The 72089-nt window shown below is 39.7% G+C and overlaps 1 protein-coding gene across 1 annotated transcript; it reads right to left on the reverse strand.

Annotated features, from left to right (window-relative positions):
- Window positions 1-2032: 2032 nt before the first annotated feature.
- SLC7A11 (solute carrier family 7 member 11) lies at window positions 2033-59024 on the reverse strand (the record flags this gene model as incomplete). Its single annotated transcript, XM_082282575.1, has 12 exons — window positions 2033-2100; window positions 6417-6594; window positions 8322-8471; window positions 11951-12047; window positions 12517-12620; window positions 13798-13921; window positions 37794-37838; window positions 41015-41114; window positions 43211-43336; window positions 51891-52006; window positions 56025-56151; window positions 58748-59024. The coding sequence occupies 12 exons, from the start codon at window positions 59022-59024 to the stop codon at window positions 2033-2035; spliced, it is 1512 nt and encodes a 503-aa protein (XP_082138701.1).
- Between the last annotated feature and the right edge of the window lie 13065 nt (window positions 59025-72089).

The following is a 72089-nucleotide window of genomic DNA, read 5'->3' on the forward strand; positions in this document are numbered from 1 at the left end:
GAGTGAAAAACCTGCGTCCACTGTCGATCTTGAGGTGGTTTTGCTCTGGATCCCATGCACTTTGCATTCATTAGGGGAGGATTGCGTTAGGTGCACTCCTGGAGGGTGCCAGACAGTTTATTTCTGTCAGAGAGCAGTAGAGTTTGTGTACTTTGAAGATGCTCCATGATGACAGAGGACAAATCCTGATAAACGGGGATGGCAGGAGGCAACTTCAAAGGCAGAATTGTGACCCAAATGTAAGTACTAAATAAACACATTCACTGTCAACACAAAAAACTCTCTCAAAATGTATGCCTATAACAAGTTTCAAATGACACTTTAAGTTACTGTAAACAGAAAACATTTATGGAAAAACACTGTTTGCAAAATGCTTTCTCTGTCTTAAACTACTGCTCTTCTACATAATCAGTTACTTGCATTTCCCTACTCTTATGAAATTCCACCACGGAGATACAAAAAATATGTATATATTTAAGACATATTACTGTACACCTTTAAAGCAGTAGATATTCTGGATATATACAACACATATACAATACATAGTCTCCCTTTACTGTAGTGGTCTGGCTACTAGTTGTGCTTTTCTCCCAATTTAGGAAGTTAAACGTTGCTTAGTTCCATGAGAATTTTCCTGGAACATGACTTGCTGAAATCGGACAGCTCAAATACTAATGTATTCAATAGTTAGGTGTTATATTCTCAACAGAGTGATAATAAACCTTAACCTTAAGGTTGAGTAGTCATTAGGCATATAAAACTCAATTTCTAAGTATTAAGAAACTTCTTTATCTATACAACTATCTTTTAAAAAGGGCAAAATTTTGGCTCATATTTGAGCTGGAGCTCAGCTCAAAAATAGTTCTGGAGATGAATTTCATTTGATTTTATCAGTTTTGAAGGCCTTTCTCTGTTTCTGCTGAGATAAAACCCATGAGAAGACAGGAAAAGCACCTGTTCCTCAGTGTTCCAAAGCCCTGTTAACTGGAGCGTGCTTAAGTGAAAAGCCCACAGCTCAGGCACACATCCTACTCAAATCAACAAAGCTGCTGTAGCCTGCCTTATACCTTATTCATAAAAAAGGATTGCATTTATTGTCATGTCTATAGCATGTTCCCACCAGTGACATTTATTTCTGCCCACCAACCCTAATATAAAATTTTAAAATCAGGTTTGCCTGACTGATAACTGCAGGATCATATGCTTCCAGATGGGAAATATTGATGCAGCAATAGAGGTGACATTCAAATATCGTGACTCATTTGAAGGTCATTGCTCAACTTGCTGGATTTTGTGTGTGTAGGTACACAAAGAAACACTAGTAAAATCAGTGATCAATTCGAGCCTGGTAAAAAATTTAACATGCATAAAATTACTGCTAAAATTCCAATGCTAAAATCTTCCTGCCCCACTGGCAGAAATATTAAGTCTCAAAAGACATTTCTGTTGGCCATGTAATAAGAACTCCAGAATGAAGAAACCTTGAGTTTGCCATATCAAAGGTTTGGGGAGTGGTGCTTCTGCATCAGTGTGATGGGCCTTCCAGTGAGTCAAAAGAAGTCAAATCAGGCTGCCAAACAGAGTGATGGGAAGAATGTAGTATCTGAAACTCAGCAGCTGTATCTCACCCTTGCTCTGGTGAGAGTTGGGATCTCCAGGGCCAGCAAGCAAGATACATTCTTCAGAGTACACCCAGCTATTACACGTCACTTAAACCTATCTTCAGTGACAAGGCAAACAAAATTGCAGTTTGTTGACTTACAGTTTGTTAAAATAGGACATGGTACCAAAACAAGTAGTGAAGGGCTTCCTCATAGCACAAGTACTTGCTTTCTACATATCAATCAACCACATTAAAAAAAAGGTTGCAACAGCATTGTAAAAAACAATTCTGGAAAGTTACTTGCTCAGTGTCCATCTTGACTGTGTCTTGTTCCACCAGTTTGCAGCATGTTAGGAAGGGGGATAAATCTCCTTACTCTTTTTATTTCAGGTTGAAACGAAACACCAACCCAAAAGCTGATCATGATGATCACGATTTCTGATCTTCCTCTGCTGGGATGACTTCCAAGAGGATTTGCAATGTTATGGTTACCCTGCCTGCAAAGATAAAAGCATACACATGGCAAGCTTTTTGCAGGAGAGATGAAGAAGGAGAAGCAGTCAGGAGAATTATCTTAGGTTCTATAAAGCCTACTTGCACATAAATGTCATATATATTGCACATACATATATCATTTAAATTCAAAATTTTCTTCTTTTTAATTGTTTTCTTTGCCTCTGATCCAAAGTTATACATATACAACAATAATGGAAGGGTATGGATGTATAATCTTATTCAATAAAAGTCTGCATGCTTTTAAAGGCTATCTTTAAAAATTACTACTCTGCATAACTGCTTGGTTATAATCAAGATGTTATGTTGAAATAAAAGTCTAGAAGAGTTCAAATAAATTAATTTATCTAGGCCAAGACCTGCCTAAGCAAAAAAAAAAAAAAAAACAAACAAAAAAAAAAAACCCACAATAAAAGGAAAAAATTATTACAAAGCTTCACAGGTCTCTAAGAATGTCACACATCCAAAGCAACTTCATGTTTTCTTTTTGTCACTGGACATGTATTTTGTGGTGCTTTTGGTGGTTTTCTTTTTAGGGTACTGATGCGTAAATGGCACAGTTAATTTACATACACCATATACAGAACAGTAAAAGAACATTTTCTTATCATTCCCTTCACTTATCACTCTTTTTTAGTATCCTATTTTAAATAAGCAGGAATTGTTGTAAAAGAAAGTTCGGATTTTCCTTGAATGTCTGGCATGATTGTTGATGTTGACACCAGTGCAAAGCCAGGAGGGTAAAACAGTGCAACTCACAGAAGTTATGAACTGAAACCACTTCCCTGACCTCCTGTCTAAGGCAGATTCTACCATCCTTTCCTCTTTTCTCTGCATGTCACCAGTTCAGTGCAAAGCCAGGTTGCACTTAGACTATAAATTGATAGGGGCAGATAGGCTGAGAGTCTCCAAGCATTGCATTTTCCTCCCATCTGCCTTCCCTACCCATAGTGGGGACATCAGAGCTGGGCTGAGTGTAGCAGGGATGAAGGACAGGAGGAAAGCCAGCAGCAGGAAACCAGCAGGTCTTTGCCCCCACCATCCCAGCCCTTTCCAGCTTTGAGGACAAGCAAAGGGAAAAAGAGAATTTTTTGAAGCTGAGCAATGGCATAACAGCTCTTGGAAAAGGGCACGACTGCAGAGGGAAATTCTGGGCATCTCTAGAGCAGGCTGTGATTTTCTTCACCTAAGTGGAAAGACCCACCAACAGCAAGACCTTGCCCAGTCCTCCATTTCAATGCAGCAGTTTTTCTCTCTCCTGGGATGAAGCCACAGCAGAGCAGACAAGTTGGGGAGCTGGTATTCTTCACATTTTTTGGTTGCAATGTACTCAGAAGAGATCAGTATAAGAGCATTTTCCCCTATGAAAATGTTCCAATATGTTTCCAGTCAGTACCTCTATGTTGTATGCTTGGAGCAGTACCTAGAGTTACAGGACCAGTTTCACATTTATCACAAGACAACTTAACATACCACGACAGTGCAGATAACTTCCCTAACCCACTTTAAATCCTAATTTTCCCTTTTCAAGAGGAGAATTCACTACAAATGGGTCCCTTATAAAGAAAACCCAGATCTGGTATCTACACAAGCACCACGTAAAGCTTAGGTGAGGAAAGAAAGCATGATTTTTAACACATATATTTGACTGGACATGAAATCTGTAACAGCAAAATGGTGAGATAATTTCCCATGGATCCCATCACAAACTCAACAAAGAGAAGCAAATTAAGCATGTAACACTTCATCCTAAGTGAACAAGTGTCATCCTCTGGTGTTGATAAATAACCCTGGCAGAGACATTTTGTTATATAAAGAGATCTCATTTCCAGCAAGGGCTCAGCTATGAAAAAAAGTAGGATTCAATTTTTTACCTCCTCACAATTCAACCCACTGTAAAGAAATAGACATTTTAAGTATAAGGATCAGTTTTCAACTGAGGAAGTGCAGATAGAAGCATTCTCGTGCTGGTGACACATCCTTTTACACACTGATCTGCTGCTTAGGATTTGCTCGGCTCAACTTTTTTCATTTTCACATGACTTCTCCAAAAAGCAAGAATGCAGAGGTCAAATGAAGCCTGTACTAGCTGAGAATTATTTGTCCCAGCACATCTAGTGCTACAGCAAAATTCCTTTGGAAGACGAGAGAAAAAAATGTTATTCTCATTGCAAAATACCATCCCGGAACCTAAAAACCCTTCAAACTGTAAAGTTACTTTTTGTTCAATGCAGCAATTTTGTAACGAGAATGGGCAATGTAAATGCCATAGGTACAGAACAAAGACATTCAGTCTTGGTAGAGGATTCCTTGGGTAATCCATTTGAGGGCTCTGCTAGTGTAATCAGCCTGAAACTCCTTTCAGAAATGCATGTATCTTCAGGCTGGCTCTTTTATCCTGCTACTCATTCTGGCTGCTCAATATCCCTCTCCTCTGATGCTTACGAAGCCTGTTCAGGATATTACCTCTGACCTTACGTGGGGCTGGTCTGTACCCATGGTCTGTACACTGGTTTTTGCACCTTATGGGGTTTATAAGCAACAGCCATCTCTCATTGCTGAAGCACAGCTGGGCAGCTGAACCAGTCAATGCCTCAAGAAGGTGACTTTTCAAAGCCCCACACCAGCTGCCCATGCACTGATCTGGGCACATGAAGCAGCTTGGGAACAGTATTGGTAGCACAGCAGTGTGTTCAGATTAACAGGCTCCTACTTCCCCTCTGGTACCACATAAAATGCTTTGTTTAAGTCTAAGTATATTGGATTCATCACATTCTCCTTTGTAAAAAAAACTCATAGAAAGTTACCCAGTTACTCTGGCAAAAATTTGCCTCTTAAATGACAATCCCATTTTTTTTTATTGACCTTTACCGATGTCTTGGGGTGACTTTATGATGTGTATCCCATATCACTGCCCTATGCCCAGAAATTAATTCTTGTGCCTTTCTATGCCTTTAAACTGAGCCTGAGAGGAGGAAGGAAAAACTGAGCAAAACTTTTTCAAAGCAGTTTGCAGGTTGTTCAAGGTCACACAGAGATAGCGACTTTTTTTTCCAGCTGTGGCAGGGGAGCGAGGAAACACCTGGCTTGCGGGTTTTTTTCCAGTCAGCTTTTGGCCAGTTTTTGAGCTTCTTTTTCTCTGGAGAGAGACTGAGAGTTGAATGTTTTTTCCTTCCCTGGAATTTCGAATTTTCTCCCTTTTCTGCTGGACTGCTTCAATATCAGAGCACATCGGGAGGACTTTCCACCGGGCACAGAGGGCCTGGCCCTGGGCCAAGCCCCAGTCCAAGGAGACCAAAGGGAGGACTCTAACACTTTCCCAGGTTTTTTCTCCACAGCAAAATTTTATTATTTAGCATTATTATCCTTTTCCCGTGTGTTTGTTAAATAAATAGGTTTTATCTCTTTCACTTTCCTTTGAGGAAAATTTATTTTTCCTGAACCTGGTAAGGGGAGGGGTGGTTGTACCTTCTCTCAGAGGATGTATTTCTAAATTTGACCAAACTGGAACAACCTCATGTCTGGAATTACACTTCCATGCCTATGTAAGACATATAGTTTCAAGGTTAGAATATCAAGCTTGCAGCTGCCCAATCTCTTTTCGATATCTCACAGAGGTACCTTAAGTGAATTTATCCTCACTCAGTGCCTTTTGTAAATGTTCTTAGGCAATACAATAGGTGTTCCTTAACACTCACAAAATAATGCCAGCTTAATGACTCGACACAGAAGGTTTATTGCTTCTTCTCAGGGAAAACAAAAATCTGTTTATTTCACAAGTAAATCTCCACTCTGCTGCACCTCAAAACTGTCAGCATCAGTTTTCTGTCATTGCTGTTGTTATTTTGGGGATAATAATTGCAAAGCAAACAAGCTGTTTCCCTCACTGACTGGCTTCTGGTGCCTTCCCCTCTGAGCCAGTACACCATGCCCATCCATAGATACTACACAGGCACCAAGACTTCTTTCTAGAGTTTTGTGTTATCTCAAAAGCTAGAAATTATTCACCTTCATTGTCACAGCTGGCAGAAAAATCTTCACATCTATCCAGTCTACCTTAAAGAGAATATTCTTTTTCTTGCCCAAGTAATGTAGTTCAACACTGGCATCCCGTGGCCAAAGATTCAAGTAGCTGTATTCCAAAACCTCTGCGACATGACAGAAAATGCCAAAAAGATCCTGGGTTTGATAAGAGAAAAATTCCTAGTCCCTAAATGTCAAGACTGAGAAATTATAAACATGAGGAGAGCTCTGAGAAACTCCTGGAGTCAGCATGAAGAAGTCCCACACCAGGACTTACCTAGAAGCTTTCTGAACCACTTTGGCTTATTGTCCCATACAATAAAGAGGTAGTAGGCAGGAATGCCAGTCAGGGTTATTGCAAATCCAATCCCTGTGTTCACTGGGTCAGAGTAAAGTGACAGTGCAACCATGAAGAGGCAAGTGAAGGAAAACAATGCTGGAATAAATAGAGGAACCTGAAAAACAACCACACAAAGAACCATTAAATAAAAAGATCAAAGTAAAGTAATGACTAAGGCGTTTAACTTCCCGTGAAATGTATATTGGATAAGACCCAGCAGTACAGGACAGTTCTGGAGAAATAAGGGTATCTAGAACAGGCACACAAAATGTCAACGACTGCAGAAGCCAAGCCCTGCAGACTGCTATGCAGTGAGTACCACAGAAGTCTCTAAATTACACTCTAAACTCTCCAGTGTTTTACATCCTTTAAAATGTAAATAAGTTACATTGTAAAAGTTCTTCCTCTAATCCCCCAACATAAAGGAAGCAGCTCTAACCACAGTAAAGATTTCCGCTTTGATAATTACCCATTAGAAAACATTTTAAAACACAACCAGGAGTTCAAGTCACCTTTTAAAACTATTAAGAACATATTGATTTTCTTCCTAAGGTAAAAATAAAAATCTAGCAGGAAGAGAGCAAATTAAACAGGAATTTGACTAGTGATAAAGATATTTGATAGTGTTAAGAACATGATAGCCATCGGAAAAGCACTTTCTGACTGTATGACTGATAGCATTGCCAGTGTCACTGTTGAAAGCACACAAAGTAACCATATCAAATTTATTTGCTCAGTTTTCAAGAACACCACTACAATCACTCTGTTAGCAACTCTCTGAAGGAAATACCTACATGCATGGCTTATGAGACATTAAGTTTAATGGAGAATTGAGAATTCCTTGGAAACTGCTCTTTTCCTTTCATGCCTCAAAGCATTACTGTTCCTCTTTTGTGCACTGTCAAAGCATTTTTTTATAATCAAAGCAAAATAGGTTGTACTGTTCATCTCCATATTTACTAATATACCTACATGAATGCAACAATATGCATTATTAGTTCTTCACAAAATAGGTTCCTTGGCAGCATCTAAATAGGGATATATTTCTCCACTTTTTTGATAATGGATATTATCTTTCTGGATACACAATGGGATAACTTACTCTGTGAGATATTACTTAAAACAAGCCAGAAAAATAGTGCTGTTAGCCAAAATAGTACTAATAGCCAAAGTAGCTACTGTTCAAGGGGCTGGACTATTAGCATTTTCTTTCTGGGTTCACAATAACTCTGTCTGCAAATCCACTGAAAGTGCCAAATATTATAATAATCATACTAACCACTTATTTGCACAGAAAATTGGCATATTTGATATTGGATATGCAATGACATAAATGTTCTATATTAACTCTTATGCTTGACATGACTTTTTGGTGGTAAAATTATCCAGGCCTTTATCAAAGGAGACATTAAATAGAGGACTGGCTGAAAATCATGTTGGCACGTGTAACCCCAATTTTTGCAGTCTGAACCCTCTGTGACTGCAGAGGGCTCAAGGTATTTTCACATAGCTTGCATCACACAGCTCACATCACACAGCCTGAACAAAACAGATGGGCAGAACTGAGCAAACGCCTTCATCTCAGCACAACAGCTTCAGCCTCTGGCCCCCAAGCATAAGGAAGAGGCAAGAATTCTTTTCCAGAATGGAAAACAGCTGGGGTAGCACTGGGGACCTTGCAGGAAAACTCTAAGCCTTCGCTGCAAAACACTGTTTTCTCCTAGCTCTGTTTTTTCCTGAAAAAGAGGTTAGCTTGTTACATCAGAAAATGCTCCTTTGCTGTCTGACTACAGGATGGAGAGGAGGGAGGATTCAGGTAAAAGAGTAGAGAGCAGATGTTACCTTGAAAGGACGAGGCATATCAGGACGTTTATATCTGAGATAAATCAACCCAGCAACTACTAGTCCAATAAAAAGCCACCTGGCAAAGCTGAGGAAATTCAGCAGGCTGTAGAGATCCCCATTGAATAACATTATCATTGTGAGAGGATGCTGCAAAAGAAATTCAGAGCATAAGAGGGGTTTAGTAGATCAATATTATTTTACAGCAGTGGTGTCCAATTTTTCCACAGGGACAAGCAGCACAGCCTTATGCACACACCGAAGTGCCACAGACTTTAGGCTTGCCTTTGTCATGCAATCAGGTGTGTGATCAATGTCTAGCTGTCTCCTGAGACCACTTTGGATCAATATATATCTGTCCTGAGTGGCCACACATAGTCAATACAAATCTGTCCCCTGTGACCCAGACTAAAATACACAGGCACACTTCACCACCAAAGCGCTGGAGCATCCTGGGAAGCATTTTCATGGGATATGAGCCCACTGCAGGTTTACTTGCTTATTGCTGATGCAAATGATAAGAACAGTTAAATTTTTGTCACATCTGATCATATGAAAGCAGAGGTTTCTAGGCATTTTGTGGAAGGAAAAAGTCTTAGTCCCCCAGGCTTCAAAGGGGAAGTGAGCAAAGAGGACATGGCACAAAGAGGACATTCTCACACTATGAGAAGCCAGCTGGGTACAATGGGTTGGCACCAGCTTGGGCTTGCCTTTCAGACTTGCAGGGTGTAGACTTGTTTCACATTGTAGATGCACATATTTATAACCAGAAGGAAGAATTTAGCTGTGACTCAGGCAGCTACTGAAGAGCAAGAAGGAGAGGGAACACCATAATAAATATAGCCCCTCATTAAAAAAGCTAGTCTGAGATACAAGGCTTCTGTGAGGCAGGCAGAAGGTTATGTATAAGCTGGAGTGTTTTGTTGTGAGTTAGATGGTTAGTGTAGACTACATGGATCTATTTCAAAGTAGTATCTGGACAAAAAATGTCCTTGCATTTGGGCATGAAGGAATAAGTCAAATTCACTATATCCCTCATTCTTCAGCAAGAAGGAAGATCCTGGAAGTGAGAGCCTTTAGGTTTATAACAAGGCAACACATGAAATCAACCGCAGATGCAGTAAAACACTGGGCTAATTTTTTACAGTGCAAACTAACTTGTATTATTTATCTAGATTCACAGCCTCTCTCTTTTTTTTCAAAGCAGTGCAGACAACATGGATTTGAACCAGAAGGATCAATATTTCAAATGTGGGTCTCTCACTTCCAACCTCTAACGACTTATGAAGTACTTGATTCCTTACACATAGATACTAAGCAAACTCCTTCTATGTAAATGTCAAAGGAAATTGTACCACTGAATTATATTGGGCAAGATTTCTTCTCTAAAGAATCAGCCTCTAAAAGTTTAAAATCTCAATTATAACTATAATGCAAGCTATATACAATAATAATGCAAGCGGAGAGCTATCAAGAAAAAATACAATAAAGCAGGATTACAATCAGATTGCATGATTTCTTTCAGTTACTATACACATCTGTCAAATACCAGGATGTTGGTGAGGAATACATCTAGTCCGGGTAGATCTAGTCCAGACTTGCAAATTGAGATGCAGATTGAAATACAGGCTGAGTTCTGTGTGGGAGCCCAAGACAAGAGGCCATGAATTGCCAACCTTTGGAATAACAAAGGGTATGAAAGACTAGTGACTCCAGCCAGATGAACAGATACTGGGTGACACAGCAGGAGCCAGGACATGCCAACCCTTTGGATACCAAAGCAGATGAAGACCAGTGAAGCCAGCAAAGTGGATGGACATGGAGATGGGGCAGAAACCCGACTCTGGAGGAAGAGCGAGACTTGTGCCTGGGGAGACTGCAGGGTATAAAAGCCATGGGGTTCCTTTTTTGGGGGTCCCTCTACGGGGGCACCAGTTTGGCTGTTTCTGTGTTCCTGCACTGGGACTAAGTGGCTTTATGGAATGATACTCTGCCATGGGAAACTCAGGGTCGAAGCAGTGGGGAAACCTGGCCTGTGAGTGGGATATGCAGGAGTCCAGCAGTGACCCTTCAAGTCACCAGAGCCACCACTGTGAAGGGGCTCCAGTCCCAGCACTGACATACCTGGCATTGGGAGTGTGATTGCTGGGAAGTCTCGTGAATAGTCAGACTGGGAAGTCTCTCTAACAACATAGACACATAAACAGATTTCTTATTTCCAAAAAAAGTGTTGTTTTGTTTTGTTTTTTAACTTAAAAAGCCTCAAACAGGTGCTCATTTTCTCAGTTTATCCTCAAGAGCTCTTTCGTTTCTTGCAGTGTGCAGAATTTGGAAGGAGAAATAAAATAGGGAAATGCTAAAATGACTACTGATGTAGGATGTATCCTGTCATGGCTCTATTTGCAATAAGGTGAGCTAAAAAATTGCAATCTTTGAAGGAAAGCCATCTTCATATGAGAATCTGACTTTTTCAAAGGAAATCAATACACTGGTGTAACAGGACCATATGCAATAGCAGAAAATGTCTGTCAGGAAAAAAAATAATATATTAATACATTTTGTGCATTTCATTCTACAAAAAACAGTCAATGCAATTTACCCACAAGGTATGAGTAAGCCCAAAGAAATAAAATTCAAACTAAATGCTTATGGAAAATTCATTTCGTTAAAACTTTTCACCATAATCACACTGCCTAATTTTCAAAATTTCAAAGACTATGGTTATAAGGGCACATATAAAATCCAACAATTCAGCAGTCAGCTTATAGGCATCAATAGGAAAAACCAATTTAAATTCCACAGGCATCTGATCTCACTAGCATAGACTCATAGGTGCATTTTTTGCTTTGGCTGGAAGTTCCTAAATATAGCAGCGGCCTATCCACATACATTGCGGTCATTGATCCCAAAAGAGGGGCTGAACACCCATGATTATGAAGACTTCAAGTTAAGTGAAAATCTTCCTGGCACTATGCAAACTGAACTTTGAAGTTGGTATTTTGACACTTAGTCCTAATATTTTACCATACAAATTAGTCTGCAAAGCAAACACATGGCCTGCATTTACCTTTCCTGCTATTTTAAAAGTCAGTAATAGGATTTCCACCAAAGCACCAGTGGTTTTCCTTAGAAAATTCACAGACTATTTCCCAGGCATATGTTCTCTCATGTTTTAATCACCACTATGCTGTACTGCTGAGGGTTCTCCCTGCATTATCTTAGTGCAAAGCTGTTAGCATTTTTCACTATAAGGTAGTATAATGAGCCTTTAGGGTACTCCCAGATGCTGGTGTTTAGTTCAACTTTCAGTTAACTGAATCCTTTTTTTGTTTGTTTAACTGTAATTTGTTTCTCTGAAAGGGAACTAGCTCATCACCAGCAGGTCCTTAGAAATTCAGAGCAATAACACATGAATTAGATTGCAGTGATGGGCAAGAAAGCAAGGAAGAAATGATAGCATAACAACAACTCCCAAATCTCACTCCTCTTTCTCCTGTCCTCCGCCCTACCCAAAGCCCATGTACAAATTAATAGATGAGACTCAAGCAGTGCCCAAATTCTGTTTGAATCCTCCAGAGCAAATCTGTAATATGAATTCTAGTGCAGGAACATTTGTTTGTATGATTTACCAAAACAATGACAGCTGGCAGAGGAGTGTGCTTGCGGACATGAATCATGGAGAGAATTTCTGGAAGGTGACCCTCGCGGGATGCAACGAAGAACATCCTGGTGGGAAATAAATGTGGACAGACTTTAAATGTGCTCATTACTGTGAGTACACAAAGTGGCTCATGAAAGTCACAGAGCGCAGCAGCACTTCTTAGTCTTGTCTGAGGTGTTCTAAATGAAAGCACTGGCAGGAGAAACCCACATGCAGAAATCAAAACCATCTCTGAAGGTGTCCCTTGATTGGTGTTTGGAATGAGTTAATATTTTCCCTCCAATTTTCCTCCTTCACATGAAAAGAAGCAGCCATTGATTAAGGGGTAGCCTCAGAGCAATTCATTTTCAAACCATTCAAAGGATTTTTAAAATAGCACCCTAAACAAAGTTAGAAAAAGCCCTACACCTGGTAAACAGTGTAGTCATTTATGATGTCCTGCTAAAGGAATGAACTCTACTCTCCCTTCCCCCTGCTTCCATACTTTCACTATGTCTCCCAAGCCCTCACCCCCAGAACATCAGCAGTGCTCACCTGGAGACCGCAAAAATGCCGCCATTCATAGATCCAAAGCAGGAGAGAGCAACAAACACTGGTACAGCTAAAGAAAAGTTTCCCATTAGTCGTTCGGCAAAGGTCTGTTAGAGAAGAGAGAGAGACACACAGTGACTTTTCATAAAATGGGAAGATAATTGTCCTCTATTAGCAAATTATCATAGTGTTAGTTATACCCCTTCTCTGCATCCCTCACTGAAAATTGTGCTTGCATTTGTTGCCTCTTTGTGAGAGCACAGCTACTACTGCTAAGCTGTCCTACCCTTATCCCTGAGAGCATGTGGAAGATCTCCAGTTGAAGCAAAGATGAGGACGTGGAATCAGGCCCTGACTCATGTCAATTTAGATCATTATGGCTCCAAAGAAGAAGACCAAGTCTGAATGGATCAAGAAGAAGATCAAGTCTGAATGGATCAAGGTCTGATCTGCACACCTAATATCTTTTTTCTACAGCCTTCATTGCACTCAGCTGGCACTAACCAGTGGTATAGTCCATCCATTCATGCTTTAGTGTTTTAGGTTAGCAGAAGAGCCTTAATTGGACTTTGGGGCACCACAGGCAACATGCACAATTTATGAAATGTTTATAAAATGTTTTCTTTCTAGATCTCCTATTAACTACAGAATTTGGTTTTTCAAAACCCACATCAATTGAAATAGCCACAGGCAGTGTCACTACTGAAAAAGAAATGGAACTATTTATTTCCTCATTGTGACTCAGATACCATAAATATAAAAATCAGTGTCATCACCACAATTCAGCAAGAACAATCAAAGCAGTATTTCCTAGCCAGGCTGCCTTGCAACTCCTTCCCAAATGAGCTCCGGTATTCACAGCAACCCGATTCTGGAGTACTCAGGACACATATTGTGCAGAGACAGAGTTACCATCTTCTGCTACACAAGACAGTTCAGAGCTCTCTCTTCCATAAATATCTCTGATTCCTGCTTCCCAGGAGCTGAGCTTACAACATAGCACTGAATTTTTCAAGCATGTACTTGGCTATAAAATTTAAGCCCTGTTGACTTTGTTATAAGAGGTAAATAAATACAGTCCAAAGTTGCATTATAAATGCTACCGATGGCCTGAATTGCAATCCCACTCATCAGTCAAATATCAAATTTCACCGAGATGCTAAAAAGTGCCACCATACCAAAACCTGACTGGATGTGTCCATTTCCCCCCCTGGAAATAAGAATAATATCAATAAACACGACTGCAGCAGGAATATATCTTTGTATTTTTCTTCTGTAACTTACCACTGCTACAGCTTTTGAAAGCAGCAATTCCCCAGCACTGATTGTAGTGAAATAAGCCACGTTTGTTAACACGTAGCCAACTGTGACGATAATCATTGAAATGCATATTGCGAGGGGTATGTTTCTGAAATACACAAGGTAGCTCATTATTTTGCAATCTGGTTGCTAATCCCTAAACATGAAACAAATAACATGAAAAGAAGCCACTAATGATGGTGAATGCAAATTTGGTTATCCCAAAATATCATCATTAGAAACTACCAGTAAAAAAAGGAATAAACAAAACCCTCTAGACAAAGGAAATAAGTTTATAGTGAAGAGGTGAGAAACCATTTGAGGGAGGAGTCTTCCAGGGACACCAAAGGGCTTGTGGTCCCCATGCTTCCCATTGGTGCCCCACTTCCCATTTAAGTTGCGTACTGAGATTGACTTGCCAGCTGAACCCAAACACCTGGAGGTGTTCGACATCTTCCCCTGCCTACCAAAATATCCAGCATGCAAAATTCTGCCCTTTCCTCCTGGGTGTGTTTCTTCCCTTACACACCTTACCACATCCCACTTATCTCTCTCACTATTCAGAGGAAAATGAGCACAGAATATGACGCAGAAATAAAAACAGCACAAATTTGTAAATTTAGCACAGCACAAATGATATTGAAAAGCACAACCCCCCTGCCATCCTAGCTAAAAGACAGAACAATAATAAACAAATAAATAATAATGCCAAACTTTTATATAGCATGTCCTTCTAGTCAGAAAAGCAGAACTATTTGTTTTTAAAAGGAGGAACAGAGGCATTTGTCCAAAGCCACACTGCAAGCAAACCTTTGAGTAAGGAGAAAACCCATCTTGAGATGCCTCAAGAGTTATCCTAGTCTCTTTCCACTTAATATTATTGATATCTACAGCACACCAAGAAAAAACTCAGACCTGAAACGAATCTTTTAGTTCCAAGGCTGAGAGTGACTCTATGTATGGTCCCTCTGAGAAGAGCTGAGAGCTCCTCTTTCATGGCTGGGTCCTTCCAGCTGTCTATATTAAGGCTGCTTTTGGAGGGATTAAGAGGTTGCCATATTTAAAGAACACTGTTGTGAAGGTCACCCCAGCAGTTGGAAGAAAGGAAAGACAGAACTAGGAATTCTGGTGTTCCAGAAGAGATCAAAAGCACATTTGTAAAGGACTATTGTAATCACCTCAAAGGAAAAGGTATTTTGAAAACCAATGCAAAGATCCATTCTTGTCTGATACTTTTCTCAAAGAAACACAACCAGGTCAGAATTTAAGGATCTTCTTCACTACCAGTCCTTATTTCTCAAATAGATCCTTCACATCAGTATGGCTGTATAGAGCTGAAAATAAGATCTAACCCGAGACTGAATAAATAAATCTATTTATTTGTAAATAAGTAAAGCAGGACGGTATCATTGTTGCACATCTTGCCCACCTCAGAAACCATGGTGTCAAATGCTCCCATTAACCCAGACACACAGGCAGGTAGGTAATAGGATCACGCCAGTAATGTAACACCAAAACTGGGTAGACATCATGATACCGTATTAAGCCACAGCTACCTCATACACATATCTCAAGTGAAGAAATGGGAAAAAGGGAAGCCAGTCAACTTGTAGGATACGTTTATTGATGGAGAAGATGACGGCAAGGACTAGAGCAAAGAGCCCAGAATACATGTGCTGTATTGCTGGAAAACCCACAGTTATGGACCCAAGAAATACTGCAGCTCTGTGTGTTGATGACATATGCCAAAATGGGGCTTGTAGGTCAGTTGCCAGATGTATTGCAATCAGTTGGGTTAAGCTTCTTACCTGACCAGGGTGAAAATTGAATTAAATCCTCTTAGCATCTGATTCAAGGTAGGGGTACATGGATTTAAAGCTTCTCAGAACAGGGATATTATCTATATTTTTTGCATCACAGATGAATGCTTCAACCACCAAGCTTTTGGAGAAATCAGCCCTTACTCCAACCTTTAAAAGATTGTTTTCAGCCGAAGATAGCAAATTTGGACTATTTTCACAAATACCATTTAAATGACTGAAAGCATATTGTTAAATGTAACAGATTAAGTTTGTTTGCTTAGTTTCTTCTAACTCTTTTTAAAAACCTTGTATTCACATCTAATTTAAATCCCAGTTTAATTTCTGATAAAACAAAATAGCAGTTCAAAACTGGGGGAGGGGAAAGAATCATGCTTGCAAACATGACCATTTTCTTAGCACTGCAAGTCCTGCCTTGTTATGCTGAAGAGTGCTAATGCCCTTGGAAAGTAATACCAACAGAAAAAAACACGTTCTGAAGAAAAAAACCCCTAAACAAGCCAGAACTAGTCGGCAAGCACTATTCATTAAAAAGCCTGCAAATCATAACTCAGCGCTTGGAGCAGCACAAGGGATGCTGTGACTTCTAAGCTCCCAAGTCCTTGTTCTTGAGGGAAGCAAGTGCTCAGGCTGCAGCTCCTTTTGCCTCCTGGCAGGAGTGAGTTTTCAGAGGCAGGAGTGAGTTTTCAGAGGGCTGTTGTATACCTGCACAACCCTTCCAAGTTCTGCTTATTACCCACTGCTTCCAGTGACAGATTTAGACAGAAATAAAAGGCCAGTTTCAAGATTTCAGGGATAAGCAATACAGTACAGTTCATATCTCACTGACACCTCCACTCAGATTTGCATTTAGTCCTCAAATCACCTGAAAGCAGAGGCAGACAGATAGGAACCATATGTAAAACCACTGAGTGAGAGCTTTAATTGTGTCTTTTCTATCCATCCATTTTAACAGGCAGTTCCCAATTTGCAACAGGATCCCATCAGACTCTCTGCTGTGAACTACAGTCTCCATGCTGGAATAAAAGCTGTAATGCCATTAGCAATAAAGACTACCTCCTTTCCCTAGAGGATCACTGTACTAATTTTCTTGGAATATTTTAGGTATTCTCCAGACTTCCAAATCTTGTCTCTAAATATGAAAAATCATACCTAGGTTCTATTCTCCATCGAATTGCCTCTATTGATGAAGTTGCCACCTTTTCACTTCTGCATTCTATGAATCACAGACAACACAGGGGGTCTGCAATACTGATAAGCCATGTTTCTGATACAAAACAAATTAACAGCTGCCTCACAGCTAGCTGAGACTTTTGGACTAGACAGAGAAAATTCAAGAAAAACATATTTTCCACTTTTATTTTTTTAAAGATTCATCAAAGCTAAAAGTTCTGATGGGAAACTTGACCATATCAGTAGGACATTTTTTTGGAAAAAAAAATCTTAGAAGCAGAACACAAATCTCATCCTACTGATGAAGACCTCAGAAGGGTCAATGGCTTAAAAACCATGGCACTGAGAGTGCTCAGATACAGGAGACTGCAATATCTCATTTACTTACAGCAAGCCCAGGATTTTGACTTGCATTGAAGCGGCTACTTGTTACTATAGGGCAGTACTCTCATTTTTGCACTCCATTTCAGAGTGATATTTTAAAAGATTTCAAAAGCAAGAACAAATCTTTTCAAACCAGCTGTTTGCCTGAGTAGACCTTGAGGTGTTGATCAAAGAATCATCATAGAATCATAGAATGGTTTGAGGTGCAACAGATCTTAAAGATCATCTCTTTACAGTCCCCCCTGCTGTGGGCAAAAACACGTTTCATTAAACCAGGTTGCTCAGGGCCCCATCCAACCTAGCCTTGATATTAGCTCCAAACCTATACAATTATTTGGAAATGTCTTGAGCATTAGTGTCAAGATGAAATTCAAGCAGGCTGCTCCTTGGTTTGAAGGGGAAGCTGCTGCCAGGGAAGTCTTTTTGCAATACTCATGTCTTCGCCCAAAACTTTGAAGAAAATCAGTATCAAAAGGAATCTGAGGAAATCTGAATCAGGAAAATATTGACCATATAATTAAAAAGTTCTTTAAAAAGTGGGTGAGAGACAATTAGGATAGCTTCTATGCAGATGAATGTTGACTTAAATTGAATTGAGTCTCCATACCTTTTAAGACTTAGCCATCCCTAGTTACTATTCAGAGCTAAATCTTTCCCTTCTGCTCTATCTATAAAGCAATGGTAATGAAGAATCACACTTGAACAAAGAGCACATTTACTTTGTCATTCCCAGGAAATGAGTCACCAAGGAGCCTACTATCACTGAGAAGTTCAGCACTGGGAACACAGCTAGCCCATCCTGGGCTATACAGGGCTGAAATCGTTGCCAAGCAGTGCTGCATATTGCTTGCAAGCAAATTTCCTTCCTCTAAAGCGTGTAAAAGGCACCAGAGCTAGGCCATTCAGTTCAGTCAGTCAGGATAACCACTGGATTTGCATTTAACCTTCAGTGTTGCAGAATCATAGATCCTCTGATAATCAGCTCTAATACATTTCTACAAATATTTTTGCAAGAAAATATAGAGAGCAGAGCAAGCAAGAGAAGGGGGAAAGAGAAAAAAAGATATAAGGAAAAGAGAAAGAAAACCAGAGCAAGAACCTGAGGATGAGAAATACCATGGCAATAAATCAGCCGAGGAACATTCTTAGAAATATACAGCACATATCCCAGGTTAATGGTAACTTTTATAACAGCAAACAGCGAGCACTAAGCTGTGACCACTGAGGGCTGTTCTTTCTATGAAATGACAACCACAGAGTCTAAGATACCCCTCCAAACCAGCTGAGTTTACAACGGTGAAACACCTTGTTGCCACATTCTTTGTCATTTAGAGATCATACCAAAACCTTTTCCTTGCAACCATTTCAAAGCCAGGTTTTACAAATGCTCATCATAGTCAACCTTCCCGGACAAAGCTGCACTAGAAGAACCCAGTCAGGAAACATAGATAAAAAAGCCTAAATAAATCACTTAACTGCTGATAAAGTTTCATGAAATGACATCTTTACTGTAGTAAGGAAATTGTGGAAGATAATTATATATATAAATTTAGACTGAAAATAGTAAAGAAGGAGAGAGGGGAATTCCTAATTCCCTCATGTGATTTACGAGCAAGGATTTGCTTAATTTTCATTAACATGATGTTGTATATTCTGTATTTCTTTAGTTGAAAATTTACTACCAGAGGAGTTTCAAAAGTTCTCTTGTGCATTAATTTACTCACCATTTGCAATCTGCTAAGCAATTTTCCAAATGAACTCTTTCCAGATTTTGGCACTCTTAAAAAAATCTAGTCATCCACTGCACTCCCATAGCACCAAAGATTGGCAGAAAAAGAGCAAATTTATTACAAGAGAGAATTTATCCAAATAACCTGACACTGGAAAAAAATAACCAAATACAGAAAGTGGCAAGAAAAATTTAATATTCCTAGAATTTCAGTGCAAGACTAGAAGACATACAGACTTGCCTTAGTAAGCACTGTGTTCCAGAGTCCAATCTGTCTCTCACCATTCCCAGGCAGTCATTCTGTGACCTGCAGCAATCCCAAATCCTGGGCAGCAAGCAGTACATTTTGGTATAAACTCACTTATCCCTGACATGTTTTTCATGCAAAAAAGCTGCGTATAGGACAACACATTACACTAAAGGGATCAAATAGTCCTCACCATGTCAAAAAAACTGGTGAAAAAACTACAATCTCAACCATCTGCTTGGAGAAAAGGTGGATGTAAAACTTCAAAGGAGGTCACCTCTCAAAACTGAATCAAAGCCACGAATAGACAGACAAAAGTGATGGGAATCATCACAGCACCTCTCAAATCCACGTATTTGTAGATGCTAACCAGTGTCTCAGCACCTGCTGACTTTAGTGACAAGCTATTATTATTTTGTTTATTGTAGTGAAGATTCCCATCAGCAAATCATCTCTTCCCTTCACTGCCTCCCAATATGTTCCATCCTTATGTTCCAGATCAGAGGAACTTGCAGTCTGTGGGCTTGCAGCTTAGAAAATATTCAATTACATAACTTCCCTTCCTGTGATCTTTTCTTGATTTTGAGAGGAGGGATGAAAGAAAGGAAAACCTAGCCGTGAAGCTGCACTCTCATTTACATCACCACATGCTCCATGGATGCTACTGCTGTAGTCCTTCATTTCCATGCTTTGGTTCCATAGTTCTTACTTCAGAGACACAGCAGCATGACACTGGGATAACAGAGTGAAGAATCAGGGCACAGTCTGCAGTTTTCTTGCCTTCTACCACCTAGCAAGAGAAGAGCTTCTGCTGTGCTAATTACTTATTTACTTCCCAGTGCTTGACTTCACTGGTTCAGATTATAATTGCTTACAGTTCGTAAATAGGTTCTTCCATGACCAACTGACTTTAAAGGGTTATGCTGTGTTAACAGTGTGCTGCAAAGGGCAGGAAATTATATTAACTTCTCAGATGTTTCCAGCACTTTTTCCAGCAGGTTTTCCTCAAAAACTAATTAGCATAAATACTGTCTTGTCTTAAGACTTAGGTAGTAATTGCACAGGGTAACACTCTTTTCCATAAAACATCTCCTTTCAGGCAAACCCTCCCAGCTCAAGTCTCAAGAAACAAATCTCTTCACAGACCTTAAGAAGCTGAGAATAGTTGTTATGCTCACAAGGGGATTTGCTTTATTTTAATAGAGATTTAAAGTTGGCTGCGATGTCTTTGTGTTCAAACTCAGATTGCCAAACCAGATCTGGCAAGAGAGCTCATTTACGTCATGGCCCAAGCCCCACCCTGTCAAGTCAATACCTTTTATGAAACACCTGTCTTTGAAGAGCAGAATGGATTCCTCTGAAACTTGGGCTACCAGCCAGAGACACTCCTCATGGTCAAGGAGGATCCTGAATCATTTTGCATGAGGTGGATATCTCTTATTGGCATTCGCAAAGAAAACTATGCCAACACAGCAGATAACAAAGATGACAGCTAAATCCACAAAGGACTTTTGAGATTACAGCACTAATTATTAATCTCTCTGTCTCTACTTAGCCATTTCTTGTATAGCAGGCATGTGAGCACTATTAGGAGCTAGAAATTGAGCACAAGAGGAAGCACACAGAGCTACTATGGGAGCTAATTTTTAAAATCTCCTTAAAAGAAGAAATTGAATACAGACTTGAAATATAAAATATCAATCACCCCCTGTGATTTCTCAGTCAACTCTATTTCCATAAATACATCAAGTGCCAGTGTTCAACACCTTCACGTTACCTCAGCTGCAAACTTATTGTACAAAGTTTACGACTGTTTCCAAAAGACATGTGGATAACCAAACCTGGCTTGTATTTTGCACTGTAACTTGGCCCCAAGTTACATCCCTCCTGAGAACCTAAAAGTCCTAAGAAGCTTGCTTTTCTTTCCTATTGCTATAGTCATACCTGCATGAAACTAGGCCTACCCTAGGAACTGAAGTGTGCTTATTATTAGAGTCAGGGAGGCTTAACCAGAGAACAGCCAGGTGCCTGGAAAATGCAGGATCTCTAGCAAAGTGCATTTTACATTTCAGAATCTGAAATGGCAGTGAAGATACCCAGAAGACAATGGTCATCTATATAGTGTATTGCAATAAAAGCGGGGTTTAGGTCGAATGTGGAATTAAAAAGTTGTCTGCCACTCTCACAAAATCTTGCCTTTTAAAAAGCAGCATAGTCTAAATCCAGAGGATTCAAATTCAAATATATTGTCACTCCTGAGTTTGATTAATGACTTCTCTGTTTCTCTCCTACATCATTATTTAACATACCCTCCTTTTATTTCATTTGTGGGAAACCTTAATGTCCTCAAGGAAGCTTGTGATCTCTTCCACCAGAGAGGCAAAACCTCAGATTTTACTTTTATTGCCCAGATCTCTCCCAACCAGGAGTTGAAAGGAGCACCTCTGCTCTCTCAAAAGCTCCAGCATTTTATTTTCTTCTGAGGTCTGTTTATTGGAAGTGCTTCCAGCACTGCCAGTAGCATAGGATATGGTGAGAAGCACTAGTAAATCACAGTGCTTGCTTGAAGGCAAAGAAGCCATAATGACAAACCTGACACAGGGCTGTAAAAACAAAACACCTGCCTGCACCCAGCTCCTGTATGGAAATGGAGGGGAAAGGGACAGAGGCAAAATCCAAAGTACTTCCTCCAAGCTGCTTTATTTAGCACGTGATAGTGGGTCTAACTTCCTCTTAACTGCTCTATACCAACACATACATCACTGCCAGACTTAAAATAAATGTAAAAATGAGGAAGTGAAGTAATTGTGTATTAAAAGTAGTTTAATTTATTACAGGATGCTCTCATGGGAGTTTGAAATTAATTCCCTAAGCACCTGATTTATGAGCAGGGTCTACTTTCTCCAGGCAGGATCACTTTTCTTAGGAAAGATGGACCACTGGGAGTAGTTGGCGGTGGGGGAGTGAAGGATATTTAGAATTAGAAACAAGGGAACCTGATATGGGAAATGTGCTGATCAGGCCACATAGCTAAGATACCTAAGTCAGCAGCTACTGCATAACAACATCGTGGCCAGGGAAAGAGATTACAGTGATTGTGAAAGGAATCCCACTAAAAACCACGCTGCCTGTCACAGCACCCTCCCCACACTCCCACAAGTATCTCAGTGTTTGCAGGGAGCAGGGCTGGGGTAGAAGCAGAGCCCTGCCTTGATCTATGTGTATATCTACTGCCTACACTGACAACATATGTTTCTAATTTGGGCCAGAGCAAATGACAGAGAAACACTTTGAGTAATGCAAGGGAGCAGGCTGGCAAGGCTGCTATCATTCCCAAAATGAGCCACTCAAGCTCACAGCCTGGGAATGCTTAGGTGCACAGTGCATGGAGGGAAAAGCATATGTCTCTGTGTGCATGTGCATAAAAGGAGCCAAATTTTTCATACTTGTTAAATTCCTTGACATTTAATTTTGAGCAGGAGGGTTTCCACAATGCCAACGATCATAAAGGAACAATTTGCTGCTGTATGTTACCATTGATATTTCAGCATGAATGAAAATTGCACCACTTGGTGATGAAAAGAGCAGTTACTTGCAATAAGGAGCACCATGGAAACTGAAATATCAATTACCAAGATAGGCTCTTCTTCTGAAGGAATTCAAAATGAGAAAAATGGTAACTGCAGGTGCCTTAAAGCATTAGCATTTTAAAGGATACAAAAAGGTGTAAATGAAATTAAAGGGAGATGTCTTAACAATACTGCACTGCCATGAAGGGGCCTATCTGGCAGATAAATTATTTTCTCTGCAGAAAGCAGGGAAATTATGGTCTTGCTAAGGACAGCCCAGCAGACTACCTACAGATGTGGGACAGCCCATAGAGTACACTGAAATAAGTAGGAGTTCTAACATAGAATAGAAATCCAGAAAAATCCAAATGTGAGCTTAAATATGCCTTTGCAGCACACAGTAACTGAAAGCATTTGAATGGAGTTCAAATGGGAATATCAACTTTTTTTATTTTATTATCTTCTGTGCTTTGAGTAAGGAAATAGTAAGCTGAAATCCTCTCTCACTAAACCTTCATAATGCTGAAACTACAATCACAGGCATAGGAGAAAAGCTTATCCTTCTCTCTTTTAAGAAGTGATGAAGTGATATCATGAAGCAAAATACACACAATTTTCAAAATGACCAGTAAGGCTGGGGTTTTCTTTTTTTGCGTTCAAACTGAGAAATCTTAAGCATAACCTTAAACATAACCTTAGAGAGTTAATCCTGAAACTCTGCTGCAAATCAAGTTCCCTGCAGTTGGTAGTGACATGAAATAGCCAGAATTATTAGCCTATTTCAATTATCTTGGACAGTGTAATCAATGAGACTCAGGATTTTAAGGCTGACTCGTCTTTGCAATTGCACACTGTTCAGTGTATCCTCTGTCAGAAATGCACATGCTAACATCTTAAAATGAAAGTGGTAATGAGGATTTATACAGAATTTACCACACTATCTCTTATCCTGTCCCATAGCATCAACCTAAAGGGACCATATACTGGTGCCATCAAAAATCCCTACATCCTGGCACTCCATAGCACCCTGTCCAGCCTCCCTGAGGCCTATGTTTCAAATTAAACCTAGAGAATCATAGAAAGGTTTGGGTTGGAAGGGACCATTAAATGTCATCTAGTCCTACTTCCCTGGGAAGAGCAGGGACACCTTCCACTAGATCAGGTCACTCAGGAACCCACCTAACCTGGCCTTGAATGTTTCCAGGGATGTGTCATCTACCACTGCCCTGGGCAACCTGCTCCACTGCTTTACAATCCTCAGTATAAAACCCTTATTCCATGTATCTAATCTAAACCTACCCTCCTTTAGTTTAGAATCATTACCCCTTTTTTGATAGATTGCAACAGATCCTGCTAAAAATCCTGTCTCCATTTTTCTTGCAGGCCTCCATTTAAAAACACCCACTCTGGTCAACAGGACAAGTTTATGTGTTAGTTTAGCAATAGTTTGCTAGGCATTTTTTCACTAACCACACTAAGCACAAAGCAAATGGCAGGATTTGGGCCACTGTGGACAAAATTATGTTCTTAGAAGCAGAGAAAATATGTAATTCATATTTTCGGTCCAGGGTCATTCTAGTACAGCGTCGTGATCTGTCAACACTCAACACCAAGCTTAGGTGGCCTACAGCTTGGATCTATTCATGTCTGGGATAGCGTGCAACTAAGAAAAACCCTCTCCTCACAGCCTTCACAGTCACCAAGCAAGAATCCTAAAGCATTTCTGCTTATTTTCCCATCCATTGAAATATTTCTTCCTTAGACCCACAAGCAGCTTTCTCTCTAATGGGAGTTTTGCACAAGGAAAAAGAATTTCATGGTCTTCTATGTTTCTTGTGGATAAATCTTTACTTTTGTCTGGTTTTGCTTAGCAACTGTGTTTTCTTGTAATAAATAGATATGATAAACTAGAAGTGCCTGTTATTCCTTTACAGTGTTGGATGAATGTAAATCTTTTCTTTAAAATATCCCCACATAGAAGTTAAACCTCTTGCCACATCAGAGTGCTCCTATTTATTATCCATTCTCATGATCTATGGAGGAGGTCTCTAAATTGCTGTTAGATCTTTTAAAATGATGATATCAAAACTGTTCTTGTAAGGGATTTCCATTCCATCATACTTCAAAAAATTAAATACTGTTATTATAAAGCCCACTTTTTCACAATGAACAAATAATGACAAGGTGAAGATGCAAATAACAGCACTTGTTCAACAGCAAGTGTTGCAAATGAATGAGGATTGACATAATAAACAACAGCACTGCAACTTGAGAAATGCATATTATTCACTTCACAGCACCCCTGGAGCATTTATAATCTTATATAAATCCTCTTCGTTTACAGTTTCATGGATATAGGCTGTACTGTAATTTAAATTTCCAAAAACCCTAATGGTCAGTTAACAATAGTCATTAAATAAAATACCACTATGTGTTCAAAATTCCATCATATTCACAGCCAAATATCAACATGTAAGCTACACTGTAAGTGATCAAAACCTGCTTGCAGAACCTCTGCACACCCATAAGCACTCACATAAAAAGCCACCATGCAGTGAAGGGGTGTGTAGAGGAATAAGAATCTTAGCATTCACTAGCTAAGATTAATGCTCCTCTGATGGAAATTCTGCTGTAACACAAGAAAGGATGTACTCATCTACATGAAAGATGTACAATGCCAAATTGTCTTGTTTTGATATGACTATTACATATCTTAAATACAAGCCAGCAATCTCACTACTTATTAAAGCTGAACAATCAAATAAGAGAGCCCCATTCAATGTCTCATCCAAAAAGAAAGTGTCAGAGTAAGTTATAGTGCTAGCTGAACCAAGTGGAACGTATTCCTTTTCTTGTATGTGGTAATAACATTGCAGTTGGAATTTTGACCATGCTCTTCCAAAGAATAACTGCTCATGGTGGCACGGCACACGTTAATGACTCTTTGTGCAATTATAAAACTCCAATCTGATGTGCATGAGTGTAATAAAGAGAATATGGCCCTTGAAATTTTTGTTGTCCATTGCTTTGTTTGTATTTGATTCTGTGTCTTACCTCAGCAAAAAATGCTGTCTTACTTTCTCTGACAGTCATCTCGCCACCTCTGTCAGATGGTGCCAGCATCAGCCTAATGGTGCTCCAATAAAAGATTTATTGTTAATGGCAAGCAAGATGCTGCTACATGCTCTGGTATAACACTCTGCTTACCTAACACTGCCTTAGCACTCTGCTCTTCCTCATTTTTGAGGCTCAGCATTAAAGAGAAAAGGCAATAAAAAGTGGCAAAAGAGGGTCATCCCCTTCTGGCTCCAGGAGAGGGTGCACCACATACAGATCACAACATTGCACTATGAATTAAAGTAGCTGTTACTGCCCTATATCACTAGCCATAGGTAGTGGGGGTGGCTTGCTTTCACAAATACCAGGATAAATGGCTGTGAGACCCCTTTTTCTATACCCAGGCTATAAACCAACACTGACAGTACCCATGAGAAAAGGCTGATCTACAATTTCATAAGGAATTTCATAGTTTTGACTGGGGTTTACAGTGAGATTTCACTGCTATTCGAAGCACAGATTTAAATCTCAGACCAAACATTAAGGCAAGTACTCTGAGTCACCTCCACAAGAGTTAATGCCGTTGGTAAATACAAAAATAAAAGCTCAAACATCAGACAAAACCAGGTTCCAGTTTTAAAGTGGGAAGGAGAAAACCTGGGAGAGGTTTGCCTGCAGAGCAGCACCCACACTAAAAGTTCTATAAAACACTCTTGCTTTCCCAAAGAGTGCAACACCCCTAGGACCGAAGACAAGAATGTGAGGTGGAGCTGCAGTGACTGTTCCAAACCACCTCAGTTGGACTTGTCACCCTAGTGAATTTACTCATTTTTCTATCTACCCCTAACACACTGTTGTCTATCTCTTTTCCGGTAATTTCAGTCAGGCCTCCTGCTTATGAACCACCAAAAGAAAATGAAAATGTATAATGGAACCTTCCCTGTGGCCAAGAGAAGAGCTGCTCAGCCCTGAGAAACCCATCATCCCTCCAGTAAAATCCACTCTGTTCTACAGCTCTGGACCTTCAGCAGAACATCGGTCTTGCAAGGAATTTTTATTCCCGCAATGAATGTTTTGCTGAGTAGTTCAGGTTCCCCATAAAGAGGAAACTGTCACCCTTCTGTACAGGTACTGTTATGTCCCTCAGTGCAACTGAAATAGATGTTAGAACAGTTTTGCATGTGTTTCAGCTGGTGAAAATGAAGGGAAATCCAGGGCAATGGAAACTTCAAAGGTTACAATATTTTGTGTTACATTACATTACCCTGCTGGTAAAGCAGATTACAGTTTTTTCCAGCTACCCAGAGACAGTGGATAAACATTTGTTTTACTTCCTTAGGAGAGCTGATTCATAGTAACCATGATTCACATAAACAAACAGAAATTATTAAAAAAAAAAAGTAAAATCAGCAACAGGAAAGAAAACAAACCTTACACTCAGCAGGTTATCACACTGGCAAAGAAAATGAGCCATGAGGGCTGGAAAGGAGCAATCTTCTGTGTACCACACACTGGATAGCTACTGTGGGGACAGACGGGGCCAGCATGTGGGCTTTTCACATCCTCACACCTTGGAGACACCAAATCTTCATGAAACAGAGTGGCTTCAGGAGCCTCTGCAGCAGCCAGCCACAGTCCCAGCACCCAGGGCACACCTTCTCTGCTCTGGAGCAGGAGGGAGGGCAGGAAGCTCCAGCTGAGTTCCCTGGATTTTGCTTCCTCAAATGAGGTCCCACAGCTTGGCAGAGGAAAACCTGTTTGAGGGCTTGTATCCTAAGTGTCCACTTCCTCGTATATGTTTGCCCCTTCTGTGTACACTGCAAGCAAAACCTCACCCATACCTGGCCATGGCACCTTCCATTGACCCCAGTGAATTAACGAAAGCAGTCACTTGTAAAAATCAAAAGATTGAAATCATACAGTAGTTCTGGTTGGAAGAGACCTTAAAGACCACCTAGTTCCAACCCTCTGCTATGGGTAGGGACACCTTCCCCTTGACTAGTTTGCTCAATCCTCATCCCCTCACAAGAGATTCGCTCAGACCCCCTTTCTCCACTGGCCCTGGATAAAAAAAGGAATAAGGACATGCATCACAGCAGCCCAGGCATTTGCATGTCCACTCATCCAGTGAGTTTGCAGGAACTTCTCCCACCCATCTCTCCTGCAATAGGATCCTGCCCCAATGATGCATTTTTAGAACTATTGAATAGTTCTAACAAATAATCTTCAAAAAGTGTCAGCTGTCTCCAGAATTATGAAGGAATTCATTCAGTCATTTTCATTTCAAGTTGGTTCTTTTTGGTTCAGCCACAGAGTCTACATAAACGGAAACAAACATTTCAAAGCAATGGCTTCTGAAATATTGCCTTAATGTAGATGCTGCCTTAGGGGGGGACAATCCCACAGGCAGCATGTACTCCCACCCTGCCTTACCATCCTCCCTCCCAACGGCACAAACAGAACAGAACCACTACTAAACCTGTGATATATAGAAGTATGGTATTACACTCTCTACCCTTGCAATTTATCTTTTTCCTTCCATCCTCTACCTATATTTGCTGAATAGATTTGATTTTTCTGGTAGCTGACTACCTTCCTGATTTCTGACTAATGTCTTTGTGGTATCCTTATTACACATCTGAGACATAAAAGGAGTTAGAATCAGATTCTATATCAGACAATTAGGGAAAAAAGAGCAGAGGTAGCACTATTAATTTCAACACACATATCCACAGCTAAAACCCAGCACAGCAATACTGTATCTAACCGTGCATCTATAGCACTCATTTTTATTCTTCCATTTTCCCACTCGCTCTTCTCCAACACCCATGCCAGGTGTGTGCTATAAGTTAACTCTGTATGAAATAATAATTCAGTCTACAAAAATAAAAAAAATACATAGAAAAAGACAACTACTGTGTTTCTTTAGTGTGCCCTCAAAGTTTAGGTATGAAATCTGCATTGCCTAGTGTCATGGTTTACCTAGTCCTGAATATTTCCATGGCCTTCAGCTCAACTTTTATCAGAGGACCATTTTATACAAGGAATATAAATGTTAGAACAGGCAATTATACAAGTGACCTTGCCTTGACTTCATTCGATAGTGAATTATTAGTTTTCTGAACTGCAGTTTTATAAGACATCCTTATTGTCTTAATTAATGATCAAGGTACATCTTTGAAATCTTTACAGACACTATAGATTGCATCAGTCTCTTTTCTGATTTACATATATTGACTGGCATATCAGTTAAATCCTGCCACAGGCAGCTCTTCACTGCAGTCAATTTCTAAACAGAACATCTTTTTTCTTTTTTTTTTTTTACATTAAAATTTAAAGATAATAAAGTGGAAGTAGGAGATAGAAAGACCTGAAGACAGCTGAACCAATTCAAATGCCAAATTGGTGTTCAGAAAGCAGCTGCCAGTGACAAAGATACAGCACCTGTGGATCATCTCTCTCATGGTGTAGAATTTCACCACAGGACTCAGCAGTGATGTAAGCACCAAAAAAGTGGGGTAGGAGGAAAAAAAGCAAGCAACTGCACACGGGAAAAGGAAAAAGAAATAAAAATATCTGATAATATGCATTGAATGCGTGTCATGTACACATCCCTGAACATCGTAGATTGTAACAGCATGCATTAGGTCAGTCCCTAACTAAATGCATAAGGAAAAAATGCAGCCACTGGAAAGCAGCAGGCTCACACAGTGGCTGTCTCTTCCTGTCTGCAGAGGTAAGGAAGAGGAATAATGCTCAATGAAATCTGCAGCCTTTTTGTTATCCCTGCTGCTGAAGCCTTTGCTCCCTGTGATCACCCATACAACAGGTGAATTCATGCAGTGAGTCATGTTCCCAGCCCCTCTGTTGCCTGCATCTACTGCTCTGGTGAATTCAGAGCACTGCTCAGACACAAAGTGCATCTGTCAAAGACAAGGCAGGGGATTTGCAGTGTTTTTCTGCATACATCTGGATTCCTCCAGACTCAGACTGCACAGCACAGTGTGCTTTCCAGCTGTGCTTTCTATTCCCTTTCTCTTGTGACACAGCACTGCTGTTAAGTAGGACCCAATGCACCTGTGGGACAGGGGACACCCAGGTGTGGTGGGAGGAATTTGTGTTCAATGGCCAAGAATAAGGAAAATAAGAACAGAAGCACCGAATCTGCAACCTCAGTTAATTATATTATATATGGTAGCTACTATTTTGGAGCTCTCAAATATTACAGGGCCAAAGAACTGTCTTCACTACAATAGTACATTATCCACATTATCAAAACCAAAAATCCAGTCCAATGTAATTGAAGTTAATGAAAACAGAAAGAAACCAATTACTTGGATTTTAGTTTGGGTTACCATTTCCAGTTCCATTCTGATCCTTTTCCCATTTTAACTCAAGCTGATAACACAGATAACATGACAGTTTCCCTTCTTCCTCTGGTTGGAAATATTTTGTGGATTCGGTGACCCCCACCACATCCTATCACAGACAGACCCCAATTATGGCTCACAAGCAAGTTGCAACCCTTGAATCATTTGCATGTATCACATGTGACTCAATCACATTTTTTGTCACCAGAACCAGATTGTCATGGTTAAGGCATTTATGGCACATCTCCTGGTGGGGTGGGATGGAGAGTGAAGAGGGGAAAGGTTGGAGCCAGAACTCAGGAGTGTTCAAGGCCAGGTTGGATGCAGCCCTGAGAAGCCTAGTCTAAAATCTCCCAAACCAGGAATGAAAAAAGAATATAAATAAAGGCAAAGCAACTCAGAATATTTGGGTCCCACTAATAAGAGAATTTCCAACTTCCAGCAAGAGTGGCATCCTTTCACTAAAAAGAATAAAAGAAATTTATGAAGGGAAAAAAGTTAGTTCCCACACCACGATTTCAGAAACACGCATCCAAGACTGAAATACTTAGCTTCAGAAATGAATTATTAGTAATTTCTAAAAGAAACAATAATGAATGAGCCAAAGATGTGAGGCATGCAAATAGTAAGGAGCTAATAAGCTTAGTGAGAGAGCAGAAGTAAAGGAAAGACCATTTTATTAAGAACAGTCTCATGCTGGTGAGTCAACTCCCCTGAGAGCTAGTAATTGTCTATTTGTCCCTCTCGAACACACACACACAAATACTACTGAATTACATTCTTAATTAAATGGTTTTCATACTTTTTACAAATAGCAAAACCCAAGCTTGGTTTCGTGTAAGTACATTTGAGTTAGTAAATTAATTTGTTTTCTATATTTGGCAGTTTCAGCTCCCCATTAAAGGATTTTATAAATCTGAAAACATGATTTTATCACTTAAAGAGGGCACGAATAAACTGTAGAAATTGTTGTTGAATTTAAATTAAATTCTTCCAGGTTTGGACACCTCATCTGAGTTGCTTCCCAGATAACTGAAACACTTTAAGCAGACTATAATGCTTCTAGATACAGTAAAATTTAGAAAGTATAAAACTCCTAATAAAGAGACATAAAAATAGCTGGTGGGAGGCTAATTAGAGCATCCTCACTATGATGAAGAATAAGTATTCAGGTACAAAAAAATACCGAGACACAAATAATATACAGAGGAAAAAATGCAAATGCTCACTTAACCGACCTGGCTTTCCCTTTAAGGTAATCTGATTAATTCACATGAGCAAATGGACTTTACAAAATACTGGAAAGATCAGCTTTTGTCTCTTTTGATTATCTTCAGGTAAAATATCACAATGTAATCCTATCATTTCTGCACTGAATATTTGGCACTGTAGCCTGACATGAAGAAAATGAATTGGAGTCAAATGTATCTTTTAGGAATAAGTAGAATATAATGACATGAGAAAGTTTTCAAACTCCAGGCAGATAAACCTTTCTGGTGTCTAAGATTACTGATATTAATATTCCTCTTCAGAGTAAATCTTGTCATTAAATTATAAAATAAAATAATATGTAAGAAGCAGAGAGGCAGAAATAGCAAAAGCTTGCATCCTCTCAATTAACACTGAAAATATTTTTTACTCTTTTTATTACTAGGAATCTGATCCCTAATCAGTAGCTAGATTAACAAGGAGCAACAGTGCAATTCAAGTTTCTGATTGACCTTGGTAGAGGGCTGCATTTTAATGCAAAGTGCCAAAAATCAGATGGCTACAAGTAACAAGAGACCTGGAAGAGTTGTAGCATCTTAGCCACCATTCCCCTCTTAACCATCTGCATCTCTATAATGCTCAGACAGACTGAAGAAAACACCCCTAATACTTTTTTCTCTCACTCAGTCCTCATAGATGCAAAGTTGACTCCGTAATTAGAATGAATGGGTAGCACACATGAGCTAGACATGACATTCACATTATTTAAAAACAATATAAAAATAGATTATATCAAACATTTTGATATCCTGATTTTACAAAATGTCTGATGACATCAAGCTCTGGTGACTTGCTATACAGCTACTCTTTCTCAGTGCCTTGGAGAAAAAGGAATGAATGAAGTGAGAAGAACACTGGAAAAATTTAATGGACAAACTGACTAATCTCAGACCTGAAGGTCATAGCAAAGCAATTCACTTCTTGGTTTTTCAACAGCCCAAGACATGATTTATCAATCTGAGATCACACTTACAAACACTATACATCTCAATAATATGTTCTTCCCACTGTGTAACTTTTTAAACAGTGACAGATTGCCTGGGCTGCGCCAAAGTTATTTTACAAACAGAAATTGAATATTTGCAAATGATGTGGTTCAATAAGGGAGAGGGGAAAAGAAATGGGAAAAAAAAGGATTATGCCAAATAGCAGCTGTATTTAACTGCAACTGCAAAGTAATCCATGCTGTAAAATGCTTTCAGAATCCACATCCTTTGAAATTCTATTATTTTTGTCCACTAAATGAAAAATATTTCCTACTTTCAACAACACCAACAAAAACCTATACTGCCAAAGAAATAAAATTATTTAGTAAAACAAGAGCTATAAATTGACACCTCTCTCTTGTTGCCCACTTGATCTCAGATTGCCTCGAAGTAGGGAATTTGAGTCTAAGTTTCCCTCCCCCTAAAGTGAAATATTTTCTCTCTCTTTCAACTCAAGCCTAATCTTCACAACTTGAAGCATTCAGGCCAATCATCTACTCAGAGTGAGGATGAAGCACAATTTTGTTAGAGTGGGATTCTCTTTGGCCAGCATCTGACACAATCTGGCCCTGACTTTGACAAGGCTCTGAAGATGTTGCTATGATGTGAAAACACTCCTGTGTTATCTTTTTATCTGAAGGCCGCCAAAATTCTTGATGAACTATAGCACTGATCCTGGACTCTACTCAGCCTGGGAAGGGAAGAAGGAAAAGCCCTTCGGGCATGAGCTGCTTTTAGTGTCTTGATTGAAAAAAATCAGCCTATTTCTTGAGAGTACGTAGTGGGTGCTCAAGAATACAGATGAGAACAAAGACTATGTACAAAAACTGAGTCTGAAAGTTCAACATGTATGATTTCTAGTCCTCTAAATTTGCTGCTCCAGACAACATGGCTCCTGTCAACTTTCAGGTGACAAACTCTCTCAGACACCTGGCTGTTCCTTCATTCACCTACACTTAGACAATGCAATACAATAAGACCTCAGTTTGAGGCTGATCCTTATAGTGCAAGAAAATCAAAAAGATCAAAGCTGCATGTGATGTGGCTGCACAAGTTTGTTTTGGTGAAGTTCTGCTTCAAGGATTATTTAGGTATTTTATTTCAAACAAAAATTGGTATTCACCCAACATGTATTTGCAAAGCATAATTTTCAAAAAAAGGAAAATAAATTTGTTGTTGTACTTTAATGTTGTTCCACATATTCTTGATAATAAAATTATTTCAGGCTATTTTTAAAAATTGTACATTAACACTGCAACCATAGCTTCTTCTAAAATAAACATTAAGTTCATGTTTCTTCAGGTCCTACTAATAGCTGCATGAGAGAAGCACTTGAACAAAGAGGAATAAAGAAATGAGTTCAGGCTTAAAAATTAGACAACAAAAGGGGATTTAGCAAGAGACAGAAACAGCTACTTTTACATCTTATGATAATTGGGTTTATAATAATGTCCTTACACAAAAGAAGGAACAATGGCATTTCCAAAGTGAGAATTTAACACTACTTCCAAAACTCTGTTCAAAAATAATGACATTCACTTTGAAATTTTTTTTTAAGCCTTTCTGTTCTCCCTTCTGTAATGTAAAGGGTGCTTGCTCCCTGCTTCACTCATTCCCACAGTCTCTGTTTCAGCTCTTCCTATCTAGGGTTTCATATTGCCTCAGCATCTCAGTGCCTCAGGCCCAGAGTATTTATCTATACTTACAGACCTAAGTCTGCAATTTATTGTGCCTGGACAGGCTGCTGCACCTCCACAGATTCCCACAGCCTTTGAAGCCCTTCCTGCCTCTACAAACAGCTGCTTGGAGCACAAAGGGGACTGGGCAAGGGCACAAGCATCTCCCTTTCCCCGCCTCTCTCCTGCATTCCCAATGACACATGCCATACTCCAAAAGGTTTTCCTGGTGCCATACATCACATAAAGAAATGCAATCCCTATCTGGGAAATTTAATGTCTAATATCAAATGTTTCCACCTTCCTATGCATTTCAGGATATATTCTAGGGCCCACCTCCATAAAATGGTTTGGGTTGGAAGGGACCTTAAAGATCATCTTGTTCCAATCTTGTTGCGATAGGTAGGGACACCTTCCACTAGACAAGGCTGCTCAAAGCCCCATCCCCACTCTCTGCTAGAGTGTAAACCTGGCACATCCCTTTGGTACATTCATTGGGGGTTTGCAGCCTGCTGGTTCACATGGGGATGGAGATGATCATTCACCTCAGTTACTTCCAAAGCTGTCACACACCTGGAAATGCACAACTGTGACTGATTTTCAGGCAAATATTTACTTTGGCAGGTGCAGGGCAGAAGACCTCACTGTGCTCACCTCTTTTGCTGTAAGTAATTTGCATCCCTAACCATTGACAAACATTACAAATTGCACATCTGGAGCTCTTACAGGCTCTAAGTGGTTCAAGCCTGCACTTTTCTCTTCCTGTTTAAAATCAGCTACATCATATCTACAGAGAAGTACAATAACAGTAGAATCACAGAATATTTTGGGTTGGGAGGGACCTTAAAGTTGTAGCTCCAAGCTCCCTCCATGGGCAGGGACACCTTCCACTAGACCAGGTTGCTCAGTGCGATCTTTAACAAAAGGCTCACAGCAAGAACGAAAGACAGCATTATAAGGTACAAAAAAAAAACCAAAAAACCAACAGTTGTGTCCCAATAAATGCCTACAACAGCAGGACAATTAGTGGCTCATCTAACATTTGCACTGGATTTAGTGGGAGCTGAGGCAGTTGCCACTGAGATTAATCCATACTATTCCCTTGCCCTGTAGCTTTGGGAACAATGGTGGAGCAGGCCTTGGTTCAGAAGGACATCTTTCCAACAGAGCCATTCACAGGTGGCAACCAGATAAAAAATATGTCCCAAATGTTTCATTTAATTGCTTGTTTCAGCTCAAGGGAGTCCAGAATCCCCATTTACAGGTGGTGCAGCAGTCTCTGTCAGCACAGGCAGCAACAATTTATTTGCCCCGGCATCACCTGCCACTTTTTAGCAATTTTTAAAATCCCACCTTCTTCTGTTCTGTATTATACCTTTGCATGGAGATTGTAAAAACTGGGCATCTTCTCATCCTCTCAAAGTGCAGCCTCAAGAGGAAGAGTGATGAAGGAAAGCTTTAACAGCCTTATGATAACATTGCACATGTAATATTGAGGTGGTTTTTCCAGTGCCATCCTGGAATACCCTAAACCAGCCAGGTTATGTGGTTTGCCCTCCAGCACAACATCCTCACTAGCAGCACAAATAACTTCAGCAGTTCTCCAAGGATAACCCAGAGAACAGAGAAGCTCTCCCGAGATGGGAAAAGACAGAGTCTTCTTCCCTGACATCCCAGCTGCAATGGAAAAAAAACATCAGAACTGAACCAGCACCACTTCTCTTAGCTGAGATATATCATGCTTCAAGGGGTGCTTAGTTCTTAAAAAAAAAAAAAAAGAGGAACTATGCTTTTCTGTCCTATGCAGCAGAGAAAAATGTTCAAAAATAGGAACTCTTCTGACTCAAATCACAAAAAACCTCAATATATATCAAAACAGCTACAGTGAAAATTTCCAATAATTCCAGTTGAGAGAACTGCAGAGACACAGATGTGTATGGAAAGTCCCAAAGGGTGTAGACATCTGCATGTTTAGAAACATCACACAGTATATATGGTAACCACACAATAATTTACAAATTATATTGCTTCTAGCTGAATTTGATCACACCACCAAGACTCTGGCTCCTATCTCTCCAGAATTTCCTGAAGCAGCAGATGTCCTGGACCAGAATCCCTTTACTCCTTTGTTTAGTTTCACATTTAAAGTCATTCTGTCATAAAACAATTTTTCAAAAGTAAAAAAATTTGTAGGTTGTCTTTTGGTTTTAATGTTTACTTCCTGTGATTTTATAAAGAGCACAGATACTTGGTAGTTAAACCCTAGATCATCCAGCTTGAGTTCATGTGTGTCCCAGGCCTGGGAAACTTTACCCAGCTGCTCTCCACTGACACAAAGCACAGAAGCCTTCAGGTTCGAAAAGACCTCTAAGACCATTGAGTCCAACCAGTAAACCATCATTGCCAAGTCCACCACTAAACTATGTCCCCAAGTGCCACATCTACACATTTTAAATACATCCAGAATCATCTTTTACTAAAGCACAGCTCCTAAAATGGTGTTTTATCAGAACTTAAGACTACTGGTGAAAAACCCATTTGTATATAGGTATCTGTCATAACGATTAGTCATAAATATTAATGCAGTATTTTCTACCTGCATTTGTCTGGTCTCCGATTCCAATCACTCAGTTCTCAGTCTACATGTCCTGATCACATCAAAGAGCCTGCTAACACACAACACACCTCAAAGTCACTGAAACAATGGAAATCTGCCAGTCTTTCTATCAGCCTCATGTTTTATCATCCATTTCCTTATAACAATTTTCAGGCCTCTGAAACAGCATTGGGTTTGGTTCAGACTTTGAAGAAATCAAAAAAAAGCTTTCTGCATGCGCCCAATCAATAGCTTGGGGTTTTCTTTCCCTACATGTCTCAGGTTTGTATTATCTGAGTGTGCAGTGCAGGGGGTCATTTTAAAACAATAAGTAATTTGGTACCCAGCCAGCTATCTTATTTTAAAAACCCAAGAAAATTATATTTAGCCATTAATTTATCAAGTAAATAGTTACTCTTCCTCAAAGAAAACATTGATCTGAAAAGGCATATTTTCTCTAGTTTTTAGAAAAGGATAATAGTTTTTTATTACTGGCCCCACATACCAAAACATATCTACCAAAATAGATGGAACAAATCAAACTCTCCCTAACAGGACAACTTTTCTTTCCATGTTTTACAAGCAGGTGATGTGAGAGTATTCATATCCAGTTGGAAACAGGCTTTGATCCATATCCCCTATTCGGTTTAATTGGATTGGATGCTGTGTGATGTGTATTCAAGATCCTGCATCTCTGAGACATCTAAAACAAGTAGAACTAAGTATTTTATTAATACTTAAACACAGCAAAACTGACAAATATTGCAGCAGATAAGTTTCTTGGGCAAGATTTCCCTGACAGGATACCAGTAACTTCCACTGAAAGGAGCCACTGATAGTTACTTGTATCCTGAGGGGAACAACCAGAGCCCTGGAGATCTACTTAATTTTGTGCTTTCTGTGCACGTAAAAGCAGAATACATAACAAGGTCACAACAGACCAAAAATAGAAAATCTTCAAGCAGTTGCAATTCAAATAGATACTGGATCTGCTGGAAGGCAAGCAGTTTGACCAGCACACGGAACTTCTGAAGATCATTACTTCTATACTATTTTAAATTTCACAATCATTTTCCAAAAGTCAAGCAAAACATTAAGTACATACTTTTCAGGGTTTTCCACTTCTTCGGTAACAAAATTGAGGTAAAACCTAGAAAATAGTTATAAAATGTATTATAAGATTTATTCTTATATTCTTATATTTTTATTCTGTATTTCTTTCACTAAGAATCAAGAAGATGCCTTCAGTTAAGCACTGCTGTTAATTACAGTGACTTTGTGGGCCCGTGTTTGGATTAAGGAGAGAGTGATAGCTAACCTTCCCTCATCCCCACATAAGGAAGGGAATTCCTAGAAAAGACAGCAAAACAGGAAAAACAAAGACAATAACTATGTAAAGTAAGTGTGTAATTATTTTTTTTTTCCCCTGACATATTACGCAGGTTATGGTTTACCCTAATTCCATACATACACACACACATGTGTGTAAACTTTATATTCCATTTGTGCTTGTTGCCTTTTACAGTTTCAGGTTATATTGGCAAAAAGTCTCATCAGAGTACTCAGCAAGGGCTTCTTAACAATACAAATAAATGAAGCCTTGGAAAAACCCCTCCTAAACCAAGAATTTTCACGCTAGTTTGTTGCACAGAATCTCAAACACAAGCTGCTAGCTCTGCATGCTCATGCACAACCTCCAGTACAGGTTGCACTCTGATCATATTCCAGCAGCATTCAAGACACAGCTCTGTATGGGAATTCATAGGAACTGCTCACCAGGCACAGCCCTGCATACAAAGCAACCATAAGCCTCAAGGTCAATGAACCCTCTGTTCTGCATCTATTAGCACTAGGTCTGTGCCTGGCTGGATCACAATTGTGCCTGGCTCAGAGACAGGCCCAAAGTCAGATCTTGGCTAATTAAACACAGCAGTCAATACAGTGCCTAGGCTGGCCTTCTGCTCTTGTGCAGAAAGATAAATGGCACCTGAGCCAGCAGTGCTGCAGTGAATAAACAACTGGTAACTGATTTGGCAGAAAGTCTGGGAGCTTTGCACCATCACAAGTCTTGGAGCAGAACTGGGTTAGCAGAATGAGTTAACGCCGGCTCATGGCTTTTTAAAAATAGTGATTTTGTGACTGAGCATGAAATTCTTTGTCACCTTATGCAAAAACCTCAGCATTAGGTTTTAAACTTTCCAGTGCATAGAGCACAGAAGATGATTTAGGCTAGCTGTATGGAAGAAGGTCTTTACAGTGAGGTGGTGAGGGACTGGAACTGGTTGCACAAGGAAGGTGTGGATGCCCCATCCCTGGAAGTGTTCAAGGTCAGGTTGCACGGGGCTTTTAGCAACCTGGTCTAGTGGGAAGTATCCCTGCCCATGGCAGAGGGGTTGGAATGAAATGATCTTTAAGGTCCCTTTCAACCCAAACCATTCTATGACAGCCCAACATCAGTCCTTTTATTGATGCAAAGACGTTTCCTTGCATTCTTTTCTCCATTTGTCCTTTTTCACCCAGCATTTTACATACCCAATAGTCTACATTTGCTCTTGGCAGGATGAACCCACACACAGAAGAGATACTGTCTTTCTTTTCTGCAAAGCTGTTATCATTAAAAGTTAACAGTCTTTTGCGCTGTGCATAAAATTCTGCCTGCATCCTAGGACACATCACCAACACTTGCAACACACCTTCATTTTCAGCTAATTGTATTGATTTAGCCCCATGAAACTGATGGTGCAAGGATATTGACACTCCACTTAATGGTCTGCTCCTCTGTGCTCTGAGGTGATGAATTTTAGCTGGTGACAAAGAAAAATAGAGAGCTGGGAAGAACCACAAGCCAAATTAGGTCTTTTTCGTGCTAATTTCTTTTGTAAGTGGAAAATAAGGACCTTGAAATAAAAGTCAGAAGGTGTAAAGAGAAAAAAAAAAAAAAAAGACATTATTTTTATTTTAAGGCTTTGAACTGTTACGTGAAAAATGGGAAAGATGCAACAGAATAACAGTATTTTTGATGAAGCATTTTGCAGGAAATAAACTCTGAACAATATTAAAGAGCTTTTAAAATTGCTTTCATACAAAAATTTAGCCTAATATTTAAAAAGTGAGAAACCATCACATGTATGGATATGAGAGACAAAGGCAGTTATAGGAGAGATGGGGAAGAAAGTAGAGATTGTCCTCATAATCAGTTCCATTTCTTTGAGGCTTCAAAATGCCAGGCTCTTTTCTTTCGTATCTATCCCAGATAAAGGCTTTGGACTCTCTTGGGTTTCTTCCCCTGCTGCCATTTAATATATAAAGTTCTGTTCATACTTCAGTGTGCAGATTTATAATGCTCCTGCAACCAGGGAGTTACAGACGGGCAGAGAACTCCAATGCTCAGCCCATTGTCCCTCCAAACTAAATAAATAAACCCCTTATCTTTCAGCTCTCGCCTTTTGTGCGAGGTAAAGAACTTGGCTGCCTGTGAGGCTCTGGAAAGCAAAGGGAAGACCTGCAGACAAAGCTATCTCAAACTAAGCCCACTCTGTGCATTGTAGTCTGCTTTCTTCCCCCCACGCTGCTGCTGCAAAAGCCCTTTGGCACTGCAAAATGTGGAGCCCTCATGAGCATGAATAAATTGTAAAGGCAGATTCAAGAAGCAGCAGCACCTTTCAAACCAGCTGCCGTATACTTTGGAGGGGAAAGAGAGAAAGAACTTCAAAGTTCTGAGCAGGATACCTGAAGATAGATTCTCATACCTTTCCTCACAGTCAATTGCACTTGACTTCTGTGGAAGCCAGTTGTACTTCTCGTTAAGTGTGGCCCAAATCTCTCAGAGCAAGAAGTGAAAAAATCTAGAGATTTTTATTGTATTTTGTGGTCCATACCAATCTCATTGCTTCTTACTTGTCAAATACTGCTTTTATAAAGCAAGGCTAAGGGCCATACAGCTTTGTAACAGAATCACAGATTTGGTTTTTATATAATTACTGACTTCTTCAAAAAATTAAAGCTTCAATACTTTTTTTATCCTTTTATTAAAATATTTAATGAAAAATGAAGAATATTCCTTCCTTGTGGTGTGATTTTTTTGGTGATCAGTGCATGTCTTTATATTGTACACTAAAAAAGAAAAATCTTTCCTTTGTAGAGCTGTTTGCACTATAACCACTGAGCATATGGAACAGTGGTGAGAACGACCCTAGCTGTATGATGTAGATACCCTAGCAGAAGATGTAGAATGTGCTACTCATTGCTTCATATACATAAATGTCTTTGTTAGAGCATGTTAGTGTTTGTTTTCAGGATAAATACGTATAAACTTCATCCACTTACCAGCCTGAATAGGCATACATTCCTGAATAGAAAGCAAGTGGTAATCCCATAACACTGGCATCATTCCCTGCAAAGGCATTTTTAAAGTGCTGTGTTTCTCCTGCAACATCAACAAAAACAATGTTAAAAAATAAGATCTTTGGTCATAGCTACTTAACAAAATATATATATATATATGTAACACATCATGGAACATTTAATCACCCAACAGTTCACTGACATCAAGTCCTGCCCTTGACCTTAAATTCTGACCCAATCCTTTCAGCCATAATCTGCCAGCAATTGTAAAAGGCTTTGCGGCATCTGTATTCATGCAATAGGAGAATCCAACCTATTAGTTTGTTTCAAAGCATTCTGAGCTTGATGACCCTCACTGCTCTGTCATTTTCAGCAGTGACTTACATCAACATGAAAGAGCAGAATGAGCTCAGTAGTTTTTGATGTTGAAAATTTCACTTGTTCAACATTTTAATCAGAAGGAACTTTGCTGGCAAAGCAACATTCCTAAAATAAATAAACCCAAAATCTTAAACATTTCTACCATTGAAAAATGAGTTTAGTAGCTCCCTACCATGATAGTCAATACTGTATTAATATTACACCAAGTAAGAATTATCTATTTATCTATAAATGCAAATATGCAAGACTTTTGTTGTGCTCTTATTCGTTTACAAAGTGCTTTATGGTTTGTAAGATGTCCCGACCATATCCCAAATTTCCCGAGAAGCAATGATCCTCCACAGATACAGAGCCTGAAGAAACAATTCATTCAGAGTTAAATTAGCAATGAGTCAAATCCTCTAACCTTTACTCTGTTTTTACTGAGCCCTCAGTCAAAATTCCCATTGAAGCAGAGGCTTTTTGGTTAAGGGAGAAACTGCGGCCAGAGGAAGGTCCCAGTGGGGAATCAGGGACACTACTACTTCAGGGCAACAACCCCCAACCAAACCTGCGTCTGACCTGCTCCAAAGGTCTAGGAAAAGTGAGGTGGATATGAACAGAGAGGAATTTTGCACATTTCATGTATCATGTGCAACAAGAAACAGCATTGCAATTGCCAGAAAGAAAGTGAAAAACAAGAAAACAGAAATAGTGAATCAGCAGAGTATTACAGAGGAAAACTTTTATTTCAGAGTCTATAGTAACCACAGAGAGCTGCCTGTCCCTGAGAAACTGAGCTCACTGCACAGACTAACACTGTGCTCTTCACTCGGGTGGGAGGGTTTGCAAACATCAGAAAAGAGCATCCCCTGGGACATAGCCAAAAACTGTGATAGTTTTTCTTAGATAAAATCTGCCACCAATTCACTCAGGACTGCTCCCTACTCTGCCCCTCTGTGCTGAATGGCTGTTTGTGCTCTGTGTAGTTGTTGTAAGGAGGGTGAGCTGGGCCTTCTCACCATCTCACACCCGCTGCTCAGAGGGCTGGAATGGAAAAGTCTCTACAGGTAGCTGAGCATCTGTCAGTGAAAAGAGGGCCTTTACAAGGGTATGTAGTGACAGAACAAGGGGGAATGGCTGTAAACTGACAGAAGGCATCTTTAGATTACATGTTAGGAAAAATTCTTCCCTGTGACAGTGATGAGGCACTCAAACAGATTGTCCAGAGAAGCTGTGGATGCTCTGAAAGTGTTCAAGGCTTTGGACGGGGCTTTGAGAAACATGGTCTAGTGGAAGATATCTCTGCCCATGGCATAGGGTTTGAACTAGGTGATTTTTAAGGTCCCTTCCAATCTAAACTACCATGTGATTTTGTGATTCTGTGAACTGTGAGCCCCCTCTACCTTCACACATATGTACCATGACTAGGGACTCTAGCACAGCTTGAGCAGACATCCTGCCTGGACTAAGCATGTGCTCTGGGGAGGTGTATGCCCAACTGTCTTTAAATCCCATCCTGTCCCTTTCACAAAGTTCAGACCAAAGACAAATTACAGAGTAAAGTAGTCCATTTGCTCCTTTGAAAAGCAAGTTTGATTGGAATAGTCTCATTGGCATGCTGAAGGAAATACCAGGTCATCCCAGTGTAGTTCCACTTCTAATCAATGGTATGACAGTTTAGAGCCTCAGTTAAACAAGCACAGACTAATTAAGAGATTTTGCTGCTATAAGCATTATGTGGTGGAGGCAAATGGGGAAAGACTGCAGAGAGAAAAGATAAAAGCTCTTTAAAAGCATTTACTTTTCATTTCATACCTTTAATTAGCTGGATAACTCCAGGGACTACAATTATCAGAATTGCTACAAGCTTACAAAAGGTAAGAAACATCTGAATGCGGGCACTCCAGCTGACACTTGTGCTATTCAGGACCATCACCAGTGCTGTGAGGGGAAAAAGTGAGAAAGAAAAAATTGTCACAAAATTCTTTGCCAGCAGAGTAGTCACAAAAACAACAGATCCTGATGCATTAAAGGAAATACACCCCGATAACCTTCTCCAGCTGTTGTCCTCCCACTTCCCCCATTCCCCTTCAAGGCATCACACCAAAGGGTTGAGCTGAGCCCCTATGCCTCACCCACTGCACTGACCATCCAGCTGTCCCTTCTTTGCCTGACATCCTTCACACCAAATTACAGCTTCATTAACCCAGAATTGTCAGCTGCTGGTAGACAATGGGCTGACAGGACCCTGCTTTGGATGAAATAAATTAATTGCCCAATCCTTGTCACTCCAGATTTCTTTGTCTGCACTGCTTTGAGTAGAGATTTACATCTTTCATAAAACAATAACAATTAATAATCATATTAAACTTTCTCACCCTCATTTAGGCCATGCATAAATTTGTCACTGCTTTACCTCTGGTCCTCCTTTCCAATTTCTCCCCTGTTTTTGTCATACTACCAGAGATGCAGGAGGGCCAGAGTGCAAGTACTGTGCCCATCCTTGCTAGGAATCAGTGAAGAAACAGAAACCCTTTACTTCTTGAAAACAAAGCCCATGTCTGCACCTCACCAGCATGTGGAGAGATCAGTCAGAAGGGTTTTTACATCCTGTCTGGTCAGTTCACATCTCCTTCTGGATTAGGGACAGCATCTTCTGGCATTTCCTACACCACTGGCTGACAGGAGGATGGCAAGTCTTGGCATTCTAGTGCCAGTTACTCTAGTTTACTTAAACAGAATCAATAAAGGAGTTTAGATATTAAAAACAAAATAAAAATTTCCCTAAAGAATGGAAAATAGGAGCCATTTTATTAGATAAAAAATCTCTTTCTCCTGCTGCTTCAGGGAAACATGGTCAAGTATGTTCCTCTCTTTCTTGCCATCATATGGAGCTAATGAAGTAGCTCCTCATCTCAATCCTCCTGTAATTCAAGCTCTCTCAAGAGCACCAGTTTGAGTAAATTGTTAGCCACATCACACATCTCAGGACACATAAAAGTACAATTTGCTAGTTTGCAGGAGCTAGCATTGTAAATCTGGCACGGCACAGGCTTTCTGGAAAAAAAGCCCACTGATTTATCTCAAGTCTTTTATACAGCTTCTCTTCACCAGCAAGGTTAAAAAATATTAAAAATCGTCTCATTTCAACTGAAAGTAGTGTGAGTTCAATGGAAAAGGGAGAAAATTCCAACTAATCTGGATCCCAATGTATTTTTAACATATTTTTAATTAAATAAAAATTCCCGGGGAAAAAAGTATTTTTCTAGAATTTTTTGGGGGGAAAGAGACAGTCCCACTCTCAAATGAGCAATTTACAAGTCGATATATACTCACAATATCACCTAACACAATTTTTTCACCAGAAAAGAATCTTAAAGATCAAAATCTTTACTCAGTTCTGTATCTCACCATATTTCAGAGCTGAAGTGCCCTTTTCTAACTCACAAAGAAATCATTCGGACTTCTGCAAAGTTTCACTTGAGACCCAAATACTTTTTCTTCACATTTTTACTTCCTTGTGTACCTCTATTTGGCAGGTACCAGAAAATCCCAGGGCCCTGATTTATTACTCTATTGTTGCAATACTACACTGACACATCTTGACTCATTTAACCCTTTAGGTTGCTGATGAATATTAGTGCTATTTGAGTCTCCCCTTCTTTTCCTGGGGCTTGATTACCAGCAAGACTAACAACTGTCATTTAAGCAAAATACATTTAAAGTATTCATTGACCAAAAGTGTTTAAGTTATAAAAAAATCTAGTGCCATAGTCAAGCAGAGGTTTATTTTAATTTTCCTAGAAGACTCAGGATATCATACTTTTCTTTTGCAGAAAGTGAAGCCCAGGCATGGACCAGCGCACAAGAAAATGTCAAGGAGGAGTTTTTTGGGTAAGAGTATCTACAATTTGATATCCAGCTTACTCAGAGTTCAGGCTGACTGCAACAATCAGTCTGTCACCGTACACAGGTCAGAGTAAGTAACATGAGCAGAGAGAGCTCCTCCAGGTTTTCTAATGCATTGGTTTCACTTTCCTGATACACATATGAGAATGGCACTGGATGGTACGGCCTCAAACACTTCAGGGATGGGTCAGCCACAACTTCTCTGGACAACCTGTGCCAGTGTCTTACCACCCACATCATAAAAATTTCTTCCATACATCTAATCTAAACCAGCCCTTTTCCAGTTTGAAGCCATTTCCCCTTTTCCTATTGTCACGGTTTAAGTGCAAATGGAAATTAAACCCAGCAGCTTCTTGTTCAACTACCCCCTCTCTCTCCCCACCCACCACTGGAATGGGGAGAACAGTCAAAGTAAAACTTGGTAAGAGAGATAAGAACAGTTTAATAATTGAAAACAATGTAAAACACAGTAATAATGGTAAATTATAACAGTAATGATAACAAAAAGGAAAAAAAAGCAAGTGATGCACAAGACAATTGCTCACCACCCACTGAACAGAGCCAGACCCTGCCATTCCCAAACCCAGATCAGATGCCCTTCCATGTAAATCCTCCTAGTTTATATACTGGGCATGATGTTCTATGGTGTGGAATGTCTCTTTGGTCAGCTCAGGTCACCTGTCCCAGCTATGCTCCCTCCAAGTTTCTTTTGTGAATCTCCTCACTGGCAGAGCATGAAACAGGGAAAAAGTGATAAACTTTACTTTGGATAAACTGGACTTAGCAAAAAAACAAAACATCAGTGTGTTACCAACACCATTCTCATTCCAAATCCAAAACACAGCCCTGTAACAGCTACTGAGAAGAAGTTACCTCTAACCTAGCTGAAATCAGGACACCTATCACTGCTTGCTCTTGTAAAAAGTCCCTTGATACAAATGTCCTTTGATGGTCCTTCATAAGAGTAAGTGTAGAGCTGGAGGACTGCACCAGTAGTAATTCAGGTTGCAGGGCTGAGACTTAAGTGCTAAGAAGGGCTTAGAAGATTTGAGACCAGTTTTATATTTTTTTAAATTTATTTTATTGTACTTATTAGCCTATAAGAGTTTACAGTCTTCTTTATAATATACTATTACATAATATAAATACATTATTGCTTATTATATACTACTAATAATAGTGGTAGAATTTTATAATAAAATATTTAGTCTCAATGGTTCTATGAGCATGACACTTGTCTAGAAATGTGGGTGTTACACTAGTATCATGTACCAGCACCATAGTACTGGTTGTATTAGCAACTGGATAGTGAAAGGCAATGGGGAAGTGGAGTCATGAAGAAAGCTGCTAAAAAGCAAGAAAAGATTATGACAGCTGTTCCAGGATTCAGGAAGGACATTTTATTCTGGGACTATGGCCATTAGTCAACACCCCTCTTCAGAATAGGGCCTATTGGAGATATGTAGAGAAACTGATTGTAGACACTTTGATAAGGGATCACAGCAAAGATCAGCAGGAAGCAGCAGTTTCTCAGAAAAAGAGCAGAGAAAGGAGAACTCTAACTTTTCTAACTAAAAGTCATGCATTAAGTGTGGCTGCATCCTCAATGAAGAGACAACTAGCTCCAGAGGGTGAATAACAATACCTCTGTGAGATGTCTATTCCAGGTAAGATAGTCTACCTTCAGGAAGTTCCTCTTCTTTCTCCACTGACTTTATGGGGAGCATAGAAGATTACCTTAAACTAAACACCTTGCTAAAAACAAGATTAATCCTAACCAAGAAGAGTGTGGAGGGAGGACAAAATGGGGTTCATGAACAATCAAACACAATGGAAACACCGAGCATGTTTTTCACAATCTCTTTCCTTCCCACAGACATAGCTATAGATGGATAACAAAATCTAATGGGAGAAGCAGCAGTGAGCATTACATCCTGGCCTACTTTTCAGAGTATACGTACCATTGCCTCAGCAGGAGACCAAGAAAACTGCCCTCCCATAACTTGTCAGACTTTTAGGGTCAAGGCATTCAAAAAATGTCAAAAAATGCCCTCAATTTGCAGACCCTAGTGAGCCAATTAAAAGTCACAGGAAGCACAAAAGCACCTATCAGAGCATAGCTGGAAGAGCATACCAGAGCATATCTGTTGGGGTCCCTTCCCCCCTGCCATGGAGCCCTGGGAGATGGGCCCTGGGGGGAGACACGGGGTTTCCCTGCCCCTGCTCAGCTTTGTTCCCCATTGGTTGGTTTGGGTTCCCTGATAACGCCAAGGACCCTCGGGTCCCGTGACTGCGGAGTTCCTGAGCAGAGCCCTGGACATGCGGCTGGAGAAATAAACATCTCTGAAACATCTACCACGAATCTGTCCATATATACTTCACTTTCCACGGGACTCCTGGTTTGAAATATGTGTGTTGCAGTAATCCCCACTGCGACACATATCCCTGCAAGCCAAGAGAAATTTTAATGTAAACTGCTTGTCTGAAGATTGTCAGCCGTAGAGAGTGGATCTGCAACATCTGCCATGATGAGGGAAAAAAGGGCATCTAATTATATATTCACACAGACACCAAAAAAGCTTGGGGCTGGAGCATTTGCCAGCAAGCACTGATAGACCTGTACAGCTGACCTCAGTTTTCAAGCCTAACAGCCAAAGTTTGGGGTATTTGAGTTTTTTGGCAGACTTCCCAAAAAAAAAAAAAATAGAGGGTGAAATTATATATTATTGTAGTGTAAAATGCCCAAAATACACGACTTAATGTAAATACTTATGTGAGATGATAACTGGTTTTCAGTCTCACAGTTTTTAATGGCTGAAACGTGTTTATCTGCTTTCTGATATAGAGGCCATGTGAAAAGTTTGGAATAGGCTCAGTTCCTATTCAGGCTACATATTGATAGAAGAGTTCGATACCTTTGCACAGTGCAATTTATCCCTCCCTGTTACCATTAGATTTAAGCTTACCACTAGGAAAAGAATTAATAGTTACAAATAAAGCAATATATGAATGTAGGGCCTTTTTTGCAATGATAGGCATGGTGATAGGATATTTTTCATGGCAAGAAACAATAAATATAGAGGAGTCTACCAACTTTCACTTCAAGAGAAAAATGAGTTTTAAACTCTTTCTCCTAAAAAGACTACCTTCAGCATCAGAACAAAGGTGGACAACATCCCTTTGCTTTGTGTCCTAGAGCTATTTTGTCCTGCTGGGACAAATTGGGCAGTTAGAAGGGCTAATCTCTTGCTTGCATTTTCTTCATCTGCCTTTCCCTGTGCTGGAGCACATCCATCTTCTCTCTCCTCTACCTGGCCATTTATTTTAATAAAATTGTAGTAATTAGATATCCTGCCTCTGGAAGTGTTCAAGGCCAGGTTGGATGGGGCTTTTAGCAACCTGATCTAGTGGAAAATGTCCCTCCCCATGACAGAGTGATCTTTTAACATCTTTTCCAACTTAAACCATTATATGATTCTATGAGACTATGAAATGTATAGTGTAATAAAAATCTTTGAGATATATGCTCTTCTTTCACATACAGTTAAATCGATGGAGTTGAGAAAAAGTTTATGGCAGACTGACAAATTGAGATCTGCACATACAGTATTTGACTAGGTTTTTCTCCTTATGAAGATTTGCTTAAGAAATACCAAGTGAATTCAAGTGATTTCTAAGTTTGAAAAGAACAGTAAGGTTTTGCTTCCGAGGTTCAGAAAGCTGTGGCATCTCTAAAGAGAATCCACACAAGCATCCTTCTCTTTGGACGTTGTGGTTGGTTGGTCATGTTAAAAAAAGAAAAACCATAATAATGGCAACTAAAAATGAAAGCAGATATTGTAGAATAGAAAATTTGCTTTTACAGATTGTTCAAGATTGCTCTGAACAGGTTTTTTTGAGGGGAATTTTGTGCCCAGCATATGTCTGTTCCTATAAGCAATAAAGACAGAACAAGTAATTTTTAAAGGTCATCATGTCCAGTAGTTGCATTTTAACTCTCATCTGATCTACATCTTCTCTGCACCATTATTTTTTTTTCACTGCAGTGGCACAGAGGGGGAGTGGTGGGGAGCAGAATGGCTGTAGCCCCTCTATGAGAAATATTTTTTGGCAGCTAGTAGAGAAGCAATAGTATTTGCCACTCCCCAACATAATCCTGGTTGCATTCACCTCAGTCAATCTTTAATAATAGGCTTAAGATGCATCAATGGAGATTCAGGTAAGGAGGGAAAAAAAGGAAAGAGAAAAGCTGTATTGTGACAAGGATAGAAAAAACTGGGCTACAATACTAGTGAGGGTTTAAAAACTCCCACACTGCAGATTTTAAGACCAGTTTAGACAAACATCTGGAAGAAATTATTTAGATAACACTGATTGTGTTTGGGATCAGGGGATCACCTGAAGATTTTTCAAAATTTCTCCCTCTCCTTTCTAGTACAATGAGAAACTACAAGGTAAAACAATGGAACAAAGTCTCAGCCAAGGACAGAGTTCAGTGGTGCATCCCACTGCCTTTCCCTGTTCAATAAAGACATATACACAACCAGTGCTCTCTCATCAGGCAAGGAAGGAAAAGGAACCAGGCATGAGTAAGAAAAAAGGCATGTTATTTCACTTTCTGATTAACTTAAAATTTGAAGTGGATGCAAATACTACTTTTTGCACCATTATATTGGCTCATAAGATCTTCAAGGCTCCAAAGTGTCTGTTCAGCTCACCACCTTAATCTTGCCTATCACTCTGCCTACATGTCCAATACCAAACATTCATAACAATTACCACCACAGCAGCTGATTCTTACCATACAAGGATAACAGTCAGGCACTCTGGGATCCCTGAGCTTAAGTGCAGCAGAAGTTCTAAGAACTACTACAAATGAAACTCCACTGTAGAGCATACTGCAAAAAATGAAGCCTCAGTCTGACATATCACTGTTTTTATCAGTGTCATCCCATTCACTACTACAAGTTTTCTACAAGAATCTCTTCTTTCAGTGAAAACACCAGTTCATCCTAACTCTGCTGTATGGACCCACTCTGCACTCTGAGCATCTGCTGTGACCTCCCCTCTCCCTTTAGGCTGTGATTATTTCAGCCTAACTCCACCTCCCCTGCAATGCTACTTATTTGTTCAACTATTTTGCCAAGCCCTGGCTTATCACACAGATTTTCACTTAAATTACAAGTAATAAAAATATATTTCAAATTGTTCACCTATTATGCTTGAATCACAAGCAATTAACAAAATGCTTTGATGGAGTCCTCACTTAACATTCCTTCTGTCTCAGTGACCTTAAGGTTACTGAACATCTGTTTCACTCTTATCTTGCACTGAAATGTTTTAGACAGATGTAGCTGTAAAAAGTCATTGACCCCAAAATTCAAGCTCTTAATTCAATTATTCCTATGAAACCTATAGTTTGTGCATAATCAAGTTAGAAAGGAATGCATTCACATACTGATTTTTTAACACTCCCAGAGGAATGGAAATCTTATCAAGAGAGCTCCCACAAAAAGCCACAATAACCTGGAGACTGGAAATTTCAATGTCAATTGAAATCCTTACCCTGAAGAAAGAAAAAGTCATCTGAACCTATTATTGTGCAAAACTGAAGGGGTCTCCTGTGGGCCTTTGATCATTTTGCATGTCTTAATTCCTTTTTCCAGTCTTTTTGTTTCTGATATGTGCACTGAGCAAATTGAAAGGAACAATCTGTTACTAATTACTCAGGTCTACTCTGTACTCCCTCCCAGCACAGCTGAATTCCAATGTGTGCCCACAAGGAGCATCCTCACCAGTGACCAGACAGACCTGGAAACAAGCCTCTACAAGCTCCAGAGTCCCATTCCCATGACCTTTTGTGCCTTCCCATTTCATGCACCTTCCACACCAGCCCAGGTACACCAAAAAGCCTCTGCTCTCAAGGTAGTGTCCCTCTTTGCAGTGCAAATATTGGCTTTCTGTAACCCTAAATGATCATTTTACACTAAATGCAAAGTTTGCAAGTACAGGACAACAAGCTGGCAACAACCATGCACCAGGCTGTATGTTCTGCTCCCAATATTCAGTTCCTGCTTCCTGAACCACAAATGCCTCAATAAGGATTATTGCCAGGATGGAAAGAGTGGGACTGGGGAAGATGATCTCATGTTGCCTGTCTGCACTCAAGAGAACTACATTTCTTCATGACATCATACTTGGCATTCAACTGCCTCCTAAAACCAAGGTAGCGCAAAGCACTTAAAAACAGGTAATCATTCTTCCATATCTCTGGCACTGCCTCACCATCTCTTAGGGACTGAAATTGCTTCTACAAAAATTATGGAAGTTTGGCCATTAATTCAAGTGGCAACAGAATCAGCGTTGGTGATAGATTTTTCCTGCCATTGATAAAATCTGCTGTTCTTTTTACTCCTGTGTTAGTCCACAAACACACACACCCAGGCAAAATGTCACACAGGTGCCCCCGGCATTGGATGCACAGTAATTAATAATTTACATCAAACAACTACCTGCTCAGTGTGCTATTTTTTTTTTCAATTGATATAATTTTACCCCTCCCTGAAATTTAAAATTGGATACTTACTGATGCCGACAGCTGTAATAAGTTTAATTGCAACTTCTGGGATTTCACACTGCATAAAGAAAGGCTCCAAAATGTAGCGTCCAAATGCCAATGATATCACTGCTGTGGCAGCAGGGCTAGAGTGAAAAAAAAAAAGTGAAAAAATTAACCTGCAATAGTACGTAGTTATTATTCTTGTGGGATCATGCTGTCGCTTCACTATCAGAGAATTGTGAACCTTAATTTTGGTGCTTTCTTGTAGCTTTGCTGACATGTACTGTGGTTTCTGAATGTAGCACTACTCAGTGATTCTGATGTTGACAGCAACAATTCCTACCAGGGTGGGTCTTACAACTTCCATGTTGCAAAGCAGTCGTAACAAAAAAGGAAAAGTATCAGCAGAAATCTTCATTCAGTCACTTGAAGCAAACATAACCAGAATTGGATTACATGGGCAAAACCCTGCACAAAAGTCAGTGAATTTTAGTGGCCAGATGTATCTCACCCCCCAGAGACACAAGCAAATTAATTTCATTCAAGCTGAGAATTCTGGTTTACTGAAATAAGTATCCAAAACCTACCCAGATCTTTTATTAAATTCTGAGAGTCCAAATGGGATTTTCTAAAATACAAACAGAATTTGTTTCTTTTATTGAGTTACAATTTCTGAGCACTGCAAGTGAGAGCAAAAATCCCTGAAATACACCACAGAATACCATGAAACAAAGAAATATAAAAAAAGACATAATGTTTCTTTATTTGGCCAGTTAGTGCTTTTCGTATTAAGAGTTAAGCTATCCAACACCCCACAAAGTTGTTGCATTTACAAATTTGAAATGTTCATAATATTCGTACAGCCTTTCTCTTTGAGAGGAGCTAATTGCTTGACAAAAGCCTTAGCACTGACACACATTAGTAGCAAATTAGCCTGTGCCTGCATATTACTGTTCATGTTCCATTTGGGAGGACATTGTCACCCTTCTTAGGACAGCTGGTGGCATCTGTGGTTTATCACACATGCACTGTAGTACAAAAGGCCATATGATTCTTGAAGAATTTCTGAGTTGAACAAAAGTCCATGCAAATTTCTTGTTAAAAAATTTACAACACTTCACAGAATTTTGATAAAAATTCCATGGAACAGGGTAAAAATTCGGCAGAGATGTTGTTATTCTCCATCAAACAATAAAAGAATTTTCCACAAGGGAGTTGCAACCTGGAAACAAAACCCACTTTCTTTGTGTTATGACTCAACACAGAAGTCACACCCGGAGCTGGACCAAGATGCAGAGAAGCACAGAACAGAAATATCTTCCTCAGAAAGTTTCTGCATGGACAAGCAAGGGCTGCTGCATGTGTATCACCCACCCGTGGGGATGTTCCTCTCACTGGTCAGCAAACGGCTTTGCAAATTTTGTCTGGATTTTCATAGACATTTACTGACTTTACTTCAGTGCAATATTTCTAATTCATATCAGAAGATCACCAGGCTTCTGGTTTTTAAGTACTGCAGCTTGCCATATGTAGTTTTGGAGTGTCCTAGATAAGAGGAAAGATCAGATCTCTGGAGCTGTCCCAGACTTTTTTCTTCAGTCCCAGCTCCTTTCCCCAGAACTTGGATTTTGTCCTCCTATTTCAAGGAAAAGCCTTTTTAAAGAAGGCCACACCACTAAGTTTCTAAAAACATAGCTCCTAATTATACCTCTAATAAATAGCTGTGTCTCTGACATTCCCATGTCTCAGGGGAGAAGTTGCTGGCAGTGCAGTCAATCAGTGGAGGTGGAAGTTCAAAGAATGGAGAAGTATTAAAAAAATATACAGATGGAGAGTTTAGGGACACAGTTCAGTGGTGAACTCAGCAGTGCTGAGTTAATGGCTGGACTCAATGATCTTGGAAGTCTTTTCCAACCTTACTGATTCTGTGCTTTTCCTTTTGACTACCGTACTACTGGCAGGCTGGCAGCCCTCAATAGCTGTGTGTTCAGGAGCAGGTAGAAAGTTCATGACCAGCTTTCACTGAGGAGCAAGGATACAAGCAGACACCAGCTGAGGAGCAGGACAGTGTCCCATCACATACCACAGGTGAGTCAGGCACCTGGCAGCACACTCTCACACAGCCTGTGTTTAGCAACCATCACAGTGAAGCTCTACAGACAATGCATTCACACTGTTGTCTCCACTTGTTTGAAAAGTAGATGTTGAGGTTTCTTCAAAGGTATATAAATATACATAAAACACACACAACCAGGCTTTTGGAGAGAAAAAGGTTCACAGTTGCACTGGGTGAGAAGCAGTGCAATGTAAGGCAGACCTAATCAATATGAGGCAGAGTTGTTAAGTGTGTCTTCCACTGTCAAGTAGTGGCTTTACAGAGGTATATATGAGAGCAGGAAATGTCTATTTTGTTTGTGACTGCTTCACCACCCTATGAGTGCGATAATCCTGCAACTTTTCAGAAGAAAAACCAGCCTAGCTGAGAAGTATCTGTGCAACTTCATCTGTTGAAAACAAAAAATAAACACATATGAGGTCTCAAGTTCTTTGATAGCAGCAGCCAATTAGTTTCCTGATGCAGGAGCCAGATATAAAACTCTACACAGAGTTTCAGCAGTGCTGCTCTGATCATCGCAAGTTACAACATGTACGCCTTCCTTGCTGCCTCTCAGACTGGGTGATTAAAGAATCCACTGATGTTCTCTCCCATGCAAGATGATTATTTTCTGGGTGTGGGGCAGATCATGATGACTAAGAGCATTTTTACAACACTCCTGGGACACTTCAATATATAAAAAAATAATTATTTTGTGAGGAGAGGAATTTATGATACCTGGATTCTTGTGGGTGTTTGTGCCTAGGTTAATAAGGTGCCTCTGCCTAACAAGATGCAGATTAAGAGGGCAATTTCTAATACTATTCCATTTGGTTGATTCTCTGATGTGAAATGATATAGCTGTTCATAGCACTGTGAAAACACAGGTCTCATTCCACTGCCTGATTTTCCTTTTTGGCAAAAGGTTCATACAGTTGAGACATCTGCCCTTTCATCATATTTAATGGAAATCATTCAGTTAATTCAAAGGTTACATTTGGGTGGGGAGGTTGTGTTGGACCATCTGACATACAAAATGATTTCCTCTGGAAACAACATAAGGATTTACAGATTCATAATGACTCAGCACCATCAGCACTTTTAAACTCAACAGTCTATGCTAGAACATGTCAATGTTATGTAAACAGTTGTGATTTGAAATGAGGCTTGTGCTTCATTTGTGACTAATCTACTGATTGCGGAAGAGACGGGAAAGAAGTGCTAACCAGCCTGAGGCGGGAATGGAGCATTCCCAAAGTCATTTTGTGCGAGTTGCCCTGTTCTACATGCATCAAGATCTCCAACCTCAGCAATACTGCAAAAATAAAAAGAGAAGTTCAAAGGCTACACGTGAGTTTGATATGTTGATCCATTTACATTATGAAAGTTTATTTTACATGATTCAACACCTTCGTATTGTAATTCTTTACAATGTCAAAGGCTGCATGAGTCACAGACTTACACACCAAGGCAGTATATTGGACATTTTAGGTATGTGAAGACAATGTTTCTTTATTTGGTCAGTTAGTGCTTTTCATAGTATGAGTCAAGTTCTCCAATACCCCACAAAAGCAAAAAATCAGGGCCCAATCTGACATAAAAGGCATATATGGTGTCCCAACTCTGAAAACTACTGGACAATAGTTTCACCAGGAGTTATTCCTGTATCCACAGACAACAGCAATTGCTCCAGAAGGTAGTGCCAAAACTGAGAAAATGTAAAGGTGACTTCCCTCTTCACTGTACTATATCTAGGTATGGCTAACAACATTATTAGTGACATCAGTGGACATCATAAGCCTAGCAAAATTAAGGCAAGTAATTGAATTTTTGTGGTAGAGAGTTTTCTTATTCCCCCCATACATGCACACGTCTTCTTGAACATTTCAAAGCAGACAAGGAAAATACCATTTTTAAACTCTCTGAAGCAACCATAGTAAAAGAACACAGTTAATTGACCAAAATATGCTTGATTTGTTTCGGCCAACGTATATCACAGATTTTTATTTATGACTGACAAGTGCATTGCCATCAGAAAAGAAATGGAGGAGTCACAATACACTTACCGAATGATGAGTAGTTCAACCCAGACCCTCACAAATGCAGGTAACGGGCCAAAGGCCTCCAGGATATAGGTGTAGTGACCACCAGATTTCTTAATGCATGTTCCTAGTTCAGCATAGCAGAGGGCACCTGTGAGAATTCAATTGTGGCAACATGAGAAATACCCAGAAATACCTATCAAAACATTTATAGCCTAACCAACAGACCTGTCATGGTTTCACAACTACTTTTTATATGTTTTAATTTTTTTCCAATTAATTTGGTACGTTTTAATTCATTCAACTAGATATGCAGTTAACCAAACTGTGCATTTATTCAGTTATATTTAAAGCCACTGGCCAAGCTATTTGCAATAAGTGTTGACATTCCTCTGCATCTTGTGAAGAGGGACAACAAAATGGGGTGTCACACCACCCACCCTACTTCCCAGGCAGCCAGACTGCACCAGTAAATGAAAGATTTCTGACACGTTTGCTTGTTATCAAAGGCTGATTAGCCCTTTTCAGCCTTAGAGATGCCTGGCTCAAACTCTGAAGGTCTGAAAACTGTATTACCTCTCCTCAGCCATGGACAAAAGCAACCGAATTGCCAAAATTTGGAAGCAGGATCTGTAGAATAAGAATTTTCCTCAACATTACTTCTAACGTTTTATATACAAAACCCAGGGAATGGCTTAGTCATGGCTTCTCAACACTGGTGGAGTGGTTTTGTGTACTAAAAATGCAGTGAAGGGTCAGGAACCATCAGCCAGTTACAGAGCTGGGGATTCACAGCTCCATAGGTAGACCACATCAATACTGTTTCACAACCAATAGACAGACAGCCTTCTTGGAAGATTCTGAGAAGCCAGTAATAAACATTAATAAAGTCTGTTAGCACTGCATCACACAGAGTTAAGATCAGCAACATACATTAACTCATTTCAGCTCTCTTGCCTGCATGCTTTTACGCTACAACACTTTTAGATAAAAACTACAGTTGTCAAAACCACATCACATGAACAAGCCCATTAAAGCTGTACCACATGATGACAAATTCTCCAGTCTTGTTCATTTGTTTTGTTTGGGGCTTTGCAAAAATGTGGCAACTTTTATTCACTATTCTTTAGCTTACGTGAAGATGTACTTAAAGGAATCCTTGCAGCCACATTAAAAAAAGAGCTGGTTTTGCATTTTCTTTTGCCAGACTCTTCTGTTGAGGTTCAGGATGAAATGAAATTGTGTTTTAATATATGTTATACACACAGCCTCAGCAAGACCTTAAGTGACCTCTACATGTGATTTAATTACAATTGGGTCATGCAGGGAACTAAATTTTTTTTTAAATTTTTTTTGAAAAGCAACAACGACCAAAAAACAAACTGTAACAGGTCGATTCTGAGAACAAAATACTATCTCTTGCTGTGCCAAATTACACAGTTACTCATATCTAGAGGTCTGGAAAATGACCTAAAAAATCTGTCTGATAAAAGAGATTTTTTGTTGTTGTTGTTGTACAGACTTTATTTCATAGCCAGAAGATTACTACTACTGAAGTTACATCCAGAAATGTAGTGCTTAAGCAAATTCTGGGTTAAGTAACTCAAAAGACCAAGGTCTTTTGACAGGGTTACAAATAGCATCTGAGGTTTTTCTTAGCAGGGGAATTTTGTTGCAGGCAGAACTTCCACATTTGTACAAGAGATTATGCTGCACATTGTACCAATACACTTACCATTTGACCCAAATGGGTCCTAACTTACTCGGACTGTTTTTTGGCCTGGGTGGGTTTAGCCTGAAAAGAGTATTTTTTTTAAGCTCAGAGCCAATTTACACAAGGTGGCATTTGCATGTTCTGCCTATTAAGGGTCACGTTAGTCCCTCTTTTTCCTCTTCACCTCCTGCCCGTAAACAAGTAGCTTCCCTTTCAAATAAAGCCAATATTCATGTTAGTTCTTCAGTTTCTTTGAGATTAACTCATTAACTAGGTCAATGAACCCTCTGTCCCACAGAGGCCAGGGTGGAGTTTTCCACTCTGAATGAGGGTTTTGTGTACAGAACAACTTAACTGGACTTCTTCAGAATTCAACATTCTTCAAGAATACAAAGAATTAGTAAAAACTCCCACAATAAGCAGGCCAGCAATAAAACTCCAGAGAATATTTGCTTCCATCACACTGGTTTTTGTAGCGCAATCTTTTAAAGCAACATCAGGAGTGAGGAAGGAAGTAAAGAGCCGGGAAGAGGGGTGATTAGTATTATTGGTTTGCTCCCCTTCAAGCCAATACAGCTTACATACAATGGGAATTATTCCTCTCAGACCTCTTCTATCGTCTAGGGAACTAAATTGAGCTGTCTAAACATTTCAGTGGTGTTCAAGCAGTGTGCTCATCCAGCTGCCGGGGGCTTTACAAGCAAACCATATATACGTCTTACAGACAGGAGAAAAATATACATACAGCACATTCTATGGGGGGAAATGGACATTTGGTTTTCCTGTTCCTTTAGGGACCCATTAAAAAAAAATTATGCTTCCAACTTTCACCAGCTGGTGCCAGGAGTGGCAACAGGGGTTGCAAATCTTTGCACCCTCCACAAAACCCATCCTGCAGCACAGACCTCCTGTAGTCCCATTGGTGCTCAAGCTCTGCACTGTGACTTCCTATCCAATAGTAAAATCAGAGAAATAATCACAATAATTCACCAGCTGCCCCTCTAGACCAATTAGAAACTTTTCAGGGACTTACCAAAAAGCGAGAGGATACCACACACTGTCCAGACAGTCAAGGACATGCCCACGCTGCCTGTGTTCTTCAGGATGCCTTTGGGAGAGATGAAGATGCCAGCTCCAATGATAGTGCCAATTATGATGGATATCCCCCTCAAAAGCGTCACTTTCTTCTTCAGCACAACTTTTCCCTCCTGGGCTCGCTGTCTGCTGTCCATAGAGGACAACTTGCCATTAGCTTGTCCCTGCAAGTAGCTTCCATTAGAGACTGCGGGCACAGCAGCTTTCCTAAACATGCTACAGTGTCACCAACACACTGCTGGCAAACACAGGCAGAAAAGTTTTCAGTAGAAACTCAAGGGGTTTTTTTCACTCTATGTAGCCAACTACTTTGGGTCTTCCTCTGTCTTCTGTTATCTTTCTAGCTGCTCCTACGCACAGGTAACAAGCTCCTAAAAGTATGTGAGCCCTTCCTGCGATCCAAGCCCAGCTCAGAAACACCTGTGTTTTCACACTGTGAGCTGGTACTGCCCTATCATTGGAAACCAGCTCAGCTTCCGCATGGACTTGTATTTAAGCTCTTGTCATACCAAGTTACTCTAGCTGAATGATGATGCAAATTCTCCAGGTTTGCATCAGCCATTTGAGAAACCGCTGGCATTACTCAGCATTTCTCTTTTTTTGTTGTTGTTGGTTCCTTCCCCCCCCATTTTTTTTTCCCTTTTTAAACCGCAGGGGCATGTTGCGCAACTGACCTGAGGGTGGTGGTGAGAAGAACAAAGCACTCGCAAGCAGCTCGAGCCAAACCTCGCCAATCAATGCAAGCATATCACCCCCGACACCCCGAGACACACTGCCAATTTTTTTAAAGCAACTCAGAGCCAGAAACAAAAGCCTGCCTAAACACAAAGCTCGTCAGAGCACAAGGGGAAAAGAAATCAAACAGGATACGTCATCCCTGGGTCTAATCCAATTTCATTCTCGAAAAACTTCCAACAAAAGTTAAGTTTGCGGGGGCTGAACTTCTAGTATCGCAGTTGATCGGCCTCTCCCATGGTACTTCTCTAGAAATCTCTGAAGGGATCAGGACTTACGAAAAGGATACATATAGCCCCGGTGTTACCCCGAGTCACTTAGCAACACCTCCCCCCCCCCCCCCCCCCCCCCCCCAGTCAGCCTAACGAGCACACACGGGTTATTTTCACGGAACAGGCATTTTCATAGGCGCAGCTGCTTTCTGGGGTGTCAGGAAGCAGCACCGCAACACCACTTCTTGTTAAAATACACTGCAAAGGTTTACAGCCAGCTCGCATGTGTGACCGGGCAGGGGCAGGGCAGCACCGCAGAGCGCGGGATCTCCAACAGCTCAGGAGTCAGAATGGGATTTTTGTGTTATCGCAGAGCTCCCCAGACCAGATAAACAGGTAATCAGATGCATAAATACATTTGCTTCACCTGATCATTCAAGTTCAAACTGAGCGATTAAAGTGTTAAAAAGAGATGCATTCTCCTTAAAACAGAGCAAAAATCAATACCCTTCAAGCACTTTTGACCTAATCAAGGCCTGTATAATATATGCCAAAGGGGAAAATTCTTAGTGGTATAGCTATTGCAGCTGCTAATAGCTTCAGATTAGATCAGTGTAGTGAGACATTATTGCTGCAGTTACTGCTCTTACAGGTATTGCTTAATTAGTAGCTAGGTTTGGGGGTAAAAATAAGATCAGTTAAACCATTTTATCATTCAAACAGCAGGCACTGAGCTCGGAGCACAACTGTGCTTTCAAATTTATGTGAGAAAGAAGAAATCCTGGACTACCAACATGCTGCAACTGTAAAACTTCAGTGTTTTTAAAGCCTCGTATTTTCAGTTGTAACTCACCTGTAATAGTTGGCACTGAGAGAAAAGAAGGCATTAAAAAAGTTTATCTGGTTTAAATGCACACAAGTAAAAAGCAAAGTGATTGTAGCTTTTGACTGCATACAGTGAAGTCGTGCTTGCCTGTTTTCTGAATATATCCTACTTCTGCCTCCACCTACCGATGTGCTGAGAGCTGATCCCTCACTTCCCTGTACAGCCTACATGTGACTGCACAGACTGATTGCAGGCAGGACCTTCCCTGGTCACCCCGCAGTTCAAGCCAATTTCCATGGCACTAGTTACAAGTAAAGCCAGGGCTAGGTGGCATGTTGTGCCAAGTTGTTTCCTCTTGATGCACGTTTCACAGGCTGCCCCCAATAAGCTTAGGCAACTGGATCAAATCAAACCAGCAAAAAGCATTAACTAGAGAACTGAGTTTGCTAGTGACCTTTATTTTAATTTTCAAAGGCCTTTTAATGAAGAAACACATGACATCTTCAAACATCTGATACTTTAAGGTAGACATTCTTAACTAATGTTTGCCCTTTATTTACACAGGAAGTTGTTTCCAAGATCAAACCGAAAGCTCAGTAACCAGACGACCCCGAGGCAGCTCCTAGCAAGCCAGTTGTCTGCAACAAACATCCAGTACGAATGCTGGGCAGAATAATGGCTTTCAAATATCATATGATTACTAGCCAGAAGAACACATGCTTGCCCGTTGGGCATAGCAATTAACACTCTCCCATGAAGGGAAAAGAGTGCTTGCTCCTTCAGTGGTACGGGGATAGCATGCATGGAAAGCTTAGGACAGTTGTGAAATTCCTAGGGAAATTCATAAGATAGGACCTGGGGAAGGCTGGATGCAGAAAACTCCTTTTCTTAATTCCTGCCAGCTTTCTAGTGATCTCATTATTTGTAGCCTTCCCAGAGAGTATGTTTGTGTACACTGCTTCTCAATATTATCCACTAAAAATAAGAAAAATAGGAGCTTTTCTTCTTTGAGTTCCAGCCTTACTTCCAATTATTAGTTCCACTCAGGGAAAATAATACTTATTTGGTGTTGGGGGATTATTTGTTATATTCTGGGAATTTCATTACAATTATCCATCAACTGAGCCCAGTTCTGAGGAGGTCATGAAGCTGGAAGAGGGTCATAATTGTCTGCTGATCCCACTTACAGTATACTCACAAAATCTCTTCTGCTTATTTGTATCTCACCAGCCACTTTTACTTCAATTATTCATCACAGAGCAAGGACGACTATGCAAACACAACAAACAATACTCAGTGTCTTTTCAAAGAGCTTTCCTGAAAGCACAGGGCTTAACCTGTCCAACACTCAGAACAGCCCCATTCCTCCATAAAAACTCACTCTAAAAGCAGAACAAAAAGGTATAAGGTACAATTTTCTTTAGACTGATGAAATAGTTTAAAGCAATGTTTCTAAAAAATATGTTCTGAAAATAAAACTTCAGCCTCTAATGGCATCTGGCATTGTGCATAGCCTTTTTATTGTTTCTCTTCAGGTTTTTTTTTCCAATTCATTGACATTTTCTCCTGAACAAACATTTTAGAGCATAACTGAGATCATCACTATGAAACGGTTCCTTTTTGAATCTCACCATCAGTCCTATCAGTCTATCCACTGTCTGTTCCAAACACAAATCCTTACCAGAAAAGCCTGCAAGTCCTACACCTACACCCTGCAAAGAGCTAAAGCATCAGCCAGAAGATTCAGCAGCCCAGACTGAATGCCATCAGTGGTCTCTCACGATGTGAATAAGCTTTCTGCCAGCTCTCCTCTCAGTGCTTGAGCATCACAGGGAATAACAAAACCTCAGTACCTCAGGCTGAACACACCTGACACGGTGTCACACCCATTTATCACACTAATAATGTTTGTGCCAACATCTGGGCACAGCTGTATCTTTCCAAAGAAGCTATTATTTTGATATTTCCCCTGGGGAATGCTACGAAGCACACACAAAGCATTCCCCTTTATGGTAATGCTACAACAAACACAGCAAAGTGAAGGACCTAAAGTTCAAGCCTAGCTTGAGTTCCCACCTCTCAAGCCCACAAAAACCCCATAATTTATAGATGTAGTGAGCATACCTTGACAATCTTTCCAGGCATTTTTCTATCAGCTTATTGCATCGAACAAATCCAAGGAGTCACAAGTCAAGCCTCTAGCCACACATTATCATGTTGACTGGAGACATGGGAATAAAAGAGGAAGTACAGCAAGACTGAAAAGGCAAGAAAAGCTCCAAACTCTTATATGTGGGTGGCATGGCATGAAAAATGTTGTTTAGAAAACTGATCTGAGTCTTCTATGTATAATGCCAAGTTGTTTGTGAGCTTCAGAAAGCAGCTCTGTAGAATGGCAGTAGTCTGGTTTCAAATGTAAAGGGATGGCAAAATACCTAAAAGTATTTGTTTCATGTAGATAATCTAGCACTGAGAAGTTTTGACTGGGGATTTTAGCTCCTACTGTAGTGTTGAGAAGGAGTTTAACAGCATTTGGGGGGAAAAATCTATAAGCATTTGAAAACTAAGGTGTCATTGAGAATAAATCATCATGAAGTAACAAAAATCTCAGCAGATTGGGACAGGTTTGTTAAATTTTAATGCAAACATAGAACTGTGAGAATATCAAAACACTTTTTTCTCTCTACTACAGGTCAAATCTTTAAATAAAAAGGAGTTACTGAGGGTGTTGGTGGGCATGTTATTTTGTAGTCAGAGTCTTACAAGTTACTCAATTATTTTGCATTCCACTTTGTGCGGGATACAAAGATGATATTTAGCACCAAAAAGTAAAAATGAGAAGAATGAAATACACATCAAGCTCACGGATTTTAAAAATAAAATAAAACCTCTGCATGAAATCCAAAAGCCTTTGAAATATTTTTTCTTGTATTCTCAGTCAAAAGCTTCCAAGAAAATGCAGGAAGCAAAGAAAAATCTGGTATCAAGAAGACTGCAGACAACAGCAATTTAGAAGGCAAATGTTTTTGAAAGTTTCCCCAATCTTCAATTTGCTGATAGCTGCCAGTCAGTTTTCAGCTGGAAAAGGAGAAAAGAAAAAGGGATTTCAGAAATCCCTCCTATTTTTCTCACTATTAAAGCTCTCTTTCAAAAGACATGATGAATTTGGCTGAATGGTTTGACAGTTTAATGGGTCTTTTCTAAGCAGACAGGACTCATTAGCACCTAGTATCAAGCATTCTCCACATGAGAAAGCCAATTCTCACTGAAGCCCTGTGTAAGTGAAAATATGAGTGTGTTTTATACCATCTCATTTTCATATTCAGGATATATGTAATCATAACCTAAACAGTGCTGTACATAAATATTATTCTTGAGTTTTCTGTTTGCGTTTCTCATTAGCAGAATAAGGCAACAATTTTTGGAGTCCCTGTGTTATTTTTCCTCAGCTTTTGGATGCAAACACTGAGATACCCCATGGCACTTAAGAAATCAAGACCTCAGGGTAAATTTCCATTAAAACTGCTTGTGCCAGATACCTGGCATGATGGAAAGATTGCTGGCAGCTTCAGGGAGTCAGGATTTTACTTGAGATGACTCAGGCTAGGCTGGGCATGTGAAGAGAATTTGGCACATCAGAAAAAAAAATTCTTTGAAAAAATCAAACAGAGACAGAATTAGCACTGAGAATGTTTTCTAACCCTTTTCCCCATTTTTCATAGGAGAATTCTTCACAGTAGATAAAAAGCTTGTAATGTAAAGAAAATATACAACAACTGCATAGATTGTCAAATTTAACCTTGGCGCTTTAGCAACTCCATATTCACTTTTATTATATTTTTCATACAATTTATACAGTATCATTTTCCATTTGCATTACTCTTCTATTTGACCAGGTGCTGAACTTTCTGTGAAACATAGTTTTCCATTATAAATCAAATCTTTCCATTTTTTAAAAGGGTTGATGATACTTATCCCAGTTCACAGGTGCGACAGGTAGATTCAGTTGCTGAATTCTATTATGAAAAGAATCTATGCAAAATCTTGGAGAGGAGAATTCAAGAAGCAAAGTTTTAATTTACTGACCTAAATTTTATTAATTTACTGAATCTTTCAGATCCCTTGTCTTAACCTGAAGCCCAGTTCCTTACTTCCACCCTTAAGAGAAGGTCACCTGTCTATCCCACCAGATTAAGTAAGCTCATTCCCCTTCTGCTGCATACGACTTATACTAGATACAGAATATATCAAAGTTATTTGATTTTTCTTAAGCAAAAAACTACACACTTACCCAAGAATAATTGTAATGAGAATTGTAGGTCCCATTTTGTTCTCATTCCTGTCTCAATTGCCATATGCAGCAACACTTGCACCTATGGTTTTCCCTTTTGTTTCATTTAATGTAGATTTTTTTGGTCTGGAGACCAAAGAAATCTTGTTTGGGACATTGTGCAGGTCATGAATGCAGGAAGGTCAGGCTTCAGTCGATGAGCTCTGAGGTGGTCAGGGCTTCTTTAGCAGCAATGGCACAACATCTCCATCAATAGAGATGGATAGAAGCATCTCAGTTAAGGGTTGAAGCAGTGATAGAGTTTACCACAAGAGGGGATTTAACCTGCAGATAAGCAAAAGCACATACATGCCCAGAAATGTTTCAGTGGTGACTGGCAGTCAATCATTCACACTGTCATAGCAGTTTAGCGTTGAAATGCAGCCTGTGGGTCCTACACAGAATCACTTTATTTGCATCTAAATACACATAGTATATCTTCTTGAAGTATTAAAATCTCCATCAGAAAAAGCACTCGCTTGGAGCACCTCCAGGTCCTTCAGCAGTTTGTACTAGTGCAGCTCCATACATTATTCCCACATTTCAATACAGAGGAGCATTTTAGTGCTGAGGTCAGCCTCTGTTTTTACTTTGAAAATAAAGTTCCTATTTTCCACATTCACAGTCTATTCTTCAGAGACACTGTCTGTTAAAGTATAGTAATTTTATCATGTTTTGTGATATTTAGTAAGAAGATTAAGAAGCCGATGTATGGCAAATAGACAGTGTGTGGGTTTGATGAGGGTATCTCTGACTTGCCTCTTCTAGACTTTAAAATTTTGTGCAAAACAACTACCATGTAGGAATATGCCCTCTTCCCCCTCCCCACATTTGTGAGGAGGTACAGTTTACCCAGATCCTGACAAGTTCAGTCTCCAGGACAACAAAAAGTACTGACATGGATTTCTAAGCACATTTCAAACTCACGCTTCACATATAAATTTGCAAACAGGCAGCAGCTCGACCGCTCTGTGGATAAAGCACCACTTCCAGCATTTTTCCATCCATTCCACCTTTAATCTAGCCCAAAGATTAAGAGAGGAGTCTTTCCTATCAAATGTTTCTACTCTTATCATAGGCTCTTCTACAACAAAATGGACACTAACCTCAGAGTTTTATTCTTCTTTGTTAACACCTTGCTAGCACTTTACAGAGTTAAGAGGACTCTGTAAAACAGCACAATTTGAGGGCTCTTGCCTTAAAATAGATGCATATAATCAGTATTGTTCACACTTTTCTAGAGGCCTCAGGGCCCTAACAGTCCCCTCACACGGGATGGTGGCAGAGTGGGATCCAATGGGATAAAAGACTCTCACTCCTCTTTAACAACACACACACACATACAGCTGAAATTTGGAGCTAATATACAGAGTAGAAAACATATCTAGTCAGCTGTGTCTATAGCTAAAGCAAATCCTTCCCACTGCATGACTTGTCTGACACTGAAGTGGCCCTCCCCTTGAACATGCAACCCTGAATATACAGGTATCACCTTTTACTGGGTACCCATCTGCTGAATCAAAATACAAATTGTACTTCAGTTAAAACAGCACACCAAGTTAACTGTGGTTGTTTTCGAGTAGCACAACAACTCTTTGTAAAAAGTATTCCTGTGGTAGACAGAAGGCTTGAAGAGAGGGAGTACAGAAAGATGCTACACTGTCAATCACGTAAACAGTTACTGCAGAATAGGTCAAAATACCACAGAAACTTAAATTGGGGGAAACTTGAGCTGCTCCTGTATCAATTTCTCTTCAGGTTTCACAATGTAGACTTTTATTTATTCTTAATTTAAACAATAAATAAATGTTTACTTGGACAGGAGTATAAGTTAAGCAGAGAGATTATGTTAATCATCCGAGTATACTTTTTGTTAATAATTATCTTCAACTTATAAAACCCTTCAGCTTTCTGAAAACAACATATATTTAAAGGCCTCTTCTCAGACCTGACAGCAATGAATCTGCTACATAACAGATATCTTGCCATTAATTGTTGCTTTATTTTAGTTTTTGTTCTTTATTTCTCACCCTTTTTTTTTCCACCTGAAAGCACACACCTTATAAAGTCTGAACTAAAGTAGGAGTCATTCCCAATTGAATTTCTTCTTATTTTCCATATTTTTTCATGCCCCTTTCCAGGGGGCAGTTAATGCCCAAGTCTCAGTGAATCTTCATGAATAATGTAGAATTCACTCTTTGATCCAGATACCCATCATTATCCCAGATAGCTCAACAAAGCTTGCACCAAGCAAAACAGCTTAATCTAGAGCTTTTCACTGTCCTGCCTGCCCCTCAGGCTATGCCAGTTCCACACATTGGAGGAGGAGGAGGTGACCAGCCAGCTGAGGCAGCTTTGTGTGTCCACACCAGTGTACAGACAAGCAGAAATCTTGGTGAGGAGACAGCAGATCCCAGATTGCCTTTTGGCATTGGTGCCATTCCTGCTTCCCACCAGAGCAGAGTCAACTCAGAGTCCAAAGATGGGAATTTCTATTTTTCTCTAAGCAAAGCAAGAATGAGCAATATAATTAAAATAGGAACTACTCTATTAGAGTCAACTAGGGACTGATTTCACTGATTGTCCTCTTCCACGGGTCCTCCCTTCCAAATGGGAAATTGTTCCTTTATCATAAAGGTACAATAGAAGAGGCATTAACCCAGAAGTTCCAACAAATCCCATAACCCGAGTAGGGAGCTTTTTGAAGTGCTCTCCTCTTTGTATCGACAGCCTTGCTATTCTTCACAGAATGGAGGATATCACCATGAAGCATGGTATAAAAGACTGAAAGGTCAAAATAGTAAAGAATTTTATATTCTATAATGTATTTCTCATTATATTTCTAATATTGCTTCTCCTGACAAGAGCTATTCTGAACACACTGGGCAACAAAATTGAAATTCTACCTCCTGACAATTATTCTGTCAGAAAACTGGAAATGAGAAACGATGCTCTCTGAGTCACAGTCCATCTTCCTAACTCTCCCTTCATCTCCCCATGAAGGGTACAAAGACCAGTTTTTCTGTAAGTGCTCCCTTTCCTCTTGGCTTCTGCATGGCAGACATGTATTTGGGAACCTATGCAAATTTCAGAGATCATTTTACATACACTGTTTTATTTTTATCTTCTGAGCTTATTCTATCTATCTACCCAGATATGCAAAATCCACTGGTATAAACTTCAGGATCTCCTAATAAGTGAATTCATCATCTTCATCTTGGGGTAAAAGACTCATACATTTTTATTTCTACTTGCATGACCTTGCATTTAATTCCTCTTCTTACCTTCTGATAATTAATGACTTAGGAGCATGGAGAGCAGAGGGAAAGGCGAGGAGAAAAGCCAGGAATTGTGCCAACCTCAGGTTTGAAAAAGCAGTTTTCTTCTCTATTTTGGCAGCAAAGTTTCACAGTAGTTGTTTTGTATTCCTTAACTATAGCTGTTACTATGCTTTGTTTATAAGGGGAAATTGTCAGAGTATGCAAAAGTAATTCCAAAGCTAAAAAGCAGGAATGGTTCAGCCTCTGTGTTCTGGATTTTTATATATTGGCAGTTTCTGTAACTGAAGCAGCAGATTCATAGCTCAGCACCACAAAATGCATAATGAGGTGTAACTACTAAAGTTTACTGGGTTAAAATGAAACCTGCAACTATTTTGTTCAGAAACAAAGTCCTGAAAGTAAAAAAAAAAAAAAAAAAAAAAAAAAAAAAAAAAAAATCTGGGAACAAAACCAAATATGCATTGGTTTGTTTCTTCCCTGAAAATAAGTGCCCAGGTGCTTAACTATCACCAAGAGAGTGAAATTTCGGCACACCAGAGAGTGTGCAATTGTGAATGAAGGAACTTCTGGTTCCTTCCTCTGCAGCTTGCTGACAGGCTGCTCTGTATATTTTAACAGAGTAGGGATGATGTGCCCTTGTCCCTGTTCAGGAATGAAAAGAGCCAGCCATATCTATATGGCAATATCAATCACATTGAAAGCATGATTTTTTCCTCAGGACAACCCAGATGTGCAGTTTAAACCTCTCAGTTACCACAATATCCTTCTTACCTAGGTGCCAGCTGAACCAGTCAGATTTGCACAGCAGCCCAGTAACATGAAGAGCAGCACACCTCTGGTATTTGAAATTAAGTTGTGTCTTTACAGTCATGCTCAGTACTTAACTTTCTCTGCATGGTTTTTCTGCTTCCATGCTCCTCTTCTGATCTCAAATTACAGAAATTTACTTACATTCAGGGCTCCTCAATATACTCTTGGTTCTTTTTTCTGTTCATCAGAAGGATAATTTCATCTTCTAGAGTCTGATGCCATCTTGAAGAGCAAACATTAGAAACAGATTACAAGCAGTGTGCATTCAAATAAATTACATGTTTAAATGTGTCCGTTAAATCATAATGCTCAATTAGACAGTTAATTATGTTGAAAATGCAGTTGTGGGCATAAATTGAGGGCCACGCCCCCAGCCTGCCTGGCTGCTTCCACTCATATGTTGTCCCTTCTTAAGTTTTATCCTTCATATATCACCTGCTTGAAGGTTTATCTAAGTGCAGTCAGACACTGCTTTACTGTTAGTTCATTTTAAAATATAATTTTAAATACAATTCAACCTTTGCACTGAGTTTTACTATGTGCCATCAGAAATTTAGTGGCAGTAGGATTTGTGGACTGGGATCCCAGACTTCTCAAGGTCACAATCCCAAAGTGCTTTTCCTCTGTTTATGATGTCTCACTTTCCAGGATGCTTTTTAATCACTCTCACTGGAGCATTTAACAAGGAAAAACTAAGTTTCTTTAAATTTACATGCACATGTGAATTTTTAAGATGACCCTTTTAGTTGATAGAGAAGCAGTACGTGAAACCAGAGATGACACACTTAAATTTAAAAAACACAGTCTTAAAATTGTCACTGAATTCATTAACACTAGTTAGGACCTGGAAATCAATTAGGAAAAAGAAAGAGTCTATCAGCATTAACTAAAACGTTTCATTTAAGAGTGAAATCTTGGTATGACAAAATACATCCTCGTACTTAATTCATGACATATCATCTCACAACCATCCCACAAAATACACATTTTCCATGTTTTACCCTTCATTCAGTTTCTATAGGTTTACCAGGTTTACTAGCAACCAATCTGACTGAAGTATTTATACACAGAAAAACCCAAGCTCTCATAATTGATGATATCCGAGAAAAGACAAATTATTTGTTTGGTGTTTCCAGACAGCTACATATTTCATTTCTCACAATATGAAAGGAATCATACAACATGAAATTTAGTCAGTATCACTGTATTAAAAATTTAGTCGAAATAAAGACAGTATGATAGCACCAAAGGGATAAAAATAAACTTCACTTGAGCTCAGCATAGAATATCATTTCAAGCAGACAGCTGTTCTCTTCAGTTCCTATGCTTAGATAATGCAGAAAAATTAATGGTGAAATAAAACCCCCAAACCTGACCATTTTCTTTCTTTTCTAGGTTGTTCTTTCCTCTGAATTATGAAAGGTAATAGTTGCATTTTAAGGTCTAAAACCATTGTCCTACAGTTAATCCATACAGTTAGACCATATGAGCCACATGGTCTCACATTATTAGTGTTCTCAGTCAGCCCTCATTTCCTGGTAATATATTTAGGATCCCTCCCAGTAAAGAAAATCTGAAATAACCCCATGTCTGTAGCTCTGGGCATATATGGCAGTAAAATCCAGCTCCTTGAAACAACCAAAATTAATCTGGCTAAGTACTGAAAATAACAATATATGAGCCTACTCCAACTTTGACAATGTAAGAGACAAAGTGATCTATTGTATTACACCTTCATTTACTTTTTTTTTTAATTTGTTACCTCTGTAGTCATTCAAAGGGGAAAGCTTTATGTTCTGCTTTGTCCTTTCAGGACTTTTAGTAACTCCTGTGAACTACCTTAACAGCTGAAATCAGGGAATTCCAGGGCATGTTTTTTTGGCACACACTACAAATTATTAAATTCCACTTCAAAAATAAAAATTCTGTTCAAGTCTCTTTTCAAAAATGGCATTAAAATCCACACATCAATTTCTGACGTCATTTTGAACCAGTAGTCCTGGAACAGACTACTTGATATATATAGAAGCAGGGTTAGTATTTATCATTTAGTCCAAGTCTCTGAGCAGTGCTGGTCTGCCAGCCTAGAGAGTCAGAGAGTGACACAGAGTGGCTAGAAACTGCTCAGGAATTTTTAGAGGTTCTTATGACTGTCACTAAGCTTGCTGCTTCACAACAGACTGAAAAATGTGAGAGGTTTTCCAGCTGAGGTCACGTGTGTCTTAAAGAGGATTAACATGAGCAGCCAACTAGTAAATGCCAGGGTTTTTTTTTTTCCATTTTTAAAATCCTCCTTTCTTTCTATGCTGTAATAAAACTTCCCTTTTTTTAACTTCTTTTTTTGCCTTCTATTCTATATATTTTCCCCCTTTTGCCATAGCACATAAAGAAAATTGCAAGTCATTTAATAGATGCATCTAGCACAACAAAATTCTGTGCTTCAGACTCTGAGGATGCAGACTGCAAAGTGAATCTCACTTGAAGCAGAGCGTATAAAATCACATAACCAATGAAACAGTTCAGATCTCAAGTGTTCATTTACACATTTCAGTTGTGGCATGCTTATTCTCTCCATTCTCTACTATCCCCACTCTGTATATCAACAAACCTGTTCAGTCTTAAAAACAACTTTGGCTTAGCATCCAAAGTCTTTGCAGACAGAAATAAAATAGAAATGCTTTGGATGAATCACACTGAAAGGCAGCCTTCAAAGTGACACCTACATCAAGGCAGAACGCAGCACCTTTGTGCAGCCTCATCTCATCAGCTGGCCAGCTTTCATCTACATCTCCAAAACATTAAAGGCATCACAGTTTGGCCCAGTTCTACAATTATTGCTCACACACAGTATGTTGGCTGAGTATGGCAAGAAAATCAGAGAAACAAACAAACTAGCAGATGTCACCATTTTTGCACATCTGAGTAGTTTAATCAATAGTCTCATTCATGTTGAAGTCTTTCCATGATAACCTGATGTTCTCTTGGTGCACTCTCAACTAAAAGCTAAGAGAAAGAAAAAATACCAAGCTTTATTTTTTGGTGGAGAAAAGTGAGACAAGAGATTAGTACGGAGCTGGTATTATTCA

This window comes from Coloeus monedula, assembly GCF_965178545.1.
Source record: "Coloeus monedula genome assembly, chromosome: 5".
NCBI lineage: Eukaryota > Metazoa > Chordata > Aves > Passeriformes > Corvidae > Coloeus > Coloeus monedula.